This window comes from Cryptomeria japonica, chromosome 6 (assembly GCF_030272615.1).
Source record: "Cryptomeria japonica chromosome 6, Sugi_1.0, whole genome shotgun sequence".
Lineage (NCBI taxonomy): Eukaryota > Viridiplantae > Streptophyta > Pinopsida > Cupressales > Cupressaceae > Cryptomeria > Cryptomeria japonica.
In genome coordinates this window covers 80,435,727-80,507,815 of record NC_081410.1, presented here as the reverse complement: position 1 = coordinate 80,507,815, position 72,089 = coordinate 80,435,727, and positions in this window count along the sequence as shown.

The window sequence follows — 72,089 nt, the reverse complement described above, 5'->3', positions numbered from 1 at the left end:
ACTGATTAATAAATTGAAAACATCTGATCTTGAGCATCATAAATCCCTCACCAATAGCCTAGAAACATTAGCTAGTGGTGCCACAACCGTTTCCACACAAATTACAAAATGGGGAAACTTAAGGGATATGTGTCATCAATACTATGCTGGTGGGTTATCATATGAGGGAGTGAAAAATAAAAATATTAGTAAACAACAAATATGTGCCCTTTTTGTTGATCCTAAAATTGGTCAGTCGTTACCTCTTAATGCAAAGAGGTTTCCCATACATTGGTGTACCAATGTGCAGATGAAGACTTTTTTTTTGGTAGAGGTGGTGGATGGTCTTTGATGGTCCACCTTGTAATAATTATGAGGTGCCATTTTATATTTTGAGAAAAGTATACTGTGAGTTTGTCCTCAGTGTGCGGCCAAACTATTTTAACATGAGTGAGTTCCATGGTAGAGGTGGCAGCTCTGCCCAAGATAGACCTAGAGCTCGTAGGCAATTAGCCCTAGAGAGTCGTCACCCCCTAGCACCCAAACCCAAGGTGCATCAGGTTGTCCCAGTAGAGTTGAAAGAGTCGATGGAGCTACACACTCTTTAGGCAGACACAACATTGATTGGTGCCATCATCCAACATGGGACATAGTTAGCACACCCTCTTGTACTGGATGATGAGCCATTAGTTTCTCCAAGTGGCGATAGAGAGCCCATTGAGCCTGTGTGTGTCAATTGCTCGGGGATATGCTCAGGGACGGATGACGCGGCCATTGCAGATGGATCGACATCTCATTTGCGCACAATTTGCGGGAGTAGATGACAGACCCCCATGGATGAGGATGTGACGCTGACATAGGAGTTGATGGACATGTTTTTTGGCCATCAACCGCAGACACAGGTGTGTTGATTTGAATTCATAGCATTTTATTTATCAGTCACTTTAAATTTGTAATTACATAAATGAATTTTCATTTATACATCGATTTAAATTGATACAAATAATATGCATTTTAGGATGTAGCAATGGTATCCTATACTCCTCCCATAGTTACTACAACTACAACTTCGATTCCTGAGGTATAAATTTTGTAACATGTTAAAATAGAATAGTACACTTTGAATTCAAAAAAATTACAAGATCTACTAACTATCTTTAATGCTTGGTCCAATTTTTGGTTTGTAGGTGTTGACAGGGGACCAAATGTCCCACATTGATGACATCACGCTCTTAGCGATCCATTTTTGCCTACAAGGCTATATGGTATCATATTTTGTACACCCATTTTTATGTATTGTTTTGATGGAATATGCAAGTCATTTCATTTTAGATATTTAAAATTATGTTGAATATATTATCTGTACTAATATCTCATATTAATTTTGTTTTTTTAGGGGACCCCCTCCGCGTTTAGGCCTCATCCTAAGTAAAATAATTCCTCGAAGACGCCAAAATGTGGGAAGAAGGTAATTGAACACATTTTTAGTTGTACAATTGTTTGAAAATGTTGAAATTGTCTTAGTTGGGATTTGTAGATTGATTAGTTTTTTTTGTCTATTTTACATGTACAACGACCATTGAGCTATGTAGATTTGTTGAATGCACCTGATTCACCCGTGGATCGAGAGAGGGAAGAGGTATGTATCTCTACAATATTTTCTTAATTCATGATTATATGCACATGTACATGTGAACTTGTGATAAATTATAATCTTATAATTTTTTCATACAAGAAATATTCATAACTGCTTCATCAATGGCAAGCCCTCCTCTGTGCACTAGAGAAGCATCTCAGGATCTAGTACACTTTTGTTTGATATATTACATTAATTGTTTTTAACCTACAATACTTATCATTATATTAATTGTATTTAATCTTTGATCATTTTTTGTATAGGTAATAGTGACATTTTCTCCATCGATGGTGATCAATCCTCAGTCCATTGGAGAAGCATCTCAGGCATCGGTACACTATTGTTATCTATATTATAGCTTTTAAGTGTTTTTGATGTATTTATGTTTGTACATTGTATTAATTGTACATTTAATCTACAATAGCCCCCTTCATGGTTCGGCCATAACGTGGATCTTTTAAAGTTTTTCTTCAAGAAAACTCCTAAGAGTGACAAGGAGAGGAGAGCGAAGACATTAGCTCCAAGATCAGCCGATGAGGTAATCTACATGTTCTAACCGAGATCAATCGATGAGGTAATCTACATTTCAATTGCAAAGGAATTATAGTTAAATGCATAGTTATGTTGTTAGTTGTGAACTATTTTCTACAAAAGAATTCTAACTTGGCTTTTGAATTGTGGTTTTGCAACCATCTATAGAGTCGCGTACTACATTGAAGAGGCTCAATTTTGATGATCCACCACAAGTTATGGATCGTATAGTGTTATTTGTAGTCATATAATGACCAATACATCTAGATATATTCTATATTTTTATTGTATATCGATTTGGACATGGCATATGCCACCTTTTTGTAATACTTGTATTGACTTGGCAGACATGCCTTTTTTTGATATATATATATATATATATATATATATATATATGTTGATATTCGATCCAATAAATATGTACTGAGTTCATTATTATGTATTCGTTGTATTTCATGGCTGCCCTTTTATAAAGTTAATTAATCATTTGCCATTGTAATCAACAATATGAATATAAAAAACAAAATCTACGATATAAAACAATGTAACTGTGGAATATGATTTGATAAAATTTCTAAAATGTTGAATTAACCCTACAAAACTCCTTGTATTCAGTTCATTATTATGTATTTGCTGTATTTGGTGGCTGCCCTTTTATAGATTTAAATGAATATTTGCCTATGTAATCAACAGTATGAATTTAAACAACAAAAAATGACAATATGAATATAAACAACAATATGCGTGTGGTGCGAGAGCACCCTCATGCTCGCAATGGTCAAATTTTGGTTCTCGTGTTTGGGATCATTTGGATCAAAGATGTAAAAGTTGCTCAATTATTATCAAAGTTGCTCAATTATCATCAAAATTGTAAAAGTCGTCAAAGTTATCAAAGTTTGGCTTCATTTAGATAAAATATGTAAAAGTTTCTCATTTGTTGTCAAAGTTGCTCACTTGTTGTCAAAGTTGCCAAAGTTGTAAGATAGGATAGAATTGTTTTGGTTCGTTGTGTGCACAAATCGACATCATGAGCATGTCTGGGTGGTTATTTTTACACTAGGCATGCTCCTCTCATTCATCCCAAAGCGTCAGAACGTCAAGAGTCATACCCTACCGACACAATCTCTCAAGTGCCCTAAGTCCAAAAAATTGTCAAACTTTGATGAACTGTTTCTTCCAATCCAGGATACATATGATCAATCTGTTTGAATTTGTGGGGTTACGTGAGGCTCCTCTATAATGGTCTATTTTAGTTTCTGATGATTGAAAGCCATTTTAAATTGGTAGCATTTTTTTCGTCTACTGCAAAAGTTGTTAGTTGCATGCAATGCAAAGTTGCAAGATAAGCTAGAATTGATTCAATTCATCCTATGCATAAATCAAAATCATGAGCGCATCTGCGTGGGCAGGTTTATGCTAGGCATGCTCCTTTCATGCATCCCAAAGCGTTGGAACGTTGAGAGTCATAACCTACCGGCGTGATCTCTCAAGTGCCTTGAGTCCCAAAAAATGTCAAACTTTGACGGACCATTTCTTCTAATCCAGGACACATATGATCAATCCATTTGAACCTGTGGGGTTACATGAAGCTCCTCTACAATGGCCTATCTTGATTTTTCATGACTTAGAGCCATTTTCAATTGGTAGCATTTTTTTGCCTGCTACAAAAACCGTCAATTGCATGCAATGCAAAGTTGCAAGATAGGCTAGAATTGATTCGGTTCGTCGTGTGCATAAACCAACATCACAAGTGCATCCAAGTGGGTAGGTTTACACTAGACATTCTCCTCTTATGCATCCCCAAGCATCGGAACATTGAGAGTCATACCCTACCCACACAATCTCTCAAGTGCCCCGAGTCCAAAAAATTGTCAAACTTTGACAGACTGTTTCTTCCAATCCAGGACACATATGATTGATCCATTTGAACCTGTAGGGTCGCGTGAGGCTCCTTTACAATGGCCTATCTTAGTTTCTGATGAATCAGAGCCATTTTCAATTTGTAGCATTTTTTCACCTGCTGCTAAAACTGTCAGTTGCATGCAATGCAAAGTTGTAAGATAGGCTAGAATTGATTCGGTTCGTCATGTTTACAAACCAACGTCATGAGAGTGTCTAGGTGGGTAGGTTTACGCTAAGTATGCTCCTCTCATGTATTCCAAAGCATCGGAATGTTGAGAGTCATACTCTACCAGCGCGATCTCTCAAGTGCCTTGAGTCCAAAAAATTGTCAAACTTTGACAAACTATTTCTTCCAATCTAGGACACATATGATTGATCTGTTTGAACCTATGGGGTTGCGTGAGGTTCCTCTACAATGGCCTATCTTGGTTTTTGATGACTCAGAGCTATTTTCAATTGGTAGCATTTTTTTGCTTGCTGCAAAAATTGTTAGTTGCATGCAATGCAAAGTTGTAAGATAGGGTAGAATTGATTTGGTTCATCCTGTGCACAAATCGACATCATGAGCACATCTGGGTGGGTAATTTTTACGCTAGGCATTCTCATCTTGTGCATCCCAAAGCATTGCAACATCAAAAGTCATACCCTACCGGCGCGATCTCTTAAGTGCCCCGAGTCCAAAAAATTGTCAAACTTTGACAAACTATTTTTCCCAATCCAGGATACATATGATTGATCCTTTTGAACTTGTGGGGTCATGTGAGGCTCCTCTATAATGGCCTATCTCATTTTCTGACAACTCGGAGCCATTTTCAATTGGTAGCATTTTTTGCATGTTGCAAAAATCATCGTTGCATGTAATGCAAAGTTGTAAGATAGGCTAGAATTGATTCGGTTTGTCTTGTGCACAAACCGACATCACGAGCACATCTGGTGGGTAGGTTTATGCTAGGAATGCTCCTCTTGTGCATCCTAAAGCATCAAAACATCGAGAGTCATACCCTATCGACGCGATCTCTCAAGTGCCCTAAGTCCAAAAAATTGTCAAACTTTGACGAACTGTTTCTTCCAATATAGAACACATATGATTGATTCGTTTGAACCTGTGGGGTTGTATGAGGCTCCTCTATAATGGCCTATCTTGATTTTTGATGACTCAGAGCCATTTTTAATTGGTAGCATTTTTTTGCTTGCTACAAAAATCGTCAATTGCATGCAATGCAAAGTTGCAAGATAGGCTAGAATTGATTTGGTTCATCTTGTGCACAAACCGACATCACGAGCGCTTTCAGTTGGGCAAGTTTATGTTAGGGATTCTCCTCTCGTGCATCCTAAAGCATCAAAATGTCAAGAGACATACCCTACCAGTGCGATGTACAAGTTGCTTGACAACTTTTTTGACAATTTTTTTGACAATAATGATAATTTTTGCTCAAATTGTATCTAGATTCAATCTATGACTCATATGAACTGATAATGACTCAAATAATTATTCATGATTATACAAGAATCAAGAATGCTCATGATTGACTTTATCAATAATGGTCATGATTGACCTTATCACATCACATAAACTCAAAACATAGTCAAAAAACATAGACACAAAAAATAGTCACAAAACATTGTCACATATTATTCAAAAATTTGCCTCTAGATATGGTCAAATCAGCTCTTGGCTATTTGAATATACAAAAAAATGTCTTACAAATAATCTCATGGGCTTTTATACAAAATTTTGCATTACAATATGTGCGATTCAGCTCATCGCCATTTTCATATACAAAAATTAGCATCTAAATATGTACAAATCAGCTCATTGCCATTTAAATATACAAAATTATGCCCCTAAACATGTAAAAATCAGCTCAAGGGCATTTATATATACAAAAAATGAATATAGAATAATTCGTCGATGATATATATGATGGTATGATGAAAGAATAAGAATCCAGTCAACTACTGAGAAGGGGGGGTGAATCAGTAGATTGAAAAACTGATACTAACTTCACCAATCTCAAAATCAATCTCTCAAAGTAAACTTAGAACTATCAATGCAAAAACACTGTCAAGATAAAAACTCATAAGATAAACCAGTTGACTGTTACAACAAACTAACAGTAAACAACTTCAAACTCATAAACATCCAAATGATTTTTCATATGTCAACAAACTTCATTTTTCAATGCTTCTGGTTATCATGACTTATCAAAGTAGTTAAGTAGTTAAGAAAATCAACCATAAGATCATAACCACAAAAAAGTTCACCACTTGACACAAATATTTTTGATGTGGAAACCCAAATGGGAAAAAAACCACGGTGAGATGAGACTCACAAAATAACTATTTGAACTCTTTTGAAGTTCGCCCTTTTAGGAGCCAAGCTTGTTAAAGATTTACAAAAGTCCTGTTAAGAACAGATCCTATTAGGGACCACCCGATTAAGGGATTGACTACAATGCCTTGTTAGAAGCAATACCCTGTAAGGAGTAACCTTGGTAGAGTATTTGAAATCCAAGCTAATGGATCACCTTGTTAGAGGATTTGAATAGCACCAAGCTTGTTTGAGCTTACCCGGTTAGGGGATTTCAATTCTGCTTTAATTGTTAGAAAACAACAAGAGTTTGCTGATATGTTTGAATAGCACTACACTTGTTTGTTCAGATCCTTTTCATGCTCCTATCTGCCTTTACTCAAACTTCATATACATCATCGGGTTTGGCAACCACACACTCAACTAAAACTTTGCCAAATCTAAAACTAAACAAATCATCGACCTTATAAACAAATCAATTAGGTCGGTAACACAACAAAAATCTAATTCTCTCATAGAGATTACAAACAAGTCGATTCAAGTATGATCGTTGGATTACATAGCAATCTCTAAACATCAATCAAGAAAACCTCGATCTCTCCTTGATCACTCCTTCATCGAACTTAGTAACTCAGCATGCACTTTGTATTACATGCAGTATACTTGCTCATTCCCTAGAAAAAAACCATTACATCAATGAGCCAAAATCACTTGAAATTGTGTTCATACTATAATCATATGTGTCATAATCATTATCACTCATCATCAGATCATAAACCAATATAACCAATTCACCAAACTTAATCGGTTAGGGTTTATCAAATCAACAGGTAGGGTTTACCAGTTCAACTCTCCAATATATCGCAATATCGGTTTGCTCCACAAATTCTTCTTACCAGTTACAGTTTCCTTCACTAGTTCATCCTACTGGTTACAAAACAATATTACAACAATATCATTATCGATTAATTGACATCAATGACAACATAACATATCATTAATGCAATCTTCATGCAAATGCCAACAATCTCCCATCATCAGATCATAAACCAATATAACCAATTCACCAAACTTAATCGATTAGGGTTTATCAAATCAACGGGTAGGGTTTACCAGTTCAACTCTCCAATATATAGCAATACTGGTTCACTCCACAAATTCTTCCTACCGGTTACAGTTTCCTTCACTAGTTCATCCTACCGGTTACAAAACAATATTACAACAATATCAACAATATCATTACCGGTTAATTGACATCAATGATAACATAACATATCATTAATGCAATCTTCATGCAAATGCCAACAATATCCCCCTTTGGAATTGATGGCAATACCAATATCAATACCATTGATTGTTGTTGTGATTGTGAATAGGAATCTTGGTTTACATTACCAAGTATTCACCATGCTCTCCATGTCTTCATCTTTTCGCTAGTTCTTCTCCCCATAATCACGTAATTCTTCTTCCCCTTTGACAAAAATGCCAAATTGAAAGTAAAACATGTAATGCCAAATTTCATTGTGAAATGTCAACAACCTGCAACTTGATGCTCCCCCTGTGGAATAAATCCACTTCTACACCAATCCTTCTGGAAAATTCAGCAAGTAGCTCTGGGATTGATGTAATATACATCATGCTCAACTGACCTCATGAAGGGGTACAACCCCTAGCTGACTTCTAAGATACTCAAAAGTAGTCTTAGGCAGAGGTTTAGTAAAGATATCTGCAAGCTGCTCCTTGGTAGAAACACGCTCCAAGATCACATCTTTACTCTGCACTTTTTTCCTTAAGAAATGATACTTCAATTCAATATGCTTGGTTCATGTGTGCAAAACAGGGTTCTTGGAAATATTTATGGCACTTGTATTATCACATAATATCTTTACACATTCTAAAATCTTCATCTTAAAACCTTCGAAAATGTGCCTCATCCAGATAGCCTGGGTACAATTCATGTAAGCTACAACATACTCAATTTCAGCAGTAGATTGTGAAGTACAACTTTGCTTCTTACTTCTCCATGAAACAAGTCTTCCTCCAAGAAAAAATTCTCCACCAGTTGTGCTTTTCCGGTCATCAACATTTCTTACTCAATCAGAATCTGTGTACACCTTCAAGTCAAAATTTCCTCCATATGGATACTATAATCCATAGTCGACAGTACCTTTCAAATATCTAAAAAATCCTCTTGGTTGCTATCAGATGTGTTTCCTTAGGATTCTTATGGAATCTAGCAACTAGACCAACTACATGAGCTATATCCAGTTTACTGTGAACAACATAGTGCAATTTTCCAATCATTGACTTGTATTCCTTCTCATCAATAGTTGTGGATTCATCTTCCTTAGACAACTTACAACCTGTAACCATTGGTGTCCCAACTGGTTTACAGTTACTCATACCAAATGTCTTCAAAACCTCTTTCACATACTTAGACTGTGTGATGAAAATACCATTCTTCATTTGTTATATTTGCAAGCCTATGAAATTTTTTATTTCTCCCACTAAAGACATTTCAAACTCATTTTTCATTTCATCTGCAAAATCATTGCTCGTGTCATCATTACCTCCGAATATGATATCATCTACAAAAACTTCGCTGACCAGTATTTTATCTCCTTCAAATTTGAGATATATGTTACTCTCATCACTGGTTCTTAGAAAGCCTATCTTCATCAGATGTGTATGAAGCCTTTCATACCATGCTCTCAGTGCCTAATTTAATCCATGTAAAGCCTTATGCAGTTTGTATTCCATGTCTTTCTCATCAATCAGAGCATAACCAACTAGTTGCTCAATGTATACTTCTTCTAGTATCCCATTCAAAAATGTTGACTTAACATCCATCTGGTATACCTTGAATTTCTTATGTGCTACAAATGCAAGTAAAGTTCTGACACCTTCCAGTCTTGCCACTGGTGCAAAAGTCTCACCATAATCTTCACCTTCCTCTTGTGCATAACCTTTGCAAACCAACCTAGCTTTGTTGCGAACTACAACACCATCTTCATTCAACTCGTTCCTGAATACCCACTTAGTACCTATCACATTTTTATTTACCGGTCGGGGTACTAGGGTCCAAGTATTGTTTTTCTCAATTTGATCTAGTTCCTCCTCCATAGCTTTGACCCAATGATCATCACCAAATGCTTCCTTAGCAGTTCTTGGTTCAATAGTTGAGATCATGCAAGTATTCTCTCTAATTCTTCTTTTGGTTAGTACTCCAACATCCTTATCCCCAATAATTTATTCAGGATTGTGATTCAGTCTCACATATCTTAGAATAACATGATCATTAACTTCAGTTCAACTTCTTCATTATCATCATCTTCTTCTGAATTTATCTGTTCTGGTTGAACTGGTACATAAATATTTTCTTTACCGGTTTCAGATTTCAGAATTTCTGGTTCTGAAAAAAAAATGCAAGGATCTTCATCCTTTTTCTCCAAACTGGTTTCCTCTGAAACTTTAAGATATTCATCCACTCAAACATCAACACTCTCAATAATTCTCCATGTTCGGTTGTTAAAACACTTGTACACCTTACTCTTGGTGGAATAGCCAAGAAATATACCTTCATCACTTTTAGCTTAAAATTTTCTAACATAATCACCTCTCTAAATAAAACATTTGCTTCCAAATATCTTAAAATAGCTAACATTAGGTGATCTTCCATACCAGTATTCATAAAGAGTCTTGTCCTTACCTCTCTTTACCAGAATTTGGTTCATAGTGTAGACAACTATGCTGACAACTTCCCTCCAAAAAGTTTTCGCTACACCTCCTTGTATCAACATCATCCAAGCAGCTTCAACAATTGACCAATTGTATCTCTTTGCGATACCACTCTGCTATGGTGTCCTTGGTGCAGAAAGTTGTCGTTTGATACTGTTTTCTTCACAATATCTAGTGAATTCCTCATAAATAAACTCACCACCTTGATCTGTCCTCAGACACTTTATCTTCTTACTGCTCTCCTTCTCAACTAAGGCCCTGAATGCCTTGAACTTACCAAAAGCTAAAGTCTTATCCTTCAAGAATGTGACCCACATCATCCTTGAGCAATCATCAGTGAAGATCATAAAATATCTGTCACCTTGAATACTTTTTGTTCTTATTGGTCCACAAAGATTTGTATGAACCAAGTCTAACAAATGTTCTGCTGAAAAGGATTTTCTCTTGAAAGTTGAGGATGTCATCTTTCTCAACTGACATTCCTTACATAGAGCATTAACTAGTTTTTCCAATTGAGGCAAACCTCTCACTGTCTTAGACTTACTCACTTTAACAATGTTATCAAAGTTTATATGACAAAATCTTCTATGCCAAAGCCAACTATCATCTATCTTTGCAATTAAACAATTTTTGACTTTAGGATTAAGGTGAAACAGGTTACCTTTAGTTTGCTTATCGGTTGTAATCAGTTCACCTTTGTTGCCATAGATTTTGCACATACCATTCTTAAAATCCAATGTGTGTCCTCTATCATTGAGTTGTGCCACACTCAAAAGATTATGCTTTAAACCTTCAACCTAGTAGACATCATCTACACTTCTCTTCCCATTAAGAGAAATAGTTCCCTTACCTTTAATCATGCAGGGTGAGTCATTACCAAATCTTACAAATCGGCCATCAAATTCCTTCAAAGAAAGAAATTTGCTCCAGTCACTGATCATGTGATGTGAACAACCACTATCAATGATCCAATCATCAGAGTTATCCATCCTAGATACTAACACCTTCTGATCAGATATCTCTTCTTTTATGGCTACAAACACAATGTCTTCATTAGCATCACCATTAGATTCCTCATCAGTGATACCATCATCAACAACAATAAGACATTCTCTTTTGCCTTTACCCTTATACTTTTTGAATTTCTCTTGTTTGTGCTCATTATCACCATTAGGATAGTTAACAGCTATGTGTCCAATCTTGTTGCATGCAAAACATTTCAAAGGTAATTTACTTCTATATTTACCAGTACCTTTGGGCAACTGCTTGGCCAACAATTCTTCAAGCTCAACTAAACTGTCTTCATCATCAACTTCTCTACTGGATCTAGATTCATAACTGTGACTTACATCTCTACTCTTCTTCATAGATGGGTTAGAAACATAAGCTCTAAATGCAGAATCAGATTTATGTACACACCATCATAACCATTTAATTCAAAAGCAGTAAGCTTGCCAATGATGGAGTAAAGAGTTACCTTAGTTTTGTCAATAGACTTTAGCTCCTGAATGGTTAAAACTCGAATAGCGTAGACTGGTAGCAGGGTTCTCAGTACCTTACTGATCACAGTGGCATCTTCCACTTTACCTCCTGCACTCTTAATTTCACCGACTATCTCTTTTATCCCTTGACCATATGGCTAGATATTCTCACCTTTAGCCATCTACATGTCATCAAAATCTCCTCTTAGACTTTCTTCTTTAGCAATCATAACATGTTCATCACCTCTATAAATCTCTTCAAGTTTTTTCCATACCTCATATGCAGTCTCTAGACCATGAACGTCTACATACTCTGCATCAGACAAAGAACCGATAATAACCTCTAATGATTGATTGTGTTCTTGTTGCTCTTTCTTCTGATCATCAGTCAAAATCCCACTAGGTGCAACATATTGAACAATAACATGTTCCCAGTATTGATTTCTAAGACTCTTGATATAATTTTCATTCTATCACTCCATATCCTATAGTTCTCTTTATTAAACTTCAGACCTTTCTTCTTCATCATGATCTGCAAGATCTTTACCTCAAGATGATTAGGCTTAAACCTTAGAGGACCTGATATGCTCTAATACCAATTGATGGTATGATGAAATAATAAGAATCTGGTCAACTAATGAGAGGGGGGGGGTGAATCAGTAGATAGAAAAAATGATACTAACTTCACCAATCTCAAAATCAATCTCTCAAAGTAAACTTAGAACTATCAATGCAATACCACTGTCAAGATACAAACTCATAAGATAAACCAGTTGACTATTACAACAAACAAACTGTAGATAGGAATTTGGAATTCATCAAAGTAATAGGAATTTAGACTAGCTCAATCACAAAAACTAGATTGCAATGATAAGAAATCCTAAAAACATTCAACAGAGATATGAATACAAGACATTCAAATCAAATGCAAACCATAACAAACGTGAATATCTCCTTCAGAATTATCCATTGTCCTTCTTTCTCCTTCAAATTAGTGTGTTTGTGGATCTAACATACAAGTGCACAACCATAGCATGAAAGCAAGATTGACAAGATGAGATGACAGCGTAAGGATACTAGAAGCGTGATTGATTCGGATCTAATTCTGAAAATGTGATTGATTCTCCTCATTTCATTGAAGAAAATCATCCAATTTATAGACAAATTGGAGAGAGGACAAGATTAGCATGAAGAGATTTGAAAGGAAATTCAAATCAAGAATAGCAAATTTATGACAAGTGTATGACAAATTGCTATGCAAGGTGTTATGACAAATTATGAAAATTTATGACAAATTATGACAAATTGCTATGCAAGATGTTATGAAAAAAATTTGAAAATAGAAATAGAAATTAGAAGAAATTAGAAAATTAGGTTAGAAATGATGAATTGGAAATTAAGAAATTAGAAATTGACGAAATTAGAAAATTAGGTAAATTAATTAATAATTTTTCATTCATTAATTAATTCACAAAAAGAGAGGGAATTAATTAGCCAATTAAATAAATATTTAATTGTGACAAGAAGACTTAGGATAAATAAATAAATTATTTAACCTGGAGGGAAAATGACAATCAAGATTAAATGAATAAATCATAAAATCCTAGAAGATGAATTAGAAATGCAAGGACGACAATTAGGTCCTGACAAAAGATAATTGATGTAGGTTCGATTTGATCATGATTTTGATTGACAAAGGACCAGTGTTGATAAATGATTGAGATTGGTTGACAAAAATCAATGACAAATTGACCAAGATTGATAAGGAGACCAAATTGATAGTCGCCAATTGACGAGGAACAATGACTAATTGATCAAAATTGACATGATTGACAAGGACAAGGATCAATGACGAATCGATCGCAACAATGACGTGATTTGACAAGGACAAGGATCGATGACGAATCAATCGCAAAATGATGAGATTGACAAGGACAAGGATCAATGACGAATTGATCGCAACAATGACGTGATTTGACAAGGACAAGGATCGATGACGAATCGATCGCAAGATGATAAAATTGACAAGAGGACAAAACCCTAATTCTATCATCGATTAGGATTGACGATGCCCAATATATGACAAATGAGCACACATGTTGATGTGACAGGATAAGATCAACCAAAATCATGATTGAAGATTGTTATCGACAAGACCTGATTCGAAAGCGATAAAAATGAGGAATGCAGAAGAAGGACTCAATGCTCGCAAATGATAAAGACCAAGTGCACAACATAGAAGAAATGTTAATGCGATGCAAGAACCCTAAAATAAGGCAATGCGCAAATGTTAAAGTATGACTCTACAAGCATTGACCATTTTTAGACGTCTACATTTTGCCCCTCTTTGAGACAATGCGATTTTAAGCGTTGTTTCAAAGAACAATAATGAAAATGCCCCAAACAATAATAATGACATATGCATGCCCCCTCGAGGAGTTGGCCGGAAAAATCTAGAAAAGAGGCCAAGTGATCGATAAGAATGACAAAAGACGATAGGTTCAAACGGACTACCAAGACTGATAGAAGAAATGTTAGTAAGCAGAAATTAGATAGAGGATAGTTAGAGATGAAGGAAAACTTGCTTTCACAAATGCACATAAGTAGGTGAGAACCTTTATTAATTGTAGCAATGCAGATGCAGAGCATCATGGCATTGAAGGCCAGAGCTAGAATGCAACCCTTGTTGCAAAAGATAGACACATCGCACACAAGGAATGAGTGAAGCATCCTAGGGTGCATACATCAAGGGTCGAGGTTTGTGCAGTGTTCACAAAGCGAATGTACTTATCACAGACACCCAATGATATAGTTGCCCCAGTTTGTGACAAACATTCCACAAACAGAAAACACAACAAAAAAGGAAAGGGACCATGAACCATCTCGATCACTCTAAATCACTCAGTGACATCCTCGAGCAACATAGGAACATGATCGAAGCCAAAGATAAATTAGTAAAAAGATAAGACGCACAAATTCAACCAAGTCAAACAAACAATCTGATCGTCATTGTCAAAGGTGGAAAACAAGAATGATCATGTTGTCTGGTTTCAGGGAATGCGGTACCCCGTCTAAGATAGGACACAGTCTGGTTTCGAGTATACCACACCCTGTATAAGACCCATGATAATAGTGACAAGGACAAATGATATTGATGTTGATTGATTGATGTGACAATTTTGATCAGTTTGAATGTTTGGTTTGATTAAAAAAATTCATCTGTTAATACGTGATTTCATTAAAGCACAATGTTTGATTGATTGTTGTTGGATGTATGCTCAGCGATCTGTCTATGCACAAAGGGGATATTTATTGACAAAATGCAAAATGCCAAAGGAATTGTTTTTGGAATTTGAATGTTTTGAAATTTTTTGTTCATTTTTTCGAGTTTTTACAATTTTTTTTTGTTCGTTTTTTTTAGGACTTTATTTGACTTTTTAGGGAATTTTTCAGGACATTATTTGATTTTTAGGGATTTTTTTCAGGACATTATTTGATTTTTTTTTGGATTTTTTTCAAGACATTTTAGCTGAAAATGAACACATGATTTTTTTGATGTTTTTGAATGTTTTCAGGATTTTTTATGATTTTGCCCCTAGTGTCTAGCAAGGCAAGGAATATGACAGGTGAATAAATAGGCTTTCTGAAATGTTGGTGGATAGAGGGAAGACAAAGGCCTTTTATCATGGAGATAATACTGATGCAATTTTCAAGGGCTATTGCGTGATGGGACAAGAGACTGGATATGACAATGTAAAGCAGTGACATGGCATGAGGGACATGTCAAGAGGTTTTTGAAAAATATGTTTTGCATTTTGTGTCCTTATGTCAGATCAAGATCAAGGAATGAAAAAGAGTGTATGGATAGTGATAAGATATGGATAGGATAAGCAAGACCAAGAATGGATAAGGGACATGGACTGAAGGTCGGGGTAGGCTAAGGGATAGTGGTAGAAAATTAAAATAAGACAAGGAATATGGATGAAAGGTTGTAATAAGCAAATGGATAAAGACCAAAAGCTATGATAGACTAAAAGCTGCAAACAAGATGCATGATGCTCATGACAATCCTTAGCCTTGTCAAGATCAAAGGTGGAAAGGGAAACTAGACATGGGGGACAATAGGATATGAAGGGTAATGACATGGTATGATAGGATAATGAAGGGCAATAGGATATGAAGGAGGAAACCTACCCCCAAGTGTGGTGTGCAAGAAGTTCATAGATTACGCATGATGCCTGTTTGCTAGGTTGTCATCATGGTACTTGCCCAAGGCACCTGTTTGCCAGGTTTTCACTAGTGGATGAATTATTTTTGCTTTACTTTTTTTTTTCTTTTGTCTCACTTTTTTTTTTGTATTTTGAATTTTTCAATAGAAGATGGACACATGATAGGGGATGGAAGAAGGACTCAAACATCTTTTTGTTTGGATAGTAGCCTTGAAAAAAATGGACCATGACCTTTAAAAGTATGCTCAAAGACGTTGGTAGGATAAGGACATGGAAAATAAGATGAAACTAAGGCAAGGATTTATGCAAAGGATTGGATCAAAGGGATGGAAGGATGGAAAATATGCATTGGATAATGGATAGGGTATTGGAAGAACTGTGCTTCAGTGGACAGAAATGTTGGCAAGATTAACATTGGCACACACCTTGAGGGGTGACGGATTGATGGAGGAAGAGTGGGTTTTGGATATGGAGATTTTGATGAAGGAATAGGTAGGGATTTGTGGACATAAGGACCCAAAATAGATGATGAAGGTGATGGAGGAACAAATTTGAGAGGGTTGGATGGAGGAATAGCAACTTTGGATGCCAAGTTGGATGTTTCTTTAGGCTTTTGTGCTTCAAGGAGCCGCTTAGGGATCCACATGGTTTTTGATTTTTCATGATTTTGTGGTTCCTTGGAGTGCATTGCTTGCATAAGGGATTTAGGAACCCATATATATTTTGACTTTGCTTTATTTTGCTCAGTGGGCCTTTGTGGCCTTTTGGATATTTCTTTTTCTTTATAGATCAATTTGTTCTTTGTTTTGACATGTCGATTATATTGGACATGTTGATCCTTGAATACATGTGGATTTATAGACTTATGACTTTTATACTTGGCATCCAAATTGCTTGGAGGGGGAAAGGAATGCATGGATGGATATGAATGAAATGGAGTTATTTTGGATGGATTAAATTTACTCAAGGATGTGTGCCTTTGTTTACCTTGCATAGAGGACGAAGGAATATAACACTAGTACATTCGGGTCAAAATTTCGACGGCAAATCGTTGGCATTCCAATGCAATTTCGTTGTACTACCGACAAAAAAAGTCATCGAAAACTTTTTGTCAGAAGTTCCAACTATCCTTGTGGTCATCGCAATTCCGACATCAGCTCCAACCTTTCCGACGGCTGCCATGGATGCTCATACCCAGAAAGAATACTGTCACGATCTCGGCCTACCGTCAGAATTCTGACATCAAAGGGTAAAAATTCTGATAGAGGAGTGTCGTCGGATGCACAACATCCTCATCAGAACTCTCTTGGAGGCTGTCATAATTTTAACCCTTTTGTGTCAGAATTACGACGGCCTCCAGGAGAGTTCCAACGAGGATGCTGTGCATCTGACGACACTCCTCTGTCAGAATTTTTACCCTTTGATGTCGGAATTCCGATGGTAGGCCGATTTTTCGAAAAATTTTTTTTATAGAAAAAGATTGACATTGGTATCTCTCTTCTATCTCTCTTCTCTATCCCTCTCTACTATCTCTCTTCTCTCTCCCCTCTCTAGGTCTCTTTCTCCATCCCTCTCTTCTTCTTCTCTCCCTCTCTACTTCTCTTTCTCTACCCTCTCTAGGTCATTATCTCTTCCTCTCACCCTCTTTCTCTCTCTCTCTCTCTCTCTCACCTCTATAGGTCTCACCTTCCATTCCTCCATCATTACCCATGTTGTCAAGTTGCAAGATATTTCCCAAAGTACTTGGTTGCTAGGGTTGATTTGCTTAAGTGTTGGAGTCGGAGTTAGATGAGACCTGCATGATTAAGCTGTATTAAGTGATCAAGTCACCAAGATCTCAATTGTAAACATGACTAGGTTGTAAGGTTTTATGGTAGCATAGGTCAAAATTGAGGTATGGTGGTCAAGAATTACCTTCCAATGTATAAAAGACATCAAAATGATGAAGAATGAAGGCGATGAACTCATAGACGGTTGTTCGCTTAAATTATTGAAATTATTCATCTTATAAGTGAAATATAGTGTTTGCTTTTGGATAGTTTTGTAATGATGTTACTAAATTATTTGATTGCTTTGAAGGGTTCCTCTGGAGACGAGGAGTTCCACTGGTTTGTTTGCCAACTTTGCCTATTCATAAAAATGTGCAAAATTTATGTCTGTGCTTAGCACTGATACTGTTCTAATATTGTATAACCTCCTGCTGGTCACTCCCTTCTTTTGCATTCCTTTGATCACAAGGAGTGAGCATTCTTCTATCTCTAGTCCCCTAATGCCAAAGTGGAGGGCTAAAGCTTAATATTGCGAAGGGATTTACATTCACTATCCATAATGAGTCCTCCACTTCCTACAATACCTGGGTTGTCCTTTGGAGCAATGTCAAAATTGAATTTGAATCTGCCTTTCTATTGTGGAACACATTTTCTATAGGCTTCTTTGTTAGAGTTCTTTTTCATATTCTAAGCTTCAGGCTCATTCCAAGTTTTATTAAGGTTTTTAAAGCCTTAATTTATTCAAAGGTGTCACATTTGTTTTATGGTAATACTGTCAAAATCTTTAAAGTGGGGAGCTAAACTTTCATCAAAAGAGAAATAAAAACTTGTGTGGCCTTTTAATTCATGAGTTGAAGTTTGAGTTTAACATTTTGGAGGTAATTTTCTTAGAATATTCAATGCCCATTCTAACTAAGGTCAATCAAAATTCAAGATAAACCTATGGTAAAGATGAGGATCTCGAGTTCATTGGTAGAGGACTTCACTTTTGATGGGAGAAAACCCTAGTATTTAGTTTGGTAAGCTCTAGTTGAAGGTGCAGTATGACAACCACGTAGAAGGAGAACCATGACATGTTGCAAAATTAGAAGGGAAATTCTAACAAAGAGTAGCTACGTGTCTAGAACATTCAAAGCATTTCATGTCTAGGCTAGCTATCTTCTTTACTCTAGTGTAGGATTTCACATTTTTGAGAAAGCATGATTTGTATGGATGGTTTGTTTGTTTCAAATGAAGTATAGTCAATCCTCCACCAAAATAAAAATGACAGTAAGGACTAGTAGAGTAGTCTGTTAGAAGGTTTAGACATTGATAATAGTGTTTAGGTTTTCCCCAATTCTTGAATAGCATTAATAGATAATCATAAGTTTAGCAAGGAATAGATTACTTAGAACTTGTAATGAAGAAGGGTTTTGAATTGAAAAGACAATGATAAGAGTTTTTTTACGGTTCAAAACACAAAGACAATCACAATAGAAAATTACAAGTTATAGGGTTACATTGAAATAGAAAGGTGGATTTTAGAATTTTTGTAGTAACATTCACTGTTATAGCCATGTGAATATCTCATAGGACTTGTAACAATCAACATGGATAAGAAATGGAAATCCTCTTCTTAGAGTATGGGATCATTGTCAACTTTAGAAGAAGCTCCTTCTTTATATGAGTAGGTTTGATTGATTATTGAAGAATTTATTGTGTTTCTCTATCAATAAATAAGAGGTCTCAAGAAGCTAAAGACAATGAAAACTAATTGATGGGCAACCTTTTGAATGTCAAGAAGTGATTGCCTCAGATGAAAGTAGTGATAAATGTCACTATCAACAAAAGAACAACCAATAAATGATAAATTTGCAATGAGATCATAGTGCCTAAATCAGTCTAAAAGCTTATAAGGATCAGAACCAAGCCATATAAGCTTCAAGAACAATTTGAGAGCATCAAAGTCATCTACTAGACATTAGAAATTGTCAAATCAATGACACATAGCAGCCTCATTACAGTCTTATGTTGTATTAAATAGCAAAAGCCAAGTCTAAGATAGTGTTAGAAGGTGCGTGAGAATCTTCAACATGGATAATTGATGAATGACAGTGGCCATGATATGGAGATGATAGTGTCAAGTATCACTGTTAAAGCATGAATAGAGGTCCTAATCTGAGTCTTTTCAAGAGAGAACAATAAATATGAAGCACCAAGGTCTATAGTCAAATCAGAGACAAGCATCTAGCAGCCCAAAAAAGAATCAAAAGGCTGTGAAAGGTCAAAATCATAGTATTTCCATAGCCCATGAAGTTCTAGAAGATGTGCAAGGGCAGTTCATAGTGCAAGGTCATAGGTATTTAGTGTCATAATTATTTTCTTCACCCCCAGATCTTGATGAAAGATAAAAGGATGCCATGACACAAAGTGAAAAGTCTATAGCACTGATAAATATGTTATCATTATGTCATATGCATACAAGACATCATGAAGCAGATTTGACAGTAATAAAGTTGCAGCAGTCATCAACTCAAGCATAATGAAGGCATGGACACTGAGCATGCAAAAATATAATTGATAACAATGGTGAAATGATTAATGTTGTATCACAATTTGATATCAAACTATCTATGAAGATGGTTGTTGAAAGGTTTAGTGTTGGTTTTAAAGGTGAAAACATTGCATGAGATCTGCCACCATAAAGGAAATACAAAGCTACAAATAAGACAGCGACCATTCAAAGATAAAGCTACAAAGAACTATCAAAGAAACCATAGTCCAATGAAGAATCAAGAGACAACAGGCCTAAGTGTAGTCTCAGATATTTGAAAATGTCGTTATGGATAGTTAAGAAAAATAAATGCATTCATGATATTTGCACTCAACAAAAGAGAAGGGTTTGTATTCATCAAAGATTAATTGAAACACTTGTGATAGAGAGATCAATATCCATCAAGCCATAAATAAGATAATCACCATTACAAAGCACGATGAGTCAAAAAGGCCATCAAGAATTATTAGTTCAAAGGATCAATAGGTGAATCTTCTCTTGTTGATAATCTCTAGTGATGGTGTATAGGATCCCTGTTCCAATCTCAATGTGCCAAAGCTTGATGAGAAGTCATGGATTAGAAGTTACAAATGCCTTAAACAATTTTCTATTGAGAGAAGCCATATAGTCAAATCAAGACTCAAATCCACAATGGTAAGATACAAACAACGATGATAGTCAAGGAGTCATTCATTGTAGGGTTTTCATAAAATTTTAGAATATGGTATGAGCAGTCCAAAGAACTATGACACTTCACTGAAAGGAGCAGCATATCAGTCCTAATTGGCATCAAATTATACAAATGACAACTAGGGATGAAGCTATAGGAGACAATCACTGTCTTAGTTTAAGACCCTAGAACAATATAGCCCCAATGGAGAAAGCAAAAATCAAAACATAGGAGAAGTCCTAGAATCCCACTGAAATCTTATTTGTAGTCACAGAGTTGCAAGATCAAAAGCATATAATGGTAAAGATGACCTAGGGTTCTCTTTTTATTATCGAGACAATATTATGTGAATATGATAGTTTAGCAGTCCTCGAATGCATGTGAGTAGTCCCAATGAAGAAACAATACCATCAGGGTATTAGAATAATTTTTGAAACCTGCAATCATGTTAGATAAAACCTGCAATCATGTTAGACAAGTATTGAAAGTATAATTCATAGAGCAACCATTTCAACTAGGTTTAGATAGCATATATTCATAACTATTTCAATTTTATGTGAACTACACAATATCTATAATGCATAATTGGAGTTAAACCATAATAGGGCTTGGATGAGAAACATGATAGGGAACCCGAAGCTATCCACATGCTAAGCCCAAGAGTGGATATACCATCCCTCTTGACCCCATGTGGTAGTCTGCCATCCATATGAGGTGGTGTGCTTAGTGGGTAAACTTGTACTTGCCCTCCCTATCCATGCTACCTTATCCACCCTTCTATGATTGAGACCCCTTTAATCACAATGGTAGAGGTTGATGGGGAAACCACAATTACATTATGAAGGATCTCCTACCCTATCTCGTTGAATTCATTCCTACACCAAGTGACTATGAACAAAAGTGTAGGTATTTAACAACAATGACATGGTCTATGGACTAGTGATCCTCCTCTTGATACTCCATCTACAAATGAGAACATCTCTTGTAAATGTTGCTACTTCAGGATTAAAAGTTGCTTCTCTAGAACTTTCCACGATTCTTTGCAATAGGATTATATGTCTTCTAGATTCACCCCACTAGGACACATTCATATCAAGCATCTTTACTTTTTTGAAAAGTAGACCACATTTCAGATCTAGATGACACCATAATGACTTTGATTTCCTCTTGCAAGATATTCCTCCATCATGTATTGCTTCATCAAAGTTCAAATTTGCTTCTTCAAGGGCTCTCAATGATTCTCTATATAGGATTCTTCGTGTCTATGAGATCCACTTCATTGGGAGGCCTACTTAAACATTTCACATCTGTTTGTGGACTCTCACCTTTCAAACATTTCACATCTTATTGAGCTTCACTTTGTTTCGAGAATAGTTTAATATTCTCTACTTAACAGGGCCAACCACGTGAAGGTGGAAGCTCATTTGGCCCCTCCCCCCCCACCCTAACATCACTCTAAATTCCCCATTAACATCTAACATTCATTCATTCTTTCATCCATTATTAAAATATAACATTCATTCATTATCACATAATGTAAAATTCATTAAATTTCATTAAAATGCAACATTCATCAATAATCATCAACACATATCATTCATGAACATTCATTAGCACATAATTACATTCATTACACATAAAAATTAGTCATTATCAAATAAGGTAGATTACAATCATTTCTTTCTTTGTTTTTTCTTTGAAGCTATGAAAAGACTAAGTGGAACATCAGTTTCTTCACCATTTCCCCCATCTATGGATGTTATGCCCTCTTCTCATGGTCTTGATGTATGCCTAGTCCTATACAAAGGACGAGGATGCTGAACCAAAGGGGGGTCCTCTACAATAACAAAGAATTGGGTTAAATTCAAAACATTTTTTTATTATTGTTACAAGTATTTCATTAATTTAAAGAACACAACTGTTACACTCTTTACCTGATGGGGCCACATCATCTTCCACATCATTTTGTCTAGCCTCAACCTTGACATGCTGAGCACCCTCTAGATCCTCTAGAGTTGAAATACGAAACGTTACATTAATCAATACACCAATTGCAATTAAATTTGTTTAAAGGAATAACAGTGGTCCTCTTTACCTGATTGGGGAACATCACATTCCTGATGTTGTCTACCTGGATCATGCTCCACTTGGTCACCACCGACTACATGCTCTAAAATATTAACAATAAAGGTTACATTAATTACTACACTAATTTTCAATTTAAGATGTTTAATTGTAATAATAATTACATAAAAAATATTGAATAGCAAATGAATACCTCCACTACTAGGATGCACATCCAGACCTTCATGTACAGGTTCTGTTCCACGATTATCATGCTGCATTGCAATGTCACGTGCAGTGTTATCATTGCTTGCTTATTTAAAAAAAATATAGTCACTTTATGTTGAAACTTAACATCAAATAGATTATTGGTTAAGTATTCAATTTGAAATAATTTTCATTTATCTTAATTACCGTTGTGACAGATGCATCAGAATCTCGTGTTTTCCCACTCAATTCTCATAGCCATTCAGCCACGGCTATATAGCCTTACTGGTAGCCAATTCTCTTGTCATCTTCCGTGGGCGCTCTATTGAATTCAAAGCCCTGCATTTTTGCTTAGTATTGTGAATTTTGCTTGTATTGTTTGATAAAAAAAAAAATGTTTACAATTTATAAATATTTTGATGTGATACTTAATTTATAGATTCTTACAATTCATGCGGCAAGTTTCATATAACCACCAGAGCTGAGTTTGTGTTGCCCATGCTTTTCTTGTCTTGCCTTGGTTGCCTTTGACGTGTCACTCAATCTATTAAAAGTTTGAAATATGTTAGATTATATAAATATAATGAATAATTAGTACATATTCACATTCTTAATAGTATCACATACCTTCTTCTAGCGTCTGGTGGTGTATTTCCTTTTTTCCTTTCAATTCTCTCCTTTGCATCCAAAATCAGGTCCTTCCACTCCCTCTTTGGAATCATGGGGGGATGCTCATACTTTACATTCTTCTCTAAATGTGTCCTATATTGGTCCCTCACATACTTCAGATATGTGCCAGCTTTTTCCAGGAGCTTAGTCTTGTCGAATGTGTCATTTCCAAACAACCCTACCATATGGTTTGTGAGTTCATCTTTTAACTTTTTTTCTTAGTCATTCCACCTTTAAAGCAAAAACAAACCTGTTAGATTTAGAAAGAAATTGAAGCTACCTTTGATATAGTTCAAGAAATGGATAAAAGGAAAACTATTCTAGCAATGATACAAAATCAAAATAGTGGATAAGGGTTAGTTCATGTATGATATTCCACCTCTTATGTATGGTGGGCCCAAATATCTGCAATGAAATGTCATTTATATTTTTATAAAAAATATCATTTCCTGCCAAAAAAACATGGGATCATTAGTCCAAAATGAGTGATTAGTAAGTAAATTACAATTAGACTATATATAATAATATTTTTAAAGTACCTGGAACCTTCTGTATCTTCAAGGGAATCAATTCTTCATCGCTCACCACCAATGTGGCCTGCAATGTTCCCGTACTAGCAATACGGGAAGATCCAGGAAATGATGGTATGTTATCAGCAGTACTCACCTCTGGCAAATCCTCATGTGCATCTCCTACCACAATAAATGAATCCACTATGAAATGCCTCCAAGAAAGAACACTTCAAGGGTAATAAACACACAATGAAAGAGAGAGAAAAAGAGGGATCTACCACCAATGGGCGGGTCAACACGAGCCGGTGCAACAGACAATGTCTACATGCTATGTGTTGCCGACATTGCAATCAGCAATACAGTTGGGCTTGACCTCGGACCCATGTCAGTACCTGAAGAGTAATACATTAAATATGTAAAACATTAAAAAAGCAAGTTCACAAGTCCAAAGGAGTGGTTATATAGAATATGGTCATCACCTAAACTACTCGCAATACCCTGATCATCGCCACCAAGATGATGAGGCCCTATAAATTTCTGTAAAAACAACACATACATATTTTAGTTAATGACATAGAAGAGATAAAAATATAAACCATTATTGAACTTTTGTTATGATTAAAGCTTTCATTACTGCTTACTTGCAATTTTTCCATTATCGTCAACAATAGTTGCACCCTCTTTGTTATCTCATTAGTCTGAGGACTTATGGTTGCCAAATCAAGAATCTCTTGCCTAATTTTTCTAATATTCTTTTGTACAAATTGCATAGGGTTTGTGTTAAGTGCGATGTCATCAGTGCATAACACTGTCAAGTGCCCCACATCCCTATGGAGGTGCTGAGGTACTGCAGGTTCCTTTCCCTTATCCCAAGCATTCATCTGTGACAAGAATATAATTAACACTATCAAAATTACTTCAAAACACTCAAGAAAAGATCATAATGTAATAGTTTGATTCTATCTAATTTGTACAATTACAATGAGGTTTGCCTGCTCCGTAGAAGTGTCGAGACCTACACTCCTATCTGTGCTATGTGGTGGATCCATGTGGCCCTATGACAAAGAAAAAATATAAAAACTTTAGCGAAATGAAACCAATAGACTTAGCAAAAAAACTTAATAATACAATGGTTTATTGGATTCATTAATTGGAAGTTGGCTTAAATGGTATATATATAGTACATACCACCCCCATGATAGTAACTTTGTTTGTATCTATACGATTCAAATTGTAATCGATTAGTAGCTCTTCCCCTGCACTTATTGATTTTATCACACATACAAACACACAATTTCCCTCACGTGCCTCAAATATGCAATTGGGTTGCTTATTAGTTGACCCAGGTCGTGTACTATTTATAAAACCTGCAATATTCCTTGTTGCTTTTGGCCTTCCATCAGTGTATACAGCCACTCGTTTACTTTGATCATTATCTTTTTGTTGTATATAATTGGCTGAGAGTGCATACCTACGCATACTTTTTTTATATCGAACAATCTGCATCCAATCATTATAATTGTAACAAGGTCCAACAAACTCCATCAATTCAGCAACTTTGTTGTAACAAACCTTTATGCTATCCATGGAAAATAGGCCCAAACCATGTAATGACGAAGGTGCTATGCGATATATCCTCTCATTAACACAAAAATTAGTGTTTATTGGAGGAAGTTCCTTGGGTACACATTGTTTCAGTAGATGTTTGTACCTCAAGAGCACCTCAATGTCGCCTTTGGTCTCATCATCATAAGAACATGACCCCCCTTGAGAAAGAAAAAATTCCATGAGTTTATTAAATTTTCTTCTAATCTTTTGACCTCTAGTTGATCTCCCTATTTGAGATCTACTACATGTCTCACTTTCCTCTTCTATTCTTGCATTTCCCTCACTCGAGGAAGACACATCTGACAAATACCTATTTGGTGATACTTGTGCACCATCAAATGAGAGAGTTAGTTTGTAATGAGAGAGATATTTTGCAAATGAGGGTAATATTGATGAAGAAGTCGGCCATAAAGTTGATGTTGAGATTAAAATTTGAGTAAGTCCAACTGGGGCCTCAAGTGTTGATAACTGTATTAGATTTGCTGCTAATGTTGAGGTTTGAAAAACTAAGGAAGTTTGTTTTTCTTGTAATTTTTAAAAAATATATTATTTCTATAAGGTGTATTGACTTATACCTGTCGATCCATGAGATTGTGCAGGATCCTCATCAAAGGGGTCCAGGTTCTTGCACCAACAATTGAGCATCATAAGCATTACATTTGTAATTTGATAAACAATAAATACTGTAGTATCCTAAGCATCATAAGCATCACATATGTATCATCATATATGTAATTGAGCATCATAAGAATCACATATGTATCATCATAAACATGTAATCCATCACATACGTATCATAAATCACCATCCATCACATAGCTAATAAGTAGTCCACATTCCATAAATAAACACAAAGTTCAAAAAATGTCACATGTATAATCATAAGCATGCAATCCATCACATATGAATTTTAAATCACCATCTATCACATAGCTAGAGGTGCATCATGAATTAATTAAGTAATGGCATTAGAATTCAAAACATATGAATTATTTATGTAACCATATAAGTCAAATCAATTTCTATCAAGATATCAATATTAAATAGATAATATAATAATTGCATCTCATACATTTCATTCATGTCATTGATCTTCTTCTTCATCCAACTCATCATCATGACCACCATCATCATCATCATCATCATCATCATCATCATCATCATCATCATCATCATCATCATCATCATCATCATCATCATCATCCTCATCATCATCATCCTCCTCCTCCTCCTCGTCGTCGTCATCATCATCGTCATTGTGTTCATCATCGTCATCATCATCACCATCACCGACACTATCACCATCACCATCACCATCATCATCAGCAACAGCACCATCATCATCATCAACTTCTTCTTCGTGTAAATTTCTGTCAGGAACATCATCAAGTAACTGTCGATCATGATCATCTATATCATCTTCTACTTCTTCGGTATCTTCTTCTTCCATCACATTATACATTATCGGTCTTCCTCTTGGATCATGTCTAACAACAAATGACCAACCCGGTTTATGTGGAACCTCCGAGTAAAACACTTGCTCACATTGACTTGGAAGAACACAGGGCTCATCCCCAACTCGTTCAAATGGCCTTGTATTAACCATTGTAAATCCATTATCATGTTCAATAACAGTTCTATCAGGATCATTTATATTCAGTTGTAGCCTATACCATTTGATGATGAACATAACTAATTTGAAGGAATTAAAGTCACACTCAAGTATATCATCCAAAATGCCATAGTATTGATTTTGAGACACTTGAGGATGTATGTCATTTCTAGATGAAATAATGGTCACCTCAAAGACTGTAGTTATCCCAGAATCACAAGTTTTCTTCGTGTCATCCAACTATTTGATGTGAAATTTATGACCATTGCAGCACATAGCCTTGTGGTGTTTGACTTGCAATATGTCTAACATATTAAATTATTGCATCATGAGTTGATAAACATACGGGTGATTAATAAAATTATACGTACCTATTGATCTCTTAAACCATATGCTAAATCAATTTCCCTTTGTGTAACATTGGAATCTCCATTACGATGAGCTTCTTTAACCAATGAAGTGACACCATCCCATGTTAATGTGCGACCAGAATGTTCTATCCACACCGTCATGCAATCAAGATTGTTTGCAATATACAAATGTAGCGCATCCCACTCCCAACCAACTATACAAATAATTAATAGACCACTTACAATTGATTTATTTAGAAGATGAAGAATTAATTTACTACAATAACATCTTATAATTACCTCTCACTTTCTTCAATCTACCTTTCCCCATCAAGTGCTCCCCTTCGAATTTATTAATGGGGTTGGGATCCCAAATGCGATCTACATGGATTTTTACTGCAAACTTAGGAAGATATTCAGTAATGTACACCATAGTTTGGTATACCATATATCCCTCCACCATAGAACCCTCAGGATGTGTTCTTTGTCAAACCAAAGCCTTCAAAAATTTCAAGTGCCTCTCAACCATCCACATTAACCTAGTGTGTACAGGTCCACACAATTCGATCTCCTCAACTTGGTGTATGAGGTAGTGTTCTTGTGCATTGAAAAAGGTTTTTGGTAGACACTTTTGCATTTCACACATTAGATGAGGGATTTTTCTCTTCTAATATTTTATATCTTCCTTGTGGATTTCTTTAGATGACAACCACCTAATTAAAGAGATTGAAGACGCAAAAATATATAAACAAGACTTTACAAAATAATATACAAATATATTGCATAACAAGTAAAACAAATGGCAAATATAATATCTATACAACAAATTGAACAAACATCACTACTTACCTCATGTATTTTCCAAGATCATATATGACTTGCTTGATATTATTGTCAAAGTGGTCTGCAAGAGATAGAGGTAGAACATATTGCAACAATTATAAAATGATCTTTTCATTGTTTTCTAACATAATACAATGAAAAGTACATGCGTAGTATACAAATATATAGTAAATACACAAGAACACAAATTACCTTAATGAAGGTATGCCAATCATGCATTTTCATCCCTGGCCCAAATTCACTCTTCTTTGATATGAGATTGTTTATGTTTGCAGCAAATCCTGTGGGAAATCAAATTTTTCATATGACTTCTTTTATAGAATTGCTTTGTTGCTCCATTAATAACCAAGGAAGGGCACTTATATTAGTCTGATCTCCATTGCTATTTGATTGAATGACATTTTTCATTGCATGATTGGATTCCACAATGTCACTACAAATTTTGACAATTTTTTCTTTGTCACGCCTTCCATCCAATATTTTCCATAATGTCTCTGTTATATTCTTTCCAATATGCATTGTATCAAACAAATGCACAATTTGTAGCTTCTCGTAGTAAGGCAACCTACTGAATTGTCTGGGATAACTTTTTAGTCCCTTTGGAAGGTGGCCATCCATGCCTTGACGACCTTCAATATCATCAATTACATCATCAGTAAACAAAACACGATAGAAAAATTCAAATTCCAAACATAAACCATTAGATGGAATGACATTACCTTGACGATTAATTCTATTATATTCCAACTTCCATAAATGAGGAGTCATTCTTCGTGGCTTTGATGTAGTCTCTTCTTGCCCATTGAAAAGATGTTTTTCAGTATTCCGGTACTTATGATTTTTGTGAAGGAAGTGCCTATACTCATCAAACACCTGCTTTCCTAAACTTTTTGAATGATGGGATTTTATCTTTGGACCACAAACTGGACATGCAAATTTTCCCTTTGTTTGAAGACCTACAAGATAATGTATAATTCTATTAAATCTGTTAATTTTTATAATTATAATTATCATGCACAACTTGAACACTATAACGTACCACAAAAATGTGTTAGCCCTGGGGCATCATGTATTATCCATACAAGCATTGCATGGAATTGAAATTTTCTTTGTCCTATTGGTCTAGAGATTGCATACATGGTCACACCATTCCATAACTCCAGCAACTCGTTGAAAAGAGGCTCAATATATACATTCATATCCTTAACTTGGTACTTGCCTAGTGGAATGAACAAAAACATTACATAATTATTATGACCATTTTACCGCAACATTTATAATTAAATATAGATGACTATTAAATGATAAAATACCTAAAACAATCATTGCCAACATTATGTGCTCCCTCTTTATTGACATCCATGGAGGAATATTATTGTTGATAACAAAAATAGGCCACACCGAGTAAACAGATCTCAACTCTCCAAATGGATTGACACCATCCACTGCCAATGAAAGCCTAAGACTACGAGGTTCTTCTTTAAAGTGTGGCCACTTTTCCTCTATGTCCATAAATGTTGAACCATCCGCAGGCATTCGAATAATGTCATCTCAACTTCTATTGTGTGCATGGTAATCCATAAATTGTGCCAAGCTAGTGCACCTGAATAATCATTGCATACGTGGAATAATGGGAATATAACAAAGAACCTTGCAAGGCACCTTTTTTGTTATTTGATCTATTCAATATCTACTGATATGACATTCAGGGCATTCTGTTCCAAATTCATGTTGTTTATGATATATAATATGATCATTGGGACAAGAATCTATTGTTTGATACTCCATTCCAATATCTTTCATAATGGTAGATAATTCTCGGTATGAGCGAGGTAGAATATTTGATGGTGGTAAGAAAAACTCACCTATCAATCTACAGCAAAAAAAAAGTTTGAGGTGTTAATATAAAGAATATTAATGGTACATGATTCACTATTTATTAACTGTAATGACACGTATGACACACCTTAACATATGAGAGATTGTTATGTTGGACAAACCATTCATAACCTTCAAGTTCACCAACAACAATACAACAAAGAGAAGAGTTGTTTGGGAGCCTTTGTAAAGGGGCTCATATGCCTTCTCAAGAAGAGGTAAATCATGAACATCAAGGTCATCCTGATCATCATGATCAGTTGTGCCAGTACTAAATGTGTCATGGATCAATGTATTTGTACCATCATCTTCAATTGTGTTTTTTGGTGCATGATCATCATCTTCCATGGGATCATTATCTTTAGCTTCGATATTCACACCTCCATGTTCCTCCACTTCCAAAACCATATTCATAGGGTTTTGTTGATCCATACCATGTGCTCTAGGGTGCTCCACCTATATAAAATTGATATACATAAATAAACTGTGATCATGATCTCATTATCAAGTGATTTCTTATGTATATAAATTGTTAAAACGATATAATGAACAACTTACTAGTGGATGATAATCATGTCCCCCTTCAATGTGACCATGTTGCCTACAATGTTTCTTAGTTGTTTTGATTAGAATTCTTCTAGTCTTTAAGCCCTTACAAATTTTGCAGGGACAATAACATTTCCCATCACCTTTTCTTTTCAAGTTAGACCATAATCTAGCAATTGTCTCCTTATTTTGTTCTTCGTTGATATTATCTGACATGGTCTTTCTTCACAGGCAAAAAAATCAGGCTAAGAAAACTTTAGTGCAAAAGCTTCACAAAAATTGCAAATCGAACCAAAACCATTGAACTTAAAAGAGAATGTATTTAATGTAGTTGATTGTGTGAATTTCTGAGCATTGTGTCTACAAATTCTTACTAAAAGTTTGCCTGTTGCAGACTTTCTGAGAGACATTTTTGAGTATTCTAAGCAAAGCATTTATTTAAACATACACTAATTCATCCACATTGTAGGGATAACAATACAAGGCTCACATATTGGTCTAAGAGGATGCCATGGTCTCACAAAGTAACCAAGAACCATATGAAATGATGGCCATCTTGAAACCACACACAACTAGGGAGGATCCATACGATTATGTATGACTTCACCCTTATTTGTTTAATGGGATTAGCCAGCTCCAAGACACAACCATCAATAATCACTAAGAATGTACAAGTGGATCGTAGCTACCCATACAACAAACACTTACCCCTATCCTCAAATTTTCCCAATGTTTGATTCCTTATATACACTCATCCAAGGTTATCTATGTCGATCTTGGTGATGAATCACATCACAACAAAGAAGGCAATATTTAAAAATAGCAAGAGTTTCACTAAACTACCAAAGATCATAAATATTGAAAGAAAGAAAAAATAGTAACAATAATAAGTCAAATAAATGTGTTCAATTCCAATAGCAAATCAAACATAGCCACAATAACTACACAATAGAGAAAACTCACAATAGTGATTAAACTAATTCAAACAAGATAAAATAAAATTGTTGGCCCATGCAACAAAGATGAGAGATCATCAATAATTGAAGGAAACTTCACAATCCTTAAAAGTGCACATTACATAACTATACGACTAGAAATTGTGGCTAAATAGAGTGAAGATTCATCATGACTCCAATAATAGTCCCTCATGTGTGCATTTGTGACATGAACACAAAAACTCCCACATGGCATGGCCATGTACCTAATGGAGAAGACATGCCTAGGCTACATGCCCAAAAAACATGACTATAATAATAGTCCCTCATGCATGCATTTGTGGCCTTCACACTACAAATCCTAACATATCATGGCAATACACCTCATAGAGAAGACACACCTAGGGCCACATTTCACATAGCAATGTGCCTCACAAAGAAGACATGCATAGGGCACATGCCACATAGCAATGTGTCTTATGGAAAAATGTGCATGCATGTCACACACCAAAGCTATATGTATACATCATGAGGCACATTCAAATGTTATCAAACACAACCTATTGTATCTAACATGAGTTCCTCTCTACATGTGTGCAAATCTTCCAACACTAATCACCACTAAGAAGGAATAATATAAAATGCATCTTCAAATATTTGTGTGTGTGTGTGGAATTGTTTCTTTGAACCCAAATCGCTACCATCAACAACATGTAATCATCACCTACACTATATCAAAACATAAGTATGGTGTGACATCATATCTATTTGCATAATGTCAAAACACATGCAAACATGAAAATCATCATAGCATGACAAAAATCAATCTCCACATGTTGGAACAAAGATATAAATAAGATAATAGGGTAAGAGGAAACCCGTACCAAGAACCACATACCAACTATCGGCAATGCCATCAAGATAAATGTAGGATAGGATACCACTATGAGCCATCCAATGGTCCATTCTATGAGGAGAACTAGGGGATACTATCTTTGAAAGGTGTGGTCAATAGAGATAATCCCTACTAATTCCACAATATGTCACCATAGCTTCTTGAGTTTTCCATTCTTCTACTTAACACCACATTTATTGAGTTCCTCAATAGCGAGGTTGGTTCTCAATAGGATGCACAAACATGTAAACACACAAGCATGGTTTCATCATACTTGTATTGTATCATACTTGTACAACAATACAAATTCATTTTTCTAGTTAATTACTTAGTGTAAAAATAACTCCATTACATAACATAGGGTAATAATCACCATAAGTTTTCAAATAAACTGCCCAAACATCAATTGGAGTTACCCTTTCTAAGGTACAAACATAATTTATTTATAACTTCAAAATTAAAATAATCACAATACATCCAAATAAGTTCAATAGTGCATGGAAATAGACAACATGATGCATAATTAAACCCATAAATTACCCTAATTGGATATGCTAATAAAATGGTGTCTCAAATAATAGAGATTATGTTGGACCTATAATAGAGATTTGGACTTTGTTTCATCATACACAAGCATGGTTTCATCATACTTGTATCCAAATACACCATCCATAGATAGGTACTTAGTACCACAATCTCATGGGTACCCTTTTAGCTGAATTTACCCTCAATTTAGGTGAATCTACCCTTGTATCATTCCTTGATCTAGTATGTCATTCCACCAATCAATAATTTTTCCATATTCTTGGGAGAATACACTATCCCTTAGGTGAATATGCCATATCCTTAAATGAATCCTCATTGTCATCATCCTAAGTCCTCTTTTTGTTAAGTCTTATCCCTTCATCTTTAGGAAAATCCACCTATCCTTATGTGAATCTACTTTCTCTTAGGTGAATCTATTTCACATAAATAATTTATCTTATCCATCTTTCTTACGCAAATGGTGAATTTTTCCTATCCTTAGATGACTACACTCCCATTTAGGTGAATCTATCCAGTTTTAGTCTCCTTCCATTATTTTGTCCAAATTTGTATCCTCTAGTTTACATGAATCTACTTGTTCTTAGGAAAATCAACCCTATCATTCTAAGGAAAATTCACCTTGTCATCATCCTTAATCATCTACCTTTCAAGTGTATAGTCCATCCATCCTTGGGAGAATCTAACATATTATTGGGAAAATCCACTCCCTCTTAGGTGAATCCACCTTTTCCACCTTCTCATTAATCTATTATTTGTTCTAAGAAGGACACAAAAGTGGATAGAAAACAATAGAGGAGATAGTACTCAAACAAGTACTAAGGAATTGCATTAGTGACATGTCACAAATGTGAGTTATACATGTTCCAAATTGATTGATTCTCATGAATGAACTAAGTTATCTACAATAAATAGCCACCCAAGAAACCCATTTGCTTTAGGCAAACTATCTTCTTAGTAGTAGCTTAATTCTTGAGACACTTGATTTAGATATGATCTTGTAAATGGTGTTAAAAAGAGTAATTAGTCACCAACCAACCACACTCTTCATTTGTATATTTAAGAATTAGTTTGGTCAAAACTTAATCTTTGAAAGAAGGTAAAATAATTTTTAGGCATATTATTTATTTATTTTTTAATAAAAGAAACAACCACCTCACCATTCCCTTGACCCCTAATATCCCCAGCTTAAGCCACGATGAGGCATAATACAAGGTGTGACACCAAGAAAGATAGGGAGCTGGCCTTTGAATAAAGACATGCCACTCAAATGAGGATAGAGTGAAAAAGGCCCCTAACATCCAATGCCCATATAAAGAAGGCATTCTAGTTCATTTTCAAAACATCATCCAAGCAATTAATGTTCTGATCAATGCATCAAGGCACAGTGAAATAGACCCAGAGAATGACCTGTCAGAACTAAAAACATCATTTGATCATATAAGATCAGAGCACATAAGAGATGAAGGATAGGTAAAGATATTATGTACTTTATGATGTTTGATATCTTCTTGTTTGTCTTGTAGGTAAAAGCAAAGAGGCAGATTTTGAAGGAATTCTATTACATTATCAGACATGTAACAACAACAACACCAAGTTTAGGAAAGATTGGGCATTAATGAGAATTACCAAGTTCTGAAATGAAGTAAGGATGAAAAGATAGGAAGGGGAGGATAGGTCATTCTTTTCAAACATCAAATAGTCTAATTCAGTGCAGGTGCAGATTGAGAGATAACTCCAGAAATCAAGATTAAAGATCAGAGCAAAACAAATGAGTGATCAAAATCTGATCAAGTTCATCTGTTTGTACAAGTGAAGACAAGTAAAACTTGATCTTCCAAATCACCTTATGCAAATGGAACTTTAATCATCGATTTGGGAGTGAAGGTTTTGTTCACATTAGGATGAGGTAATACAAATGGAGAACCTAAGACCGACTTGATGCAATGTGAATGAATGATGAGGGGCAGAATTGTTTATACAAATGAATAAGAAAAAGCATCAAGACCTTGTGATACCAATGAAAGGGAAATGATCGATTGAATTGAGGAATACCACAAAGTCAAAATCCAAATGCAATTGAAATTGCAAACACCGAACTACAAAAGAAAAAAAAAGGAGGTCTGATTGTCTTAAACAAGTTCATAATAGTGAACTCATCAAACAAAGAAGATCAAAATATAGATTTGTTTACACAAAAGAATGAGGAAACACCGAATTGCTTGCACAAAAGAAACATTCAAAATCTGCCCAAGTGAAAAATTGCAAAGGAACCTAATATGGCTGATTATGTTAAGGATTGTAAAGCAAGTTTAAATGGCCGATCAAATCAAATCTTGAAAAGGTTTCATGATCCATAACTATTGTATTTTGTTAAAAATGTTTCTCTACAACGTTTTCCAGCATCCTCCCTATGTGTGCCAAAATAGGAGCTTTGGAACAAGGTATGGACATCCATCAAAGCATAATCAAAGGGGGTTTTTTGTCAGAAATTAGTTGCAAATGCTCCAATAACAAAAATCACAAAATGGGGTAGCATACACACAGCATGTGATTAATTCGCAAAAAATAACTAGTCTCAATATGATTGTGGAAAAAAATTAGTTGCCCTTACCTTGCTTGTGCAGAGATTGCTCCGGCGGGGGTAGGGAGGCAAGATGGTCGTCGGTTGCTTCAAATTGCTTTGATCAAAATGAAAATGCGTTGTGTTTTTTTTTTATAAAATGCCCGATGTCATCAGAATTCCGACGAACACGGGCATATTTAAAAAAAAAAATCAAATTTGACCCCAATGCTCCTTGTCCATCAGAAACCTCAATCAGAATTTGACCCCAAATGTATTAGTGTAAGGACCTAAGATGGATGGAAAGTATGATGGGGAAGGGATATGTTTGGATTTTGAAGGGATGTTGGATTTAGTAGTGGTACCCACGTCTTGAGGAATTTCACTTAGGCCATGACCCTTAATATTTTCTTTAACATGAAGGGATTTTTGCTTATGGATGTCTACCCCTTTGCCTTTATGAATATTTTGACTTGTAGGATACTCTTTCATTTGGGAAGAAGATGCGAGTCTATTATGAGGTGGATATGATATGAGAGAAATAATGAGATCTTGAAGTGGATCAGATTGGACCAAAGAGGAAGAACCCATCGTTAATGTCGAGGGTTCATGAACATCTTACATTGAAATGGTAGAATCATGAGGGGGATTAAGATCATGAGGGGGATTAGGATCATGAGGGGGACTAGGAATGTGTAGTGGACATGGTTCAATGATAGGCTCTTCAAGAGATGGAATGGGAGAAATAATGGGATCCTCAAAAGAAATGCGATCTTTGAGTGTATATGGAGCATTAAGACAAGGAGATGGAGGAACAAGTGGATCTTGTGGAGGATTTAAAGGAATAATTTGATCTTGACAAGGAGGAAGATCATTGGAATCCTCTTTAAAGGTGCTTTGCTCTTGAATTTCAATGGGATCATCGGAAAGGATGGAAGGGATATCTTGATCTTTCTTAGGAAGTGGAATGTCAATGGGATTTGAAAGGACATTCTTTTCATGAAATGGAAGGGGATCGTTTGGGATTGGATGGACTGGGATATCTCGATCTTTCTTAGGGAATGGAGTGTCAATAGGACTTTGGATAGGAAGGACAAGAAGAGGGGAATTGTCATGAGTGTCTGGGAACATGGGGTCTTGGTCAACAATTGGATGGGATGATAAGGTTTCAGGATCTTGATCTTGATTTTTTTTAAGACACATTTCTTCATGCTCTAAATTATCCTCTTGACATGGGGTTGGACTTTGGATATGCATGGGGGATTCTGACAAGGAATCAATGTTTTGGCATGAAGGAAATGCACTTTGAACATTTGTGATGGATTCTGGCAAGGAATCAATGCTTGAACATGAGGAAGAGGGACTTCAAATGGGGTCCTCTAAAACAGGTAACGACAATAAAGTGCATGGTTGCCTTGGGTCTTGTATTTCTGAAACATGACAAGGATGTGCATCATGAATTGGATTATCTTGGCAATCAATTATGGATAGCCCTTGGATTATTTCATCCTTGGGTGTATTGTTTGATGAGGATGATATGGAAGGTTCTTGTGAAACTTCTAAAGGTGTAGGTATAGATGCCATTGGAGAGTCAATTTGTTTGTGGGGGGATGAGGCATTGCTAGACATAAGTGTATTAGCTTGATCTTCTTCAAATAACTCACTTGGTAGTTTCCTTAAGATCCTTGCAATAAAGCCACCTTTCTTTCGAGGTTTTGACATAGTTGTAGCTAGAATTTGAACTTGTTTGGCAAGGAGTTGGTTTTGGTCTGATGTCATGTTTTGATTTTGAACTAGATGTTGATCAAATTGGTTTGACATGTTCAAAATTTGGCTTGGTGCATGTTGCAAGTTTTGTTTTTGAATGTTTGGTTGTGGTTGTTGACATTGATATGTTGATTGAACTTGTTGATATTCCACCATTGGTTGAACCATTTGTTGACATTGTATAGTTGGTTGGACATATTGTTGAAATTGGACCATTGGTTGTATTGGTTGTATATGTTGGACCATTGGTTGTGTCTATTGGAAATCTTGAACAATTGGTTGAACCATTGGTTGTGATAGTTGAAAATGTGATTGATAGTAAACACCTTCTTGTTCTTGTTGTGAAGGCACATAATGTTGTTCTCTCTTTTCTTGAAATTGTTTCATCATCTCTATTTGTGAGAGGAGAGCTAGTATGTCTGATCGTTCAATAAGAGATCTTACATCAATTGGCTCAATATTTGGATTTCGACCTAGAAATTTTTTAAATATTTTGGAAATTTGTGATCTATTCTTCTCAATGTTTTTCACTTTTTGTTCCAAAATCTCCTTTTCTTGAGCTAGTTTCTCCTCTAGTTTTTGTATTTGGACATTTGTTTCATCATAAAAAGTTTGATCCAAGTTCTGAGACATGTAGAGATTGGTTTGACATGATTGATTTCTCAATTGTGATGACATGGCTTCGTAAGAAGGTTGAGACCTCATTTCAACAAACATGTCACTATGCAATGCAACTAATGGGATTGACAAATGTAACCTAAAAGGATGACAATGCAACTTAATGTTTTTGTACCTTTTGAATTTTTGGAGACAAACTTTTGAAATGCAAAGCTAAAGACACAACCTTGGGAAATTGAAATGAAGTCAAGACCTTAAAGGACAAAGGACCAAATTACAATAGGACAAATTGACAATGTCTCACCTATATGCTTGGATACTAAGCTAGGTTTGACAAAAATGATATTAATGAAAGGACAAATTTTAGACAAGGTCAAGACTCCCTAACAACAACTTAGGGTATCATCCAAAGTTTTGATTTTTCAAGCTTGACAAACCAAATTTTTGAGACTAAATGCAAGAAGGCAATGATTATGACAATGACTTAGGATATGACATGAAAATGATCTAAGGATATGATATGACAAGATGAAGCCAAGACAAGATGACAATACAATGATAAGGATATGCGAAGACCAATGACTTGGAATATGCAAAATGCAACCTAGGCAAGACCTAATTTTAGCATGATAGGGATAATGCACAAATGTCACCTAAATGGAAATCTAGCTTGGATATGACAATGAAATGCAAACTTAGGGAAATTATTTTGAACCTAAGTGCAAAATGAGGACGCTTGCAATGAAAAGGACTAAAATGAAGGGAGATGACAATATGTCCTAGGACCTAAGTTGGACTATGCAAAACCTAGCTTAAAGTGACATGAATTTTGAAACAAAGATATTCAATGTCTTGACAAGCCATGTTCAAATGTTGGATGAATACTTGGACAAATTTGGACTTTTGTTTGGATTTTGTTTTGAATTGAAGGTTGTTGATTTTGAAAACCCAAATTGATTATGAGCACTTTTGAAAGTTTGTTTTTGATTTAACTTTTGACAATCACGGAAGACAAAATGTTTGTTTGACTTTGAATCAAGACAATCAAGCACATTCACAACAAATCCTATGGTTGGCAAGGGCAATATCTATTGAATCCTCTAACCATAAAATACAACACTCACTCAGATAGCTAGACGCTTGGTAGCACTGGCTCCCCCTTATAGTGCACTCACTTCTCGAGAATACCAAGATTTGAGTTCAAGGGGCATCACTTCCCAAGAAATTGCTATCTCTAACTGAGGAGTACATGAGAGGTGTCTTTGGCATGCGTGTATCACAATGCCTGAGCCAACAGATAGAAGGATTTTGGCCTCTACAAACAAAAAGTTCTAGTAAGGGCATCCGTTCGGGTGGGTATTGATCCGGTGAATAAATCATCACAATACCATTCCAGCACCCATTGTCTACAACTTTCGTTGCACCCACAGTTATTTAGAGTGGTTTGGAAGAGCTTGGTTTTAGCCCGTCACCACTTAGGGTCGTTCCCTCTCACTAATGCCTATGCGAAGTGCCAGGAAAATCGAGAGGTAGGCCCAATTCTAAGAGTTAAAACACACAATCAAACTCAAAGCAATCAAAGCATGCATGGTGTTCATTAGCCTTTAGGAAACTAAATGTGCAACTCCTTTAAAAATCACATGCAAGATGTTTTAATAGAAGTCTTTGACTGCGTCCTGCATAAGATTTGTTAGTAGTTTCATTCTTAGTCTTTGTCACATGTAATGCCAAGGTGCTGCATAGAGAATCAGTACCAAAGAAAACTAGAATATGAAAACAAAGTAATTTGAAAGTAAAAACACTGGTTTCACCTCTATTTCTGGCCTTACACGAGCACAAAATGTCTCAACACAGGCGCAGAATGCCTTGACACAGGCACAAAATGCCTTGACATAGGCGCAAATCCCTTTGACACAGGCGTAGGTCTCCTTAACATAGGCACAGATTCCTCCTACACAGGTGCAGAAGTGCCTAAAAAGCCCTGAATTGCCCTGTTTCTTGGGTTTTTTACTTGCAAATCAGCTCAAAAGAACTCAAGAACATAGTTAAGGGGTTAATTCACGTCGGGTTCACCAATTAATGTAGATAGGAATTTGGAATTCATCAAAGCAATAGGAATTTAGACTAGCTCAATCACAAAAACTAGATTGCAATGATAAGAAATCCTAAAAACATTCAACAGAGATATGAATACAAGACATTCAAATCAAATGCAAACCATAACAAATGTGAATATCTCCTTTAGAATTCTCCATTGTCCTTATTTCTCCTTCAAATTAGTGTGTTTGTGGATCTCACCTACAAGTGCACAAGCATAGCATGAAAGCAAGATTGACAAGATGAGATGATAGCGTAAGGATACTAGAAGCATGATTGATTCGGATCTGATTCTGAAAATGTGATTGATTCTCCTCATTTCATTGAAGAAAATCATCCAATTTATAGACAAATTGGAGAGAGGACAAGATTAGCATGAAGAGATTTGAAAGGAAATTCAAATCAAGAATAGCAAAATTATGACAAGTGTATGACAAATTGCTATGCAAGGTGTTATGACAAATTATGACAATTTATGACAAATTATGACAAATTGCTATGCAAGATGTTATGACAAAAATTTGAAAATAGAAATAGAAATTAGAAGATATTAGAAAATTAGGTTAGAAATGATGAATTGGAAATTAAGAAATTAGAAATTGATGAAATTAGAAAATTAGGTAAATTAATTAATAATTTTTCATTCATTAATTAATTCACAAAAAGAGAGGGAATTAATTAGCCAATTAAATAAATATTTAATTGTGACAAGAAGACTTAGGATAAATAAATAAATTATTTAACCTAGAGGGAAAATGACAATCAAGATTAAATGAATAAATCATAAAATCCTAGAAGATGAATTAGAAATGCAAGGACGACAATTAGGTCTTGACAAAAGATAATTGATGTAGGTTCGATTTGATCATGATTTTGATTGACAAAGGACCAGTGTTGATAAATGATTGAGATTGGTTGACAAAAATCAATGACAAATTGACCAAGATTGACAAGGAGACCAAATTGATAGGCACCAATTGACGAGGAACAATGACTAATTGATTGAAATTGACATGATTGACAAGGACAAGGATCAATGACGAATCAATCACAACAATGACATGATTTGACAAGGACAAGGATCAATGACAAATCGATCACAAAATGACGAGATTGACAAGGACAAGGATCAATGACGAATTGATCACAACAATGGCATGATTTGACAAGGACAAGGATCGATGACGAATCAATCGCAAGATGACAAAATTGACAAGAGGACAAAACCCTAATTTTATCATCAATTAGGATTGATGATGCCCAATATATGACAAATGAGCACACATGTTGATGCGACAGGATAAGATCAACCAAAATCATGATTGAAGATTGTTATCGACAAGACCTAATTCGAAAGCGATAAAAATAAGGAATGCAGAAGAAGGACTCGATGCTTGCAAATGATAAAGACCAAGTGCACAACATAGAAGAAATCTTAATGCGATGTAAGAACCCTAAAATAAGTCAATGCGCAAATGTTAAAGTATGACTCCGCAAGCGTTGACCATTTTTAGACATCTACACTAATAGTAAACAAATTCAAACTCATAAACATCCAAATGCTTTTTCATATGTCAACAGACTTCATTTCTCAATACTTTTGGTTATCATGAATTATCAAATTAGCTAAGTAGTTAAGAAAATCAACCATAAGATCATAACCACAAAAACATTCACCACTTGACTCAAATATTTTTGACGTGGAAACCCAAATGGGAAAAAACCACGGTGAGATGAGACTCACAAGATAACTATCTGAACTCTTCTGAAGTTTTCCCTATTAGGAGCCAATCTTGTTAAAGCTTTACAAAAGTCCTATTAAGAACAGATCCTGTTAGGGATACCCGGTTAAGGGACTGACTAAAATGCCTTGTTAGAAGAAATGCCTTGTAAGGTATAACCTTGGTAGAGGATTTGAAATCCAAGCTAATGGATCACCTAGTTAGAGGATTTGAACAACACCAATCTTTTTAGAGCTTACCCTATTAGGGGATTTCAATTCTACTGTAATTGTTAGAAAATAACAGAAGTTTGCTGATCTATTTGAAAAGCACTACACTTGCTTGTTTAGACCCTTTTCGTGCTCCTATCTTCTTTTACTCAAATTGCAGATACATTATCCAGTTCGACAACCACACAATCAACTAAAACTTTGCCAACTCTGAAACTAAACAATTCATCAACCTTATAAACAAATCAATTAGGTCGGTAACACAACAAAAACCTAATTCTCTCATAGAGATTACAAACAAGTCAGTTCAAGTATGACCATTGGATTACATAGCAATATCTACACATCAATCAAGAAAACCTCGATTGCTCCTTGATCACTGCTTCATTGAACTTAGTAACTCATCACGCTCTTTGCATTACATGCAGTATACTTGCTCATTCCCTAGACAAAAACCATTACATCAACGCACAAAAATCACTTGAAATTGTCTTCATACTATAATCATACATGTCATAATCATTATCGCTCATCATTAGATCATAAAGCAATATAACCAATTCACCAAACTTAATTGGTTAGAGTTTATCAAATAAACAGGTATGGTTTATTAGTTCAACTCTCCAATATATAGCAATATCAGTTCACTCCACAAATTCTTCCTACAGGTTACAGTTTCCTTCACTAGTTCATCCTACCGGTTATAAAATAATATTACAACAATATCAATAATATCATTACTGGTTAATTGACATCAATGACAAAATAACATATCATTAATGCAATATTCATGCAAATCCCAACAATATACAAAATTCTCAAAATCATTCTACTCTGAACCATAGAATCAATCAAGTGAGCCTTCAGGATCGGCTCTAACCCGTATTGTATCAAGTATTGCCTTGTGGTCAAATTCATGAACTTTCCATAAAATCTTGTTATGAGGTCTACCATGATACTTCATCAAATGAATATTTGTGCCAAAAACAAGGTTAGAGAAATGAAGAATATGTCTGTGTGTTTCAAAGTCCTCAAACAACCAAACATAAGAATTCTTGATAGGGTATCTCCTAAGCCAGGTTCCTGTCATGACAACAGACCCTATTAGGTACTCAATACCCTCTCTATCAATGATTGTGGTTGTCAATTTTATTTTAGGCTCAACACAATGACACAAATAGTAATCTATTGCTTCTCTTCTACAAAAACTGCATACACATGACCTTCATTTTATAAAGTGATAATTAATACAAAAAATAAAGTGTGATGTACAACAAAATGAACCAAAAAGAATACTTGCAAAAAAATTAACTCAAAAAGTCACCTGAATCTACTAGGTCGGATACATCGTCAAAATCCACTGATGTCTCCATCTGGCTCAATTGTAGTGCTTTGTGAATTTGATATGTATCAATGGGACCCAACGGTCTACATGACCATTTGTCAACCCACTCTTGTGATTCACATTCTTCCCACAAACTGTTGGCATTTTGGCACTAAGTTTTCATTGATGTCAACCAGTGGAGATTGAGCATAAAGGATAAAAGTACAAACTGGTCTGAAGGATGGTTGCTTGTTTATGATGAAGAGGCAGAATGTTAAAAGTTGTCTCACACCATCAGAGGTGAAGATGTGCAACTGGTACCGGATGCTCTAGCGGTTAATAGAAGGAGAACACACTACTAGCAAAGGGTCTTACTGATATGTGTTTTCCAGATCGACTGCGTGTTGGTAGGCCATGTCTTGATCGGTGTGATGCCATGTGGAGCTGAGGTAGCAAGTGTGTTGTGGTTGGTGAAGCTTCATCGACAGGGTTGATGGAATAGATAATCACCATTAATGAAGGAACCACAAATCAAGGGATTGCATCTGACTGATGGTGGCTCAAGGAAGAAGAAATGACAGAGGAAGATCAGGGAGCAGTTGACGCCTCAATCAAGGAAAAGGAAATCTGATTCAGGACATTCTCATAAAGGAAACTTCTAGAACACTTTATGTGTCATCTGACTTCATGACAGAAGATCTGATATGTGATTGCCACTTTGAGAAAAACATGCATTGGATAATGAAAACCATGTGCAGATGCAGTCTTCAAGGATAGGTGGGATTGGATCTCAAAAGATTGTGTCGAAAAGAGAAAATGCTAACCGCACATATTTTTGAATGGCATTCTGGCGGGAAAGTAGGTATAAGTAATGAGAGCTCTAAATAGAATATGTTGTTGATTCTGTGAAGATTGAGGAGAGAAGAGAAGGGAGAGTGAGCAAGGAGAAAACTTGAGAAGGTGTTCTGGGCAAGTTGCAATGTGAGTGAGTGAGCAAATCGGTGATAGGATTCTATTGGTAGTATCATAGTCAGGAAGTTGGACCTAACCAGCAAGGTGTGGCAGATTAAGCAACATCCTAGTGTGATACAATGTGTTGAGAGACTATGTGTGAAAGGGAGAGAAAGATAAACGAGAGTTATTTGATTCAAGAGTTGCAAAATTCATTTGCAACAAGAAGCCTTAATTGTGTTCAAATAGTATTTGAATATAATTCACCAAGTTGAAGCTTGGTGCAGGGGTTGGTGCTCCTTGGGTTGGTGCCCAAAATATTTGTAAGTTGGTGTTTTACCTATGAGGCTGGATTGGAGTAGGAGTCTCCAGCAACTCTTCTCACTGAGGTTTTTCCCATATTGGGTTTTCCTCGTAAATATGGTGTTGTGAATCTCCCATGTGTGAATGATCTCTTTGTTTTTTCTCTCTTGCATTACCGATATGAGTGTTTAGTGGTTAAGTAAATAGTTGATTGTCTGAAATTAAATTGGTAAAAGGAAAGTGTTAGAAACCACTAATTCATCCCCCTCTCAGTGGTATTCTATGTTCAACAATTGGTATCAGAGCCTTTTTCTCAGTTATCTTTAAACCTTGGGTAGATTATGGGCTTTGAGCACAATGGAAAGAAGTGAGTCTGCTTCCTCAAAAGCCCCCATGTTTTATGGATCCAACTATGCCTTCTGGAGCAAAAGAATTGAGACCTATATTTCATCTCTTAGTTTTGATGTGTGGATGTTAGTCAAGAATGGGTATGCCATTCCTAATACTCCTCCAACTGATTTGGATGCAAAAAGGGAGTATGGGAATAATGCAAAGGAAAAACATGCCATCTTGAGTGGACTATCTGATAATGAATTTGTCAAAGTAATGCACTGTACTTCAGCAAAGGAGACATGGGACAAATTACAAAGGTTTTTTGAGGGAGATGCAAAGGTCAAGGAAGTTAAGCTGCAAACGATAAGGAGCCAACTTGAAAGCATCAAAATGAAATATGATGAAAAGATTGCAGTCTATCTTCACAAATTTGATGAAACTATGAATACTATTAGAGGACTTGGAGAAGAGATCACAAATGATATTCTTTTCAAAAAGATACTTAGATCTCTCACTCCCTAATATGATACTAAGGTGTCAGCCATAGAAGAAGCCAAGGATCTGAAGACTTTTACAATTAATGAACTATTTGGCTCCTTTATAGCCTATGAGATGAGAACAACTAGTGAGACTTCCACAAGGAAAGAAGCAGCATTCAACATCACCAAAAAGGGAAAAGAAGCTATTACTCATAAAGAATCCAGTGAAGACTCTAATGCTGAAATAGAAAAAATTGTCAGGAAGCTCAAAAGAGGATCCAACCAGTACAAAGGAAAGCTACCACTTAAATGCTTCAACTGTGGGAAAGTAGGACACTTCTCTGCAAGTTGTCCTCACAAAGAAGCTGGTGGAGATGAGTCAAGAGAGTTCAGAAGATCTGTTGGCAAAGACAGAGATAGGAATGACTACCGGCAGGGAAGAAGAGGCTACTAGAACCAAAACATCCTATATACCATTGAGGATGACACAATAGATGATGAAGATCCATGAGAAGATGATGACCATGAGAATGACAAAAAAGTAAATCTTTTCATGGCACTTGATAGACCTACTGATGAAGATGAGGAAGAAGAGGATATTGAGGCTGAAGTGAATTTGGAAAGTGAACTTATCAGTGCACTTGAAGAATTGAGTAAAACAAGAAGAGAAATCAAGAGGGTTAAGCTTGTTGTAGTAGATGAATAAGATCTCTTGAATCAGTCTCTGGAAGAGTCTGGTCAAATCATATTTAAGTTAAAGATGCAGCTAGAAGAAACTAAGAGGATCGATGAAGCTACAACCCTTGATTTGGCAAAGAAAGAAAAGGAGCATCAAGAGCTGGAAGCAAAAATAATAAAGATCATAAAGGAGCTTGAAGAAAGCAAAGAAGAAATAAAAATAAGAAGTAAGTATGAAGGAAGCACTGAGGCTTTCGATAAGATGTTGAGAAACAAAAGCAATCCAAAGACACCAGAGGCTTAGGCTTTGAAGTTGGTCAAGGTTCAACCCACAAAGGTAAATCGGACAAAGAGAATGTTCACCTCTTCAATTGAAGGTGAAGAAAAGAAGACATTCACTATAGGCAAGGATACCAGCAAAAAGACATATGCAAATGTTGTTGGAAATCAACATCCAAACTGGTATGCAGAAATGAACCAGGGGCCACATTTCATGCATAAATATGTAGACCCAAGGAGGAATGCCAGAATTGACCAAGAAGGGTTTACCAGATTCAACAACATGAATGGAAGACACCCAATGAGACAGTTCCATTCAAGACCAAGACATCCCAACCGATATGTATCAGACTTTCATTGTTATTGTTACTAGTGTAATAAAATTTGGGCACAAAATAATTGACTGTAGGTTAAACAATAAGCCTTCTATGAATTATGAAAGTAGAAATTCATTTAATGCACTTTGGATATGAATGTTGTCTACTATCAGTGCAATGGATATGTACATAAGAGTTTTGATTGTAGGAAGAACAAATTGGTACCCTACAATAATTTTAAGGATGTACCCTACAATAATTTTAAGGATGTTCCCTTTAATGAAAATATAAAATGCTATAACTCTCAAGAATTTGGACACATGAAAATTTATGCAAAAATAAGAAGATCAAGCAAATGAAGAAAAATCCAAATCATTAATCGGCAACTGAACCTGAGCTGAATATAGCAGTTGATAAGAAGAAGGAAATCAAACCAACTTAGGTTGAGAAAGAAAAGGAAAAGGTAGAATCGAGTCTCATACTGCAGACTGCCTTGCATGTTGAAAGGAAAAATCTATGGGTGGTAGATAGTGTTGGTATTTTGGTATGGTTTTGTCATTGATGTCAACACCTACTAAATACACCTACTTTGGAGATCTAGCAACATTCACCGGCAAGCAGTAATCTGTGCAACAGTTACTAGTATATGATCAGCCGACAGGATATAATGTTCACCGGTACTGGGAATGACATGGAAGACACTTGGTAATGTTGAAGACATCATGTGGACACTTTATTTTGAAGTACTAATCATTGATATATTCTTATTTGCATATTTGTCTTTACCGGCAAATAGGTCCAGGTTATCTAGGGTTACACTGATAGGTTTATCTTTTCCAGATCAGCATAGCACGCTATGGAGATGATTTATTATTGTTATAAATGCACTAAGTCGACATGTTTTATCAGTTATTGCATCAAATATTATATTATTTGTAAAATGTTTTATTGTAATATCTTGTAGAGCCAACCTACTAAAATTGGTCTTAGGGTATGGTATAAATGTAAGATCTTATTTGTAAGATCAAGTGTGGAACACGAAAAAGATTTGAGTGAAGATATATGTGAGATCAAGCAGAGGCATACATGAAGACATCATCTGAAGGTGAAGTTAGGTTTTTATAGAAGCATATCAGCATTACACCGGTATTGAATTTAGCATATGAAGATGCGATTTTGTACAGTACATTCTTATTAGATTTAACCATCCAACTATAGTCAGTGTGACTCCCGTTTGTGATTGAGCAGTGAGCTCTAGGCTATTGGCCTTTCTGCATGTGCAGACCCCTCTTTGTACACTTACTATCTGCAATAGTATCATCTGATTGTGGGTAAGGTTTCCCATCGTGGTTTTTCCCCTTACAGGGTTTCCACGTACAAATATTGGTGTCATGTGTTGTGGATGACTTTGTGTTTATGTTTCATGCATTAATTCTTACCGGTATGGCAATTTATTGTTAACATTGTCTACCGGCATACTTAACTGGTTTACCAGTATTAACATTAAGCTGGTTAATAAGTTTTTGGTTTGAATTTATTTGACAACTGATTCACCCCCCCTCTTAGTTGTCTCCAAGACTTAACAATTGGTATCAGAGCCTAGTCCTCTTTTTGCAGAAGTTTAACAACTTGAGGAGATCCAATGTCTAGTAATTATTTCAGAAAGGATAGTCCTAAACTTGATGGAACCAACTATGGGATATGGAAGATCAGAATGGAGACACATCTAAATTGCATCGGTAAAGACATCTAGGAAGTTACTAAGAATGGTTATACTACTGTTGTAGTTGGTCAGACTGCTCCAACTACTTTAGCTAAAGATGACGAAAATGATTACAAAGCAAGAGAAGCACTCTTGAGCGCATTATCAGATCAACAAATCATGGGGTTATCAAATAGGTCTACTGCTAAAGCTATTTGGGATCATTTGGAAACATTGAATGAAGGAGACTCCACAGTCAAAATTGCAAAACTTGAAAGCTTTCGAGTCAGGTATGAACATCTAAAAATGGAAGAAGATGAAAGGATTTCTGCTTTCATGGAAAGAGTAAATGAAATTGTTTTGGGTATCAAATGTTGTGGAGGAACCTTGAGTGAGGATGAGATTGTTTCAAAAATATTAAGAGGTTTTCCACTGGCATATAAAATGAAGGTTACTACTATAAATGAGTTGAGAACAATGCCTAATACATCAATAACTAAGGATACATTGATTGGAAAACTTTCAGCTTTTGAAATTGAGGAATTTGGTCCTGTTGCTACTATAAAGACTGATTTGGCCTTCAAAGCATCAACATCATTTGCTCCATCTTTTGACAAATCAGACTAGAGAGCCTTTTATGCAAAAGAACTTGAAGAAACTAGGAAGGAGAATGAAGAGCTTGAAGAACTTGAAGCACTATTTGCAAGAAAAAATACCAAAAGGTCCAATTGGAAGTAAGTATGAAGGTAAAGCACCCTTTAAATGTTTTAACTGCAATAAGATTGGTCATATGGCTTCAAGATACCCTGATAGACATGCTAGAGTAAGAGAAGAAGCTAGAAGAACATAGAAGCCTAATCCTGAATATCAGAGATATAGATTTAAGAAGAACAAAGATAAATCTTGCTACATTGCTGATGAAGGTGTGACTGATGATTCTGATGAGGATCTAGCAGACAATGGATGGGTCTTTGTTGCTATAATAGAAGATCAACTGGCACCTATTTCTCAACCGGTAGAACAAGCCCTAGCAGCTAAAGTTGAATCAAAGGATGAATGGATTATTGACTCAGGATGCTCACATCACATGACTGGAGACAAAGGTAAATTCTTGAACTTTCAAGAATACAATGGAGGTTTAGTAAGATTTGGAGATGACAAAGCCTGTTCAATCAAAGGTAAGGGTTCAATATCTCTTGATGGTAAACATAACACTGACAATGTCTACTATGTTGAAGGATTAAAACATAATCTCTTAAGTGTTGGTCAATTAGTTGAGAAAGGTTTTCAGTTACAATTTAAAAATGGAAAATGCAAAATCATGAATAGAACTGGTTTGGAAATTGCAACCGGTAATCAGACTAGAGGTAATATCTTTCATTTGAATAACAGTGAAAAGGCATGCTTGATTACACATATAGATGAAAGTTGGTTATGGCATAAAAGACTATGTCATGTAAATTTTGATTGCATGGTAAAAATCAGTACTTCTAAGGTAGTTAGAGATCTACCTAAAATTGTGAAACCTCATAATACAATTTGCAAGGAATGTCAATTTGGAAAACAAGTTAGAGTTAGTTTCAAAAGTATTCCAGAAAATTCCAATAATGCTCTTGATTTAATTCACACTGACTTATGTGGTCCAGCTAGAACTAAAAGCTTACAAGGTGATAGATATTTCATGCTAATTATTGATGATTATTCTAGAATGTGTTGGGTTACTTTTCTCAAAGAAAAATCAGAAGCACTTGGAAAGTTCAAACTATTCAAAAAAATGGTTGAAAATGAAACTGGTAAGAAAATCAAATGTTTAAGATCAGATCAAGGAGGAGAATTCACATCTAAAGATTTTAGTACATTCTGTGAAGTGAATGGAATCAAAAGATAGTTATCAGCACCTCAGACACCACAACAGAATGGAGTTGTTGAAAGGAAAAATAGAACTATCTTGGATGCAGCAAGAAGTATGTTATCAGAAGCAAATCTACCACATGTGTACTAGAGAGAGGCAGTAAGCACTGCCATCTATACATTCAACAAAGTTCACATCAAAGGTGAAATTGGTAAGACCCCTCATGAACTATGGTTTGGTAATATTCCTACTCTTAAGTACTTCAGAATTTTTGGAAGTAAATGTTATATTAGAAGATATGAGTATATTGGCAAGTTTGATCCTAGAAGTGATGAAGGAATATTTCTTGGTTATTCATCTAAGAGCAAGACATATAGATGTTTTAATAAAAGATTACAGAAAATTGTTGAGAGTACAAATGTAAAGATTGATGAACAATTCAGAGGAACTTCAAGATATATAGACTCTGATCCGGAAAAAGAAATTATGACAAATGAACCTATAATAAATCCACTAGTACATAATGATGATCCAGTTACTCTGGTATCATCAGAGGATTCCACAGTAATTGAAGAACAACAATAGACTAAGACACCCCGGTATGTAAGATTGAATCATTCTGAAGATTAGATAATTGGAAGCAAATTTAAAGGAGTTATGACAAGAGGAAGATTGGAAAATGAAGAGGTATATCTTATTTCTCAAATTGAACCATTAACTATCAATGAGGCATGTGAAGATAAATTTTGGATCAAAGCTATAGAAGAAGAATTAGGACAAATTGAGAAAAATAATACCTAGACATTAGTTCCCCAGCCTAAAAATAAAAACGTAATTAGAACCAAATGGGTATTTAGAAACAAACTTAATGAAGATGGTAAGGTTGTCAGAAATAAAACAAGACTAGTGTGTAAGGGATATTCTCGGAAAGAAGGAGTTGATTACAATGAAACCTTTGCACCGGTAGCCAAAATTGAGGCAGTTAGATTATTCTTGGCTTTTGCAGCTCACAAGGATTACAAAGTTTATCAAATGGATATTAAATGTGCATTTTTGAATGGAGATCTTGAAGAGGAAGTCTATATTGAACAACCTGATGGATTTTCTTTAACAGATGACAATGATATGGTTTGCAGATTAAGAAAAGCTTTGTATGGATTAAAACAAGCCCCAAGAGCTTGGTATGCAAGATTGGATAAGTATCTTTTAAAGATTGGTTTTACTAAAGGAAATGCAGATAGCAATTTATATTACAAAGTAACTAATGATGACATCTTGATTATTGAAGTATTTGTTGATGATATAATCTTTGGAGGAGAAGATTAATTATGCAAAGAATTTTCTCTCGAAATCCAGCAAGAATTTGAAATGTCTATGATTAGAGAAATAAAATTCTTTTTAGGATTGCAGATTTTACAGACCGATAAAGGTATATTTTTGAGTCAATCTAAGTACTTGACACTTGTTAATCCAACTAGATACAGATCTATGATAGGAGGTTTACTGTATCTGACACAAACCATACCTAATATTATGAATGCAGTATGTATAGTCTCTAGATTTCAGAGGAAAATCATGAATCAGTAGTGAAAAGGATTTTTCGGTACTTACAAGGCACAACAAATCTTGGATTATGGTATCCTAAAGATATGAATTTTGATCTATGTGCATATACAGATGCAAATTGGGCAAGAGATGTGGATGATAGAAAAAGCACCATGGAGGAGCATTCTTTCTTGGAAAAAGATTAGTTTCTTGGTTGAGTAAGAAACAAAGTTGTACATCTTTATCAACAGCAGAATCAGAATATGTTGCAGCAGCAACAAATTGTATATAGATACTTTGGCTTAAGCAAATGTTGAAAGACATAAAGGTAAAATGCAAGGAACCTATTACTATATACTATGATAACACTGCAGCAATTGATATATCTAAAAATATGGTATTACATTCTAAAACAAAACATGTTTCTATCAAATTGAATTTTCTAAGCGAAAAAGTTGAAGAAAAAGAGATAAAACTGGTTTATGTGAATACTAAAGAACAACTTGTAGATATTTTCACAAAACCCTTGCCTAAGGAAACTTTTGAGTATCTCAGAGATCAGCTTGGAGTCATACCACCACCGGTAGTGACTTAGACAGTTGATGATTGTCATCAACCGACATAATTAAATGGAGAAATCTTTTATTCCGGTATTTGATGAGGAAGCTACTTCTCAGGGGGAGTAGTTGGTATATTGAATTGGTTGGTATTTTGTATGAACTTGACCTTTTGTGACTTTGGCATTTGATGTCAAAGGGGGAGAGATATCTATGGAAAAACACATTATCCTTTTGGAAAGAAAAAGAGATTTTAAGGGAAAGTTTTTTAAAGATTGGTATTGTTACTCCTAGGGGGAGAAATGAAGATTGTTGGTTTTTGTATTTGGCATTTCTATTATTTGGCATTTCTATTTTGGCACTTTGATGGTTTTTTCATCTTGTGTTGCCATCAATACCAAAGGGGGAGATTGTTGGTATTTTGGTATGGTTTTTTCATTAATGTCAACACCTACTAAATACACCTACTTTGGAGATCCAGCAACATTCACCGGCAAGCAGTAATCTGTGCAACAGTTACTGGTATATGATGAACCGATAGGATATAATGTTCACCGGTACCTGGAATGACATGGAAGACACTTGGTAATGTCGAAGACATCATGTGGACACTTTATTTTGAAGTACTAATCATTGATATATTCTTATTTGCATATTTGCCTTTACTGGCAAATAGGTCTAGGTTATCTAGGGTTACACCGACAGGTTTATCTTTTCCAGATCAGCATGGCACGCTATGGAGATGATTTATTATTGTTATAAATACACTAAGCCGACATGTTTTATTAGTTATTTCATCGGATATTATATTATTTGTAAAATGTTTTATTGTAATATCTTGTAGAGCCGACCTACTAAAATTGGTCTTAGGGTATGGTATAAATGTAAGATCTTATTTGTAAGATCAAGTGTGGAACACGAAAAAGATTTGAGTGAAGATATATGTGAGATCAAGCAGAGGCATACATGAAGACAACATTTGAAGGTGAAGTTAGGTTTTTATAGAAGCATATCAGCATTACACCAGTACTGAATTTAGCATATGAAGATGCGATTTTGTACAGTACATTCTTATTAGATCTAACCATCCAACTATAGTCAGTGTGACTCCCGTTTGTGATTGAGGAGTGAGCTCTAGGCTGTTGGCCTTTCTGCATGTGCAGACCCCTCTTTGTACACTTACTATCTGCAATAGTATCATCTGATTGTGGGTAAGGTTTCCCATCGTGGTTTTTCCCCTTACAGGGTTTCCATGTACAAATATTGGTGTCATGTGTTGTGGATGACTTTGTGTTTATGTTTCATGCATTAATTCTTATCGGTATGGCAATTTACTATTAACACTGTCTACCGGCATACTTAACTGGTTTACCGGTATTAAGCATTAAGTTGGATAATAAGTTTTTGGTTTGAATTTATTTGACAACTGATTCACCCCCCCCTCTCAGTTGTCTCCGGGACCTAACAGATAGTGGTTTCTCAAACCATATGACTGGTGACAAAAGGAAATTAATTAAACTTGAAGATTGGAATGGTGGATCGGTAAGGTTTGGAGATAATTCCTCCATCAAAATAAAGGGAAAAGGAACACTAAGCATTGATGGAAAACTGAAGGCACATGATGTATATTATGTGGAAGGCCTCAAACATAGTTTTCTGAGTGTGAGTCAGATGTTTGAGAAAGGTTACAAATTCACCTTTGACTCAAGTGGTTGCTAGATAAAGAAAGACAGTATCGGTAAAGTTGTGGTAGAAGGAAAGAGAACTGATGGAAATGTTTATAATTTGAAGGAATGATATGAGTCCCAATGTATGTTAGGATAAGTAGATGAAAGTTGGTTGTGGCACAGAAGATTAGGCTACATAAATTTTGATAACTTAGTTGTAGTAAGAAAAAAGGGGTGTATGAGGAATATTCTACTCATCATCAAACTGGTAAACACATTTTGTGATGAATGTGTAAAAGGTAAGTAAACAAAAGTGAGTTTCAGGACAAAGGAGCACAACACCTCAAAGCCACTTGAAATTGTGCATACAGATCTGTGTGGTCCAACTAGAACAAGAGCACTTGATGGTGAAATATACTTTATGCTCTTCATTGATGACTACTCAAGGATGACATGGGTCACCTTTCTGCAAGATAAATCACAAACATTTGAAAGATTCAAGATCTTTCAGAAGATGGTGGAAAAGGAAAGTGGGTACAAATTAAAATTCCTAAGATCAAATAGGGGTGGAGAGTTCACATCAAATGAATTTGAAGATTATTGTGAAAAACATGGAATTAGAAGGCAATACTCTGCTCATAGAACACCACAACAAAATGGTGTGGCAGAAAGGAAGAACATGACAGTCAAGGAGATGGCTAGAACCATGTTGAATGAGGCCAGTCTCCTAGATACTTATCAGAAAGAAGTTGTGCATACTGCTACATACACTTTGAACTGGGTTCAATTAAGAACAAATAGCAAGATGTCACCTTATGAGTTATGGTATGACTAGAAGCCATTAGTCAAATATTTCAAAGTATTTGGAAGCAAGTGCTTCATCAAGAAAGATATGCATGGTTTGGGAAGTTTTGACTCTAGGAGTGATGAAGGGATCTTCCTTGGTTACTCATCTAACAACAAAGCCTACAAATGATACAATAAAAGACTAAGAAGAGTTGTTGAAAGTGTGCATGTAAGAGTTGATGAAGATATGCACAAAGGATCTCAACCACAGGTTAATCGGTATGATGACTTTGGTGATGAATATTATGAAGCTTAGATAGAAACTAAACCAAAGGTAGCATCCCAGAAGGTTCCCAACCAGTATGTATAGCTGAATCACCCAGAAGAACAAATTTTGGGAAATAAGAGTGATGGTGTGCAGACTAGAAGAAGACTTGCCCAGAATGATGAACACATCAACCTATGCCTCATGACTGAAGTTGAACCCAAAACTTTCAATGAGGCTAGCAAGAGACAAGAATGGATAGATTCCATGGAAGAAGAACTGCACTAGACTGAGAAGAACAAGACTTGGTAATTAGTCCCTAGACCGGAAGACAAGAACATCATTGGTACAAAGTGGGTCTACCGGAACAAAATGAATGAAGAAGGGTAAGATTGTAAGGCATAAAGATAGAATAGTGTGCAAAGGATACTCTCAAGTAGAGGGGATTGACTTTGAAGAAACATTTGCACCGGTGGCTAGATTAGAAGCAATTAGGATGTTTATAGCTTACTCTCCTACAAGGGCTATATGGTATACCAAATGGATGTAAAATCTTCTTTTCTAAATGGAAATTCGGAAGAAGTATACATGGAGCAACCGAAAGGATTTCTGCTACATGATGATGAGACATTTGTGTGTTGGTTAAAGAAGGCTCTGTATGGTTTAAAGCAAGCTCCTAGAGCATGGTACTCAAGATTAGATCAGTATCTAAAGGAGCAAGGATTCAAAAATGGAAGTGTGGACAACAAATTGTACATAAGGAAAGATGGGAATCACATGATTATTATGGTTGTGTATGTAGATGACATCATCTTTGGAGGAAACAAGGATACTCTCTGCAAAGGGTTTGCCAATCAGATGCAGTCAGAATTTGAGATGTCAATGCTTGGTGAATTGACTTACTTCCTTGTCTTGCAGATATTACAGAAAGATAAAGGAATCTTTATCTCATAGGTCAAGTGTGCAAAGGAGATGCTGAAGAAATTCCAACTGGAAGATTGCAAATCGGTAAGTACTCCCATGGTGACTAATAGCAAATTGAGTAAGAATGATGAATCACCGGTGGTGGATCGGACTCTGTACAGATCCATGATAGGTAGTCTACTATATCTAACTGCTTCAAGACCAAATATAGTTCAAGCAGTATGCATGGTGGCTAGAGTTCAAGCTACACCAAAGCAGTCACACATGAATGTTGTTAGCAGAATTTTTAGGTACCGACAAGGAATGCTCAGCTATGGTTTGTGGTATCCTGAATAGGGAGATTTTATCTTGGAAGCATACACTGATGCTGATTGGGTAGGATTCATTGATGATAGAAAGAGAACAAGTTGTTGTGCAATCTTTCTAGGTGATCGGTTGGTCTCTTGGCATAGCAAGAAGCAAGACCTAGTCTCCCTTTCTACTACTGAAGCTCAGTACATTGTTGCTGCTACATGCTACTCTCACGTGCTTTGGATGAAGCAGACTCTCAAAGATATACAAGTGGACATCACTAATCCTATTCTCATTCAGTGTGACAATTAGAGTGCAATCAACATAGCAAAGAATTTGGTCATGCATTCTAGGACAAAACACATTGCAATCAAATATCACTTCCATAGAGAGAACGTTGAAGGACAGGAGGTAAGAATGAATTATGTTCCTACTGGTGAACAAGTAGCAAACATTTTCACCAAACCATTATCGGTCAGTACTTTTGAGTATCTCTGACATAAGTTGGGAGTTGTGTCATTTGCCTAGGAAGGCCTTATATGGCTCAGAGGGTGCTGATAGTGGTCAAAGGGGGAGCTTTTTATGGTTCAAGGGGGAGTGTGCAAACACCCTTTGTCATTGTGTCAAAGGGGGAGAAATGTACTGGTATGGAGTAGTCTATGAGAAGTTGACATCAATGCCAAAGGGGGAGATTGTTGGCATTTTGGCACTAAGTTGTCATTGATGTCAACTGGTGGAGATTGAGCATAAAGGATAAAAGTAAAAATCAGTTTGAAGGATGGTTGCTTGTTTATGATGAAGAGGCAGAATGTTAAAAGTTGTCTCACACCATTAGAGGTGAAGATGTGCAATCGGTACCGGATGCTCTATCGGTTAATAGAAGGAGAACATACTACTGGAAAAGGGTCTTACCGATATGTGTTTGCCAGATCGACTACGTGTTGGTATGCCATGTCTTGATTAGTGTGATGCCATGTGGAGCTGAGGTGGCAAGCATGTTGTGGTTGGCGAAGCTTAATTGAAAAGGTTGATGAAACAGATAATTGCCATTAATGAAGGAACCACAAATGAAGGGATTGCATCTGACTGATTGCAGCTCGAGGAAGAATAAATGACAAAGGAAGATCAGGGAGTAGTTGGCATCTAAATCAAGGCAAAGGAAATCTGATTCAGGATGTTCTCATAAAGGAAACTTTTGGAATACTTTATGTGTCGTCTGACTTCATGAAAGAAGATCTGATATGTGATTGCCACTCTAAGAAAAAAATGCATTGGATAATGAAAACCATGTGTAGATGCAGTCTTCAAGGAAAAGTGATTGATCCAAGAAAGGTGGGATTGGATCTCAAAAGATTGTGTCAAAAATCCTAACCGCTCATATTTTTGAATGGCATTTTGGCAAGAAAACAGGTATAAGTAATGAGAGCTCTGAATAGAATATGTTGTTGATGCTATGAAGATTGAGGAGAGAAGAGAAGGGGGAGCGAGAAAGGAGAAAACTTGAGAAGGTGTTCTGGGAAAGTTCCAGTGTGAGTGAGTGAGCAAACCAGTGAGAGGATTCTACTGATAGTATCATAGTCAGGCAGTTGAACCTAACTATCAAGGTGTGGCAGAGAATACAACATCCTGATGTGATACAATGTGTTGAGAGACTATGTGTGAAAGGGAGAGAAAGATAACAAAGATTTATTTGATTCAAGAGTTGCAGAATTCATTTGCAACAAGAAACCTTAATTGTATTCAAATAGTATTTCAATATACTTCGCTAGGTTGAAGCTTGGTGTAGGGGTTGGTGCTCCTTGGGTTGGTGCCCAAAATCTTTGTAAGTTGGTGTTTTACCTATGAGGCTGGATTGGAGTAGTAGTCTCTAGCTGCTCTTCTCATCGAGGTTTTTCCCATATTGGGTTTTCCTCATAAATATGGTGTTGTGAATCTCTTGTGTGTGAATAATCTCTTTGTCTTTCTCTCTTGCATTACCGATATGAGTGTTTAGTGGTTAAGTAAATAGTTGATTGTTTGAAATTAGATCGGTAAAAGGAAAGTGTTAGAAACCACTGATTCATCCCCCTCTTAGTGGTATTCTGTGTTCAACACAAACAATACATGCATGAAGAGAAAAAGCATACCATTTGTCTCGTATAAATTAGTAGTGAACTTGCATTTGAACTCATAAATGAGTGCATGTCACTCGACATGCAACTCTACAACAATCTATATTGTTTTCAATGTTAGATTCAGTGATCAACAAAAAATATCTATGAACCATTGATGTACCTGGATTACCTGGACCCATCGTAGAGCTACACCATCGCACAATTATTTCTGAATCTATCAACTCAGCACCACCTTCGTACTTCAATTCTTCTCTAGCTAGGGCTCTCTACACATGCTCCTGCACCATCGTGATCTCCCTTACCATGTCCAGCCTCAGTGAAATTCCAAAAATGTTGTACACCACTTGTCATATACATCCTTGTCAACCAATAAAACATCCTTGCATTCTTGAATTGTGTGGTGCAATTATCTAACCATATTAAGTGTCAGTTGTATTGTATGTTTCTTTCCTTTAAATTATCATAGAAAACTTTAAAGCATCCTTGTACAAACTCTGATGAATGAGTACAATCATCACTTATGTAGAAGTGATACTCTCTTACAACCTTTCTATCCTCCTCTATGCTATCATCTGCATGCATGAATGATATGTGTACAAAAATAGAAACTTGTGTAGAATGATAATACATAGATTGCACTTCATTTTGAGGTTGTAGTGTATAACTTTTAGAAAAATCAATGATAGAGACAATGGTGCCAAGAGGAAATGTATCCTTACATAACTTGAATTTCTCATCTAACCATCGAGCTCCATGTGTATGCATTATGTACTCATAAACTAGTTTCTCTTGAAATATTTTCATAAATTCAGCTACACATATATCATTTTTCACTAACTCACATCTCTTCAAATCTTTTTCATCTTTAACTCCATATGTGAATATCTTGTATTTTCCAAAAGAAACTAGTTTCTTACCAATTTCATGTGTGCTCTCCAAATGTACACATCTTGGTAAATGTTGCAAACCACCACATATAACACAAGAACCTTCCAAACAAGGCATCTTATAATAAATGCAACCATCATGTCTATTACATAGCACACTTGAAATAAATTCTCTTAACGACTTAGGAGGTGCTTGTATATTGCATTCCTACAAAACATCATTAGTGTGCAAAGTAGAACAAATATGACAAAAAATATCATAGTACATGGAAAATTCAATATGCATCCTATAACAAGACGTGATGCTACATGATTAATCTTAATATAAAAAGGTTTTATCATTTCAAAAAACCTTTGAGAAATTATTATTTGAGGAAATTTTTCAAGGATTATTTTATATAATTTTGTTTGTCATATCCATATAGTGTTTGGCATGTGGCTCATGATTTGTACACCCAATTCGCCTTCTAACAACATCTCTTTGGTTGGGCAAAACTCTTGTTTTGTCATGCCAAAAATTTTCAATTAATGTTCTTAGTGCATCAATAACAACCTTGTCTTTGCGTGGTAGTCTACCTGAGAATGCCCAAAGAGAATTATTGTTAGGTTCCTCTATTTTTTCTTGCCTTTGTAATGCTTTATTTAATGTTATTCTACTAACATTTAATGACTTACTTGTTTTGCTTATCAAATGATCATTTTTATTTTCTTGCTCCTTATGGTTGATGTAATGACACATTAGAATCTTTAGTATGTGATTTTGAACCAATAGTTTGATATGCATCAAATAGATTTCTCACAATAGTTCTTTCATTGTTACTTTCAGATGATCTTAGGCATAGAATTTTCATTGTCTCTCTAAAATTTAAATTTTTAATCATTTGAACAATTAATTGACATCTTGTGGTTTGATTTAAGTTTTCAAAATTGTTTTTCCATATTGTTTTAACCATTCTCCTACAAGTTCGTTCATTAATTTTATCGAGAACTGGCTTCAATATATTCTTGTAGTGTCATAAAATTGCAACCCTTGCAATTTACAACTGCATTAGGGTCCTCACACATGCGAACTTGAATCCTCTAGCCTGATCGAAGACTGGAGAGTGCTTGGCTTGTGAAAACTACTTCTTCCTTGGCCTTTGCATCACTCTGTCCACACTATGCCCTGGAGACAGGTAGGAAAGGGGCGTGGTTCCCTTGTCCTCCCTTGTACAGGATCATGGCACCCTTGTCCTTCCAAGATAGGGGTGTAGCACCCTTGTCCCTACCCTATTTTGGGGTAGGACCTTTCTAGTACAAGCATTGTGGGTTGTTTAGTGAGCAGGAAATCTCCCTGATGTCGGCCCATGATGGAATTCAAAATCCTTCAAACATGTATTTAAGGGGCCATGTGCTCTCTCATTTGCATAAGTTGGATAGGTCAAAGTTGGATAAGTGGGATGAGTGGAAAATTCACAAGCAATCAAGCATTCAAGAGCATTCAAGCATTCTTTTCCAACATTGAGCATTCTCAAGTCTAGGTGTTGCATTCAAGTCAAGGATTCAACCATTGAAGAGGAGATTGATTTCAACATACAATTCCATACAAGAATTTCTATCCACATTGCTACTACAACCTCCCTTGAGGTAATTTACAATTCAGTCTTCCATTTACATCTACTTGCAATTACTTTCTTTCATTACTTGGTTAATTCCAAAATTGGGGTTTAACCTAAAGGCAAACCCCCAATCCCATCACATTTCCCTCTCTTTTCTATGTGTAGGTTGTAGGTGCATAGCTGTACTTTTGGATTCGGGCTTCATTTGCAGAGGTGAAAAAACCCTTTTCATTTCGTGGATTTTTTGGAGGACCATGTACATTCCCGCCATGGTCCAGACAACTTTTCATCAAATTTGCAGGGCAAATTCATCTTGACATTTCACTACCAAATCTAGGTGCACAACTTCATCCCATAATCAGATCTCAAGTTATAATCGATTCTTTGTCACTTTTGCACTACGTAATTCAATCAATTTCCATTTCAAATTAAACAAAGAGAATAAGGGGATCATCATAAACATCCTTAATTCATTTAGAATTCAAACTATCATCTTTGTGTGGAGATTAGATCTAGTGAATTACCCCTTGTCTCCCTAATGTAATTGTGAAAAGTGCTTGAAGGGTAATCAATAGTGAAACTCTCATCTCTCTTTGAGGGGAAGGGTTAGTTTTCCTCTTGATCTATCACTCATCATTTTCCCACCATCACAATTCTCATCAATGTCAATTAGATACTTTGGTTTACGAATGATTCTAGGAGGTGTTAACATCGGTGCATTGTGTACATTCAATTCATCAAATAGAATAGGTGTATGTTCATCATTTAATCGATTATTCAATGATATCTCTTCTTCAATCGCATTAGGCTCATACGGTAAATCAAATGTCTCTTCTTCAATTCCATTAGGTGCATTATGTTTGTTTGGTAAATAAAATTGAGATGTTGAGGATGACATACCTTCTTGTCTCATTGTTCTTATGTCATGTAATTTCTTCATACACTGCCTTTTTATTTCCTTTCTAGCCTCTTGTTGTTCCATCGTTCCTAGCTTGTTCTTTCCCATGGTTGATATTAGTTGTCCTAAATTGAATCATACTACATATATATGTAAACAAAAGTTCATAAACAATCAAATAACCATAAATATGCATCTTACCATTATTTTTTTGAATCAAAACTATTAAACAATCACAATAATGTTGACAAAACTAATAAGAACAATAATTCAATAATTTGAAATCATGCAAAAACAAAAAATTCACTTACTTCTATGTATAAAATAGTGATAGAAGTGCAGACATGGTTGTAGTGGGGCCTTCAACGACCTCAAAAACTTTTTTTGAGTCCATTGAATCTCTTGGGCAAATAAAACTATGTCTAAGGACCACGTACACGATATATTAATAATCGCGTACATGCTGTTAGTCCATAAAATGTTGGCAAGCCCAACTATATTTTTTTTTCACCTTGTACGCGCTTAGAACTCATAATTACTATGTACGCGCTCCTTTAAAAATGTTATGGCAGGGCAACGAACCAATAGGCTCAGTACCACATACATGCTATTTCTAGTAGAGAAAATGTGAAGAAAAAGGGAGGGAGAGGGAGAGGGAGAGGGGAAGAGAGAGAGAGGGAGAGAGTGAGAGGAAGAGGGAGAGAGAGAGAGAGAGAGAGAGAGAGAGAGAGAGAGAGAGAGAGAGAGAGAGAGAGAGAGAGATGATGCACAATGGGTTTTGTACACTAAGTCAAATGATAAGTCTATCAAGGAAAGCATAGCCTCTCGAGCTCAAACTATGGACCTTGGGATTATTAATTCTATTGTTCATGGGTATGTGCAAGATCATGGTTTGCCAAAACATGCCCTTAAGTGGCAATGAAATTTTAGAAAATTAGAGTTATGCAACTTGACATGAAAATTTGAATAAGTTGTGAACATTATTTTTAAAATATGTAAGAAGAGAATATATAGAAAATTGAATGTAGTTTCTAAGCTACTAGTTGTTTTTTGGAAAAAAAAAATTCTATTTGATGAAAATTTCAAATTTCAATGCAGTGGTACTAAAATTTCAGGAAAAAAATAAGAAGTAGATCTATGTCTGACCACCCTAATCACAATCAAATCTTAATATTTTTGTATAATATTTATAATATAAATATTAGACTCATTTCCAGATGTGACACATATTTTTTTAAATTTTTTATGAATTAAATAATTATTTATGATTTTTTTACTACAACTTTTCAGAAATTCAAAAACTCCTACGTCTGACCACCTTAACTTGGTCAAAACCCTATGAAATTTAATTTTTTTATATTTTTTCCCTATAGTAGACAAAGCGATGTGACGCATTTTTCGGTTTCAAAAAATGTTATACCATTTGAAAGTTATGAGTGTTTTTCAATCAATATATCAATCATGACTATTGTCAGAATTCAATTAGAAAATAAATAATAATTATTTACTAAATTTGAAATAAGACAAGCCTTATATTGTTGGAAAGCTGGGAACGTCCTTTAAAAACCCTTTTCGTTTTATCAATTTTGGCTACAAAAAAAGTCGTCAGCCACTAGTGTAAAGTCTCAAAAATCAAGGAATACTGAAAAACACGTTTTTTTAGTTGACTTTCCAAGCTTGTCACTTCCAAGCCTAATACCAAAGCATTCCTGAGCCAAAATTTGAAATTTGAAAATTTGAGTACAAAAATTTGCGGTCCCCAAAGAATTTCCCTTTGCCGCCATTTATGAAGTACACTGCCACATGACAAAAATCTGATATCCAATTAAATTGGATATCGGATTTTATTGGTCATATTTTAGAGAGAGAGAGAAAAGGAGAAGGATAGAGGAAGAAAGAGAGAGAGAGAGGAGGAGAGAGAGAGAGAGAGAGAGAGAGAGAGAGGAGAGGGAGAGGGAGAGAGAGAGAGGAGGAGAGGGAGAGAGAGAGAGAGGAGGAGAGGGAGAGAGAGAGAGAGAGAGAGAGAGAGGGAAGAGAGGGAGAGAGAGAGAGAGAGGGGAGAGAGAGAGAGAGAGAGGGAGAGAGAGAGGAGTAGAGGAAGAGAGAGAGAGAAAGAGAGAGAGAGAGAGAGAGAAGGAGAGAGAGAGAGAGAGAGACCATATCACCCCTAACGACACAATTTGTGTCTTAAGGGGTCCTATGGTGTCATTAGGGGTCATATGGTGTCTTGGGACACCATAGGACTCCTTAAGACACCAAATCATGTTGTTAGGTGTCATATTGTGTCTTACGACCCATAACTATGACCCCTAATGATAGTTAGGTGATATGGTGTCCCATGAACCCTTATGACCTCTCAGGACACCATATGACCCCTAATGACACCATATTGGGTTGCTTTGGGTCATATTGTGTCCTAAGGGGTCATATTGTGGTCTATGGCCCCTTAGGACACCATATGACCCCTAACGACATGATTTGGTGTCTTAAGGGGTCTTATGATGTCGTTAGGGGTCATATTGTGTCTTACGGGGTTGTAGGACACAATATGACCCCTAACGACATGATTTGGTTTTGTTAAGGGTCATATGGTGTCTTGGGACACCATAGGACCCCTTAAGACACAATATGACCCCTTAGGACATAATATGACCCAAAGCGACCCAATATGGTGTCACTAGGGGTCATATGGTGTCCTAAGAGGTCATAAGGGTTCATGGGACACCATATGATACCATAGGACCCCTTAAGACACCAAATCATGTCATTAGGGGTCATATTGTGTCTTATGGGGTCATAGGACACAATATGACCCCTAATGACATGATTTGGTGTCTTAAGGGGTCCGATGGTGTCGTTAGGGGTCATATGGTATCCCATGAACCCTTATGACCTCTTAAGACACCATATGACCCCCAATGACACCATATTGGGTTTTTTTGGGTCATATTGTGTCCTAAGGGGTCTTATGATGTCGTTAGGGGTCATATGGTGTCTTGGGACACCATAGGACCCCTTAGGACACAATATGACCCCTTAGGACACAATATGACCCAAAACAACCCAATATGGTGTCATTGGGGGTCATATGGTGTCTTAAGAGGTCATAAGGGTTCATAGGATACCATATGACCCCTAACGACACCATCGGACCCCTTAAGACACCAAATCATGTCATTAGGGGTCATATTGTGTCCTATGACCCCATAAGACACAATATGACCCCTAATGACATGATTTGGTGTCTTAAGGGGTCCTATGGTATCATATGGTGTCCCATGAACCCTTATGACCTCTTAGGACACCATATGACCCCTAGTGACACCATATTGGGTCGCTTTGGGTCATATTATGTCCTAAGGGGTCATATTGTGTCTTAAGGGGTCCTATGGTGTCCCAAGACACCATATGACCCTTAACAAAACCAAATCATGTCGTTAGGGGTCATATTGTGTCCTACAACCCCGTAAGACACAATATGACCCCTAATGACATGATTTGGTGTCTTAAGGGGTCCTATGGTGTCGTTAGGGGTCATATGGTGTTTGGTGACACCATAGGACCCCTTAAGACACCAAATCATGTCGTTAGGGGTCATATTTACACCATAGGACCCCTTAAGACACAATATGACCCCTTAGGACACAATATGACCCAAAGCGACCCAATATGGTGTCATTAGGGGTCATATGGTGTCCTAAGAGGTCATAGGGGTTCATGGGACACCATATGACCCCTTAAGACACCAAATCATGTCGTTAGGGGTCATATTGTGTCCTACGACCCCGTAAGACACAATATGACCCCTAACGACATGATTTGGTGTCTTAAGGGGTCCGATGGTGTCACAAGACACCATATGACCCCTAGCAACACCATAGGACCCCTTAAGACACCAAATCATAACATTAGGGGTCATATTGTCTCTCTCTCTCTCCCTCTCCCTCTCTTTCTCTCTCCCTCTCCTTCTCTCTCTCTCTCTCTCTCCCTCTCTCCCTCTCCTCCTCTCTCTCTCTCTCTTTCTCCCTCTCTCCTCTCTCTCTCTCTATCTTTCTCCCTCTCTCCCTCTCCTTCTCTCTCTCTCTCTATATCTCCTTCTATCCCTCTCTCTCTCTCTAGAATATGACTAATAAAATTGGATTTCTACCATGTGGTAGTTTAGTTCATAAATGGCGGCAACGGGAAATTTTTTTGGGGACCACATATTTTTGTACAAAAATCGGATATCGGATAAAATCCAATATTCGATTTTAGTACTAAAAACCAAGAAAAAAAGGGTTTGTGGGCCATTCTGTAGATTCCAACGGCCGATAGTTTGGGTCCTATGTTTTCTGTCAAGGATCACGGGGTTTCAGAGTGCTAGAGACAAATTTGTGCTTTTGGGAGATTCTTAAAGTGAAAACTTACATTGTCAATCACGAAGGAGCATATGTGTGGAGGGAAATGGGGAGTAGTAGTCGTCGAAAGTCTAAACGCAAAAGAAAAATTTCAAATGACCAAGTTGAAGTGTATAGAGAAAGAGATAGAGAATGTCATAGGAGGAGAAGACAAGGTATGTTAAATATTGCTAATGTTACTTCAACTGAAGAGGAAATTGAAATTGAAAATTGTGCCACAAGTTATTGAAAATGAAAATGTAAATTTTGAAAGTGAAAATATTGAAAATTTTGAAAATGTTGAAAGTGATAATGAAAATGCTCAACATGTGGAAAATTTTGACATAGGAGGTGAAAATGTGGAAAACTTTAACATTGAAGGTGGAATTGCCTCACCAAGTGAACCATATATAACACCTAATTACTTTAGAAATGAAGACCCTCTCATGGATGAAAGACAAATTCCAAATCCAAGACCTTCAAGAACCCCAAAATGGTTATTTGAAATCTATGAGAACATTATTGTGAATCTTGAAGGCAAGAGGTCAACAAGAACCATTCAGTTGTGGGCTACAAAACTTTTCAACCAAAATTTTAGCAATAAGACATTGATCGAGCAATGCCAACTCTTTTTTCAATTGCTAAAGATGATAAAGATGAGACCAATGCTAAACAAATTGAAGATTCGTATGAACAAGAAGATGGAGAGAAATTCTATTATTGCAAAAAATCTATTTGACGCTCTCAATTCTATTGGAAAGAATACCAAAGAAAGAGATAAGAGAGCCACTCGAAGAGTGATTACAACCTCCTTAGTAAGCCATCAATTGAGGAAGGCTCGTCAAATGAGACAAACTTGTGTTGGTTTTAACATAAACCATAAAACTTTGGATAGAGCACTTGCATGAAGACAAAGACTTGACGATCCACTTCAACAAGATACATGGGCATTTGGTGGAGGCTTCCATGTGTTGATAGAAAGTTAACTGACAATGTGAAGGAAGAGATTCAATAATTTTGGCACTCTAATTCTAGAGTGTCACCCAATGTAAAGGACGTTTTGAAATTAAGAATCGGCAACCGAGACCGCACACCGCATCCCAAACATTTCTTGGAATCAAGCCAAACAATGTTGTACAATTTTTTTTGTGAATTACATCCAACTTTGCAAATATCACAAAGGGCCTTTGAATCTTTGAAACCATTTTATTGTGTTCCTCTTAAGATTCACAATACCTATTGTTGCAAGTACCATGTGGAGTTTTCAATGTACCATGAACTTTTATGTCATATCGTTCTACAATGCATACTAATGAGATGTTGCAGGAGTGTGGTACAATGCTATTTCCGAGATCATCAAGAGACTTGTAAGATCTATTTTTATGCCCTAGAGATGATGGCTGCTATTTCTATAGAAATGATTGTTTGAATGAGAAGTGCTCAGAATGCGGTGGGTTGTCAAAGTTTGTTTCATGTTTTCATGAGGGCAGTGAACACGAGTTTGGAAATAATTATGTTGAGATAAAAAGATACGAGATAGTGAAATATAATTTGAAGATGGGAGGTGAAGGTTCTAGATGCGAATTAGTCTCAAGAGAAATGAGTATTGCTGATTTTATTTTGGAATTTAAGGAAAATATTTTCTACAAGTATGCAAGGCACACCCATAGGTCTCAGTGGTTGGAACAATAGTTCAGGATGTGTAAGAACTCTTTCCCGAGTGTCACTATTGTATCGATGGCTGATTTTGCAGTGAACTATACATTGCAACCACAGAATGAGGTACAGTCTTAGTACTACAATTCAGTCCAGATTGCTATTTTTGTTCACATTACATATAGACATGCTCCTGATAGTACAGAAGAGGACAGGAAGATAATCAGGGAGTATCATTTTTATATGAGTGATGATAGATCACACTCCTCCGAGTATGTGCAACATTCTTTCGAGAATTTTTTTGAGTTCTTGCATGAGAAAGATATTGTAATTGACTAACATATAATATGGTCAGATAACTGTACGGGTCAATTCAAGAATGCCTGTATGTTTTATTGGTTGAGTAGAATACATGTGGAGAGGTGTATATCTCATATTTGGTGTTTTTTTGAGGTAGGGCATGGGAAGGGAGAGCATGATGGAGCAAGTGCATGTTTGAAGAGAGTTATAGTTAAGGAGCAATTGAGGATTTCAGGTGCAAATTTCTCTAATGCATTTTCTATTGTTGATTGGTGTAGTTTAGCATTGTCACATGGAGGTACTCTTGATTCAGCAGTGAGTAGATTCTTTTGGTTGGTTGAGGAGGGAACAGTGGGAGATAGATTGGATTGTTAAACAATTAAAGATTCTTCAAAGATGCATTCATTTCTTAGCTTAGATGCAAGTACATGGACCATTTGGACATGAGAATTGGCTTGTTTTTGTCAGAGTTGTCTTTGGTGTGATTGGGATCAGTGCAAGTCAAGTGAGTGGGTTGATACATGGGTTACCCACTATCTAACTCCTTTATCTCAAACAATATCCTTGTCAAACGATGACATGGAAAGTTCACTTGAGTATGATCGTCTATCAAATCTTGTACAGCCAGGACATGTTTTTGCAGTTTTTTGCACCGCAAGGGAATGAAGAGAGATCAAAATATTGGTTGGCACGATGTGTACAGGGAAAAAAAAAGCTAACACAACCAGTGACAGATGATGATGGGTTCACATATCCTACAGGTTCAGTTGTTGTTGTGGGAACTTGGTTGCAAACATAAATGATTAGAAAGAATGGCATACCTGCATTTGAAGACTATGAGAGAAACAAAACCATTATAATGTATTCACACCTTATTATAGCTACAAATGTCAAATTGTTGAAGCATCAAGCAAAAACAAAGACCAAAGAGCTATGGACAGTGACTACTACTGATCATGAAGCAATACTAGATACTCTTAAACAAAGGGATGACCCTTTAGGTACACTTGAGTAGTAGGTCTTTAATGGTGCCTTATTTTTTTATCATGCATTTCATTTCAAACAATGATCATTAAACCTTAATGTTCAAGTTTGTTACGTGTATATTAAGGATGTGTTCAAAATGTAGGTCTATTGATGAACATTTTTTTTGGGCAACATGGTTTTTGCATGCACATAGTGAGTACACTCGATATAATTGGAAGGGACGTATTTTTGCAACACCACTTATTTTCATCCATGCAATTTATGTGAGGACTAACAATTCTTAAAAATATAGGTTCATGCTAGCTCATTCGTCATTGACAAGGCCCTCTCTTGGTGATGGTACATATTCCTTTGTGCATTAATGAGATTAAATTGTGGGTCTTGTTGTGTTTATTATCATGAAGATGATTCAAATGTATGTGGCCAAGACACATCTATAGTGGATCAAATTGTCATGACAGATGATCTATTGAATCAAACATTTGACATTGATTAGTCAAGGTGGTCATCGAACTTTCACTCAGGTAACCTTGTCTATTTTTATTCATTAATGGTTTATAAAATAAAGTCAATTAGATTTTGGCAATTGAATAACATTATTTCATTTTCAGGTGCTGACATCAGATGCACCTAACATTCTCTCCACAATGGAGCATGGTGTTCTCTAGCAGTAGCATCTTTGATGCTTTTGATAGTAGTATGAGTCAGATTAGTAAATTTCTATTTTGATGTTTCCCATAGGGCTTTGCACCTTCACATTGTGAGTGTGCCCCTATTACAAATGAAGTGTACTTTAATCAACATAGATGGTCTATGATGGCTTTTTTGTAAGACTATATGGTTTTATTACATATATTGTACTTTAATCGACATATAACAATATCCAAGTGGTGGTTGGCATGAGCTTGAATATGGTAAGTTGTATGCATCTTGAAGTTGAATATGATATGTTGTATACATCTTGAAGTTGAACTTTGATTAGACTTTGTCAGCATTTGATGAATCATAAATGTCATTTCATTATTAATCTTGTGAGTGTGAGGTGTAGGAATAATAACTAATTGAGAACATCAATTCAAATCCATAATATAGAGGATACTAATTTATTTATTGTAGTTTAGTGTAGAGCTTATTTATTTTTTCTAATAATGAAATAGGTACAATTGTATTGAGATAAAATGAAGCTTTTCTCTCATATGAAGATGTCACATTGGCAAATTGGTCTATATTATAATACACAAGACATAAGTAAAATCAAAACACTCTCGTCAAATCCTTCCAAATTCTATGTTAACTTGTGACTCATTACTATATGTTGGGAGAGGGAAGAGTGTGTGGCTTCAGGGTATAGTTTTGGACTTCAACCATATTGCATAAATCTCAAGGCGTCAACTTGATTATTATTAAAAGTTTCTAATTGTTTACAAAATATCCTTTCATATCCCTTCATGGATGTCACATGCGTAGGGTATGACACCGAGTGTTCGATCGAGTGTGGGGGTAAAATAGGAGCATGCATAGGGTAATAATGCCTAACTGGACATGTTGAAGCCGATGGTTCATCATCACGATGAGCAGAACGAGAAATCGGCCACGCGACAACATTCCATTGAGTGAGACTAATGATTTTTTCGCCAACCAAAAAATTACTGCCCTAATAAAACCGTAGGGAAACTTAAAAAACCAAGAAAGGCATTCGTAGGGACCCCTCTCATGGCCCCATAGGTTCAAATGGATCATTTGTAGGTGCCACGAATTCCGAGTTAGGGCCCGTCAAAGTTTGACAATTTTGAGCACTTAGGGCGCTCAAGGGACGACACCGGTAGGGTATGACCCCGAGCGTTCGATCAAGTTGGGGGGGGGGGGGAAATAGGAGCATGCGTAGGGTAATAATGCCTAACTGGACATGTCAGAGCTGACGGTTTGTCATCGCGATGAGCAGAACGAGAAATTGGCCACGCGACAACATTTTATTGAGTAAGACTGATGATTTTTTTGCCAATCAAAAAATTGCTGCCCTAATAAAACCGTAGGAAAACTTGAAAAAATGAGATAGGCTTTCATAGGGACCCCTCTCATGGCCCTGTAGGTTCAAACAGATCATTCACAAGTGCCATGAATTCTGAGTTAGGGCTTGTCAAAGTTTGACAATTTTGAGCACTTAGGGTGCTCAAGGGACGACGCTGGTAGGGTATGACCCCGAGCGTTCAATCAAGTGGGGGGGAAAAATAGGAGCATGCGTAGGGTAATGATGCCTACCTGGACATGTTGGAGCCGATGGTTCATCATCGCAACAAGCAGAATGAGAAATCGGCCACGAGACAACATTCCATTGAGTGAGACTGATAATTTTTTCGTGAATGGAAAAATTGCTTCCCTAATAAAACTGTAGGGAAAATTGAAGAAATGAGATAGGCTTTTGTAGGGAACCCTCTCATGGCCCTGTAGGTTCAAACAAATCATTCGTAGGTGCCACAAATTCCAGGTTAGGGCCCATCAAAGTTTGATAATTTCGAGCACTTAGGGCGCTCAAGGGACAACACTGGTAGGGTATGACCCTGAGCATTCGATCAAGTGGAGAGG